The 61,067-nt window shown below is 55.7% G+C and overlaps 7 protein-coding genes across 27 annotated transcripts; 3 read left to right on the forward strand and 4 right to left on the reverse strand.

Moving 5' to 3' along the window:
• The first annotated feature begins 6,557 nt into the window (after positions 1-6,557).
• Positions 6,558-9,264, forward strand: RPL29 (ribosomal protein L29). 7 transcript variants are annotated; one of them, XM_007984453.3, is made up of 4 exons: positions 6,558-6,683; positions 7,107-7,151; positions 7,469-7,533; positions 8,751-9,264. In XM_007984453.3, exons 2-4 carry the CDS (start codon positions 7,115-7,117, stop codon positions 9,120-9,122), a joined length of 474 nt encoding a protein of 157 aa, XP_007982644.3. In that variant the 5' UTR covers positions 6,558-6,683; positions 7,107-7,114; the 3' UTR covers positions 9,123-9,264. The 7 variants fall into 7 exon arrangements, with proteins under 7 accessions (XP_007982644.3, XP_072866220.1, XP_007982645.3 ...); XM_073010119.1 differs by having other exon boundaries at positions 6,592-6,683; positions 7,469-7,578; XM_007984454.3 differs by having other exon boundaries at positions 6,672-6,761.
• Positions 9,265-12,350: 3,086 nt separating this feature from the next.
• Positions 12,351-18,141, reverse strand: LOC103227712 (aminoacylase-1). Of its 3 annotated transcripts, none has more exons than XM_007984451.3 (15): positions 17,911-18,141; positions 17,392-17,503; positions 16,273-16,337; positions 16,079-16,183; positions 15,598-15,692; positions 15,213-15,289; positions 15,039-15,128; positions 14,882-14,938; positions 14,480-14,553; positions 14,345-14,394; positions 14,088-14,232; positions 13,917-13,985; positions 12,938-13,017; positions 12,725-12,785; positions 12,351-12,641 (listed from the first exon to the last, which is right to left on the reverse strand). In XM_007984451.3, the coding sequence occupies exons 2-15, from the start codon at positions 17,483-17,485 to the stop codon at positions 12,477-12,479; spliced, it is 1,227 nt and encodes a 408-aa protein (XP_007982642.1). In that variant the 5' UTR covers positions 17,486-17,503; positions 17,911-18,141; the 3' UTR covers positions 12,351-12,476. The 3 variants fall into 3 exon arrangements, with proteins under 3 accessions (XP_007982642.1, XP_072866214.1, XP_007982640.2); XM_073010113.1 differs by having other exon boundaries at positions 18,022-18,110; XM_007984449.3 differs by lacking the exon at positions 17,911-18,141 and adding an exon at positions 17,729-17,829.
• Positions 18,142-23,393: 5,252 nt separating this feature from the next.
• On the reverse strand, positions 23,394-29,190 carry LOC119625890 (aminoacylase-1). 3 transcript variants are annotated; one of them, XM_073010112.1, is made up of 15 exons: positions 28,881-29,190; positions 28,386-28,497; positions 27,316-27,380; positions 27,122-27,226; positions 26,641-26,735; positions 26,256-26,332; positions 26,082-26,171; positions 25,925-25,981; positions 25,523-25,596; positions 25,388-25,437; positions 25,131-25,275; positions 24,960-25,028; positions 23,981-24,060; positions 23,768-23,828; positions 23,394-23,684 (listed from the first exon to the last, which is right to left on the reverse strand). In XM_073010112.1, the coding sequence occupies exons 2-15, from the start codon at positions 28,477-28,479 to the stop codon at positions 23,520-23,522; spliced, it is 1,227 nt and encodes a 408-aa protein (XP_072866213.1). In that variant the 5' UTR covers positions 28,480-28,497; positions 28,881-29,190; the 3' UTR covers positions 23,394-23,519. The 3 variants fall into 3 exon arrangements, with proteins under 3 accessions (XP_072866213.1, XP_072866212.1, XP_072866211.1); XM_073010111.1 differs by having other exon boundaries at positions 28,353-28,497; positions 28,881-29,121; XM_073010110.1 differs by lacking the exon at positions 28,881-29,190 and adding an exon at positions 28,722-28,825.
• Positions 29,191-32,519: 3,329 nt separating this feature from the next.
• Positions 32,520-39,934, reverse strand: ABHD14A (abhydrolase domain containing 14A). Of its 6 annotated transcripts, none has more exons than XM_073010115.1 (6): positions 39,825-39,934; positions 35,650-35,861; positions 35,360-35,475; positions 33,511-33,606; positions 33,234-33,319; positions 32,520-32,876 (listed from the first exon to the last, which is right to left on the reverse strand). In XM_073010115.1, exons 1-6 carry the CDS (start codon positions 39,876-39,878, stop codon positions 32,694-32,696), a joined length of 747 nt encoding a protein of 248 aa, XP_072866216.1. In that variant the 5' UTR covers positions 39,879-39,934; the 3' UTR covers positions 32,520-32,693. The 6 variants fall into 6 exon arrangements, with proteins under 6 accessions (XP_072866216.1, XP_072866215.1, XP_007982635.1 ...); XM_073010114.1 differs by having other exon boundaries at positions 33,084-33,319; XM_007984444.3 differs by lacking the exon at positions 33,511-33,606.
• ABHD14B (abhydrolase domain containing 14B) lies at positions 38,653-45,864 on the forward strand. 2 transcript variants are annotated; one of them, XM_007984445.3, is made up of 4 exons: positions 38,653-39,765; positions 42,688-42,926; positions 44,210-44,451; positions 44,782-45,864. In XM_007984445.3, the coding sequence occupies exons 1-4, from the start codon at positions 39,599-39,601 to the stop codon at positions 44,959-44,961; spliced, it is 828 nt and encodes a 275-aa protein (XP_007982636.3). In that variant the 5' UTR covers positions 38,653-39,598; the 3' UTR covers positions 44,962-45,864. The 2 variants fall into 2 exon arrangements, with proteins under 2 accessions (XP_007982636.3, XP_007982637.3); XM_007984446.3 differs by having other exon boundaries at positions 39,679-39,765; positions 42,494-42,926.
• A 1,014-nt stretch (positions 45,865-46,878) lies between these two features.
• PCBP4 (poly(rC) binding protein 4) lies at positions 46,879-57,269 on the forward strand. Of its 5 annotated transcripts, XM_073010122.1 has the most exons (14): positions 46,926-47,054; positions 52,611-52,758; positions 53,401-53,545; positions 53,672-53,695; positions 53,803-53,835; positions 54,059-54,175; positions 54,379-54,510; positions 54,675-54,803; positions 55,048-55,122; positions 55,292-55,336; positions 55,411-55,474; positions 55,603-55,655; positions 55,743-55,912; positions 56,374-57,269. In XM_073010122.1, exons 3-14 carry the CDS (start codon positions 53,465-53,467, stop codon positions 56,660-56,662), a joined length of 1,212 nt encoding a protein of 403 aa, XP_072866223.1. In that variant the 5' UTR covers positions 46,926-47,054; positions 52,611-52,758; positions 53,401-53,464; the 3' UTR covers positions 56,663-57,269. The 5 variants fall into 5 exon arrangements, with proteins under 5 accessions (XP_007982626.1, XP_072866224.1, XP_007982629.1 ...); XM_007984435.3 differs by lacking the exon at positions 52,611-52,758 and having other exon boundaries at positions 46,879-47,054; XM_073010123.1 differs by lacking the exon at positions 52,611-52,758 and having other exon boundaries at positions 46,879-47,054; positions 56,571-56,631.
• GPR62 (G protein-coupled receptor 62) lies at positions 57,224-59,195 on the reverse strand. Its single transcript, XM_007984441.3, has one exon. It carries the CDS (start codon positions 59,068-59,070, stop codon positions 57,979-57,981), a length of 1,092 nt encoding a protein of 363 aa, XP_007982632.1. The 5' UTR covers positions 59,071-59,195; the 3' UTR covers positions 57,224-57,978.
• Positions 59,196-61,067: the final 1,872 nt, after the last annotated feature.

The raw sequence follows: 61,067 nt of genomic DNA on the forward strand, positions 1-61,067 counted from the left end.
TGTTCCTTTAACCCCCAAGAGGCATGGCCCTTGGGTAACTCCAAAGTGGGCCAGGATGGGCTGTGCCCAGGGATGACCACGGGCTCTACTTCCTCTGCCTTGAACCCTCTCTGGGTGAAGACACCTCACCACCACCACCAGGAACTTGGAGCTGAGGGAGACCCGACCCAGCCTAGAGAACCTGTTCAAAATGGACAGACAGGCACTGAATCTGGAGGTGGGGGCGGTGGAGGGTGCTGAGAAGCGCAGCTGTGAAAGCCCTGGAAGGCTGCAAGAGTCTCCAGCGGGAGGGGAGCGGCACGGTGCCTGTCTATAGCCCAGCTGCAGCACCAGACTCCACCCGCGATCCCACTCTGCCCCCTTGCGGACGATAGGCTCACATCCCGGCTCACTCCTGGGCTAGGTGGGCCAGGTGCGCCCCCAGAGGGTGATCAGGCCTGGGGCCGAGAGGGGCGTGCCGCGCGATGACCTGAGGAATAGGCCGCACCTTCCAGTTTCTGCTGGAACTGACTCTCTTCTGACAGATAACTGGAGCATCAGCCTGGCATTGCATGCAGCCCATCGCCCTTTCCTTCTACCAGGAACTTTGAATCCCAAGTTCCTGGCGGGAAGTGAACTTAACTCTATTTTCCCACCCTGCATTCCATTTTTTTTTTTTTTTTTTTTTTTTTTGAGAAAGAGTTTCACTCTTGTTGCCCAGGCTGGAGTGCAATGGCGCGATCTCAGCTCACTGCAACCTCCACCGCCTGGGTTCAAGCAATTCTCCTGCCTCAGCGTCCCAAGTAGCAGGGATTACATGTGCCTGCCACCACAACCATCTAATTTTTTGTATTTTTACTAGAGACAGGGTTTCATCATGTTGGCCAGGCTGGTCTCAAACTCCTGACCTCAAGTGATCCACCTGCCTCAGCCTCCCAAAGTGCTGGGATTATGGGCGTGAGCCACCATGGCTGGCTCCCTCCATCCATTTTTAAACCCCCAACCCCAGGTCATTCAGTCGCTGCTGGCACAACCCTTGTATCAGGAAGCTCACTGCCTCTGAGAGCAGCCCATAGTTTGGAGGGAATTCTGATTGCAAAAATGTCCCTTGTCCATGAAGCTGGCATTTGCTGTCCTCAGTCACAGCTCTGTCTTCTAGTGACACACAGAATCAGGTAGCCCCTCCCTCAGAAAGTTCTAAGCAGATCCAAAGTTCCAAAGCCCATGCCCCCGCCCCCCAACTTCTCTCCTGTGGGGGTAAAACACCCAGATAAAACACCCTGGTTCTGATAATCTTCACAGTCCGTCTTACCTGAAAACACTGGTAGTCCTGTCTCTCTGGAACCTCAGAGGCTGAGGGGCCCCAGCCCCCGTGAGGAACGCCACTTTCCTCCACCTTGGCTTTCGCTTGTTGTTCTTTGGATCTTGTCCTTATTTTTAGCACCCATTTGCCACTGACTTTCTTTCCCCAAGCCCTGTCTCCCTCCCCTGAGGCCTTGTGGGGAAGATGCATGGATGGGACTAACAATGATTGAGCACCTACTGTGTACTTAACATAGTGTTCAGTGCTTTACTCAAATTTTCCAGTTTAGCCCCAGGAGGTAATTACTATTTTTATCCCCATGTTACGCTGGGAACTGAGGCTTGGCAAGCAAGGCTCTGGGTCCAGGAGAAGAGCTGACTCTTATCTCTGAGAAATCCCTCCAGGCCAGCTGGCTTCTTGACCCTGATTCTGTCATCTTCCTGGATTTGTGAAATGTGCATATTTAATTCCTCAAACATGTATCAGGTCCCCACATACTCCTGGGACTATGATAGGAACTGCAAAAACAACCCCAGGTGTCTCCAACCCCATCACTTTGCTGAGGAGACACTATGGGATTCTACTTGGGCTTTGAACTGGGTGATGGGTCTGGACAAGGCCTGGACAACACCCTTGCAGGTCACATGGGTTGGGCTGATCATATCCAGCCCTATCCAGCCCTATCTTGTCACCCAGGCTCACATCTTTCTCTGCCTTGTGCCCAAGGCATTTGAGAGAGACCTGGCTGATGCTTTGCTGGGTCCAGATAGTGGCTCTGCTCAAGGCTACTCCATGGAGGAGGCAAATGGACCCCGGCCTCCAGGCAGATTTGAGATGGGGCAAGAACCACTCACTCATGAAGAGTGAGAGTGTGTCAACCCTCGAGGAAAGGTTATTTGCCTTTTTGTTTGAGTGTGCCAGAGACTCCTTTGACATCTGGTGATATTTATTGACCTCTTCTCAAAATAATGTTTCAAAATATGTAAAATAGATTAGGATTATAAAAGATTTTCATGAGCAGAGAAAGACGTCCACAACTTATGATTAAATGCATAAAATCAGGTTACAGAAGAGTTCATATAGTGTAAGTTTCCAATTATGAAAGGGAGAAGGAGTGAAAAAGGGAGGGAGGAAGAAAAAGAAGGAAGGGAGGGAGGAAGGGAGGAAGAAAGGAAAGAAGGGAGAAATAAAGAAAACTATTCCTAGAAAGAATACTATCTTTATAGACATGGATGGCCCTATCATCCATCCCACTTTGAAAAGCATGACAGGGGTTGGGCATGGTGGCTCACGCCTGTAATTCCAGCACTTTGGGAGGCCAAGGTTGGTGGATCACTTGAGGTTAGGAGTTCGAGACCAGCCTGACCAACATGGTGAAACCCCATCTCTACTAAAAATACAAAAATTAGCCAGGTGTGATGGCAGGCGCCTGTAATCCCACCTACTCAGGAGGCTGAGCCAGGAGAATCGCTTAAACCCGGGAGGCAGAGGTTGCAGTGAACTGACATTGGGTCACTGCACTCTAGCCTGGGCAACAAGAGGAAAACTCCATCTCAAAAAAAAGAAAAAGAAAAGAAAAGCATGACAGGTCAGTGGCTCCAGGTCATGGCTCCCTTTGGCTCCTGAACAGGTCAAGTCACAGCCAAAGTTCCTCATTCTTGTCACTGACTCCCCCTTGCCTAATAGCTGGGATTTCACTCTGGGCCAATCCCTAACACAGCCCCAGTGGTACAGCATGGCCATCGTCCATCACTGAATCTGCCTCCCCCATCAGACCGTGACTTTTTGCTCACTGCTTTTTCTGCCTCTGTCCTAACTGTCTAGCTAAACCAAGTCACTACTCACTTTTTAGGAGCTGTGGGAGTCGCTCCCCAGCTGGAAGGCCTGGAATAGCAGGGCAGCCTGGTTCTTTTAAAGTCATCACAGGCTGGGCATGGATTACAGGCCCACCCCCGTAATCCCAGCACTTTGGGAGGCTGAGGAGTGTGGATCACCTGAGGTCAGGAGTTCGAGATCAGCATGGCCAACATGGTAAAACCTTGTCTCTACTAAAAACACAAAAATTAGCCAGGCATGGTGGCAGGTGCCTGTAATCCCAGCTACTCAGGAGGCTGAGGCAATAGAATCGCTTGAACCCAGGAGGTGGAGGTTGCAGTGAGTCAATATTGCACCATTGCACTCCGGCCTGGGCAATGAGAGCAAAACTCTGTCTCAAAATAAATAAAATAAATAAATAAAATAAAAGTAAATAAATAAAGTCATCGCAGCCCCTGTTGTCAGCCTCTACCCTGGCTTCTCTTTCTCAAGGGTGTGGCAGTCAGACCTTCTCTTCCCTGTCCCAGTCTCCAGAGCTACCGCTTCCACTTCCTGAGCTGAAGACTTGACTTGCTGTCAGGCATCACACCACCCCCATCTCCTGCAGTCCCTACCTCTGCCCACCAGGTTCTCCACCTGTGCTCAGCACCCCACAAGGACTTTGTTCCTGCAGAGACACTCTCCTCTGGGCTCCGCTGTTTCTTGCTTGGCACCAGGTCATCCATCAGTATATAAGCCTGCTTTTCATTCTCCCAACTCACACCTGCCAGATATCTCTCCCCTTTCTCAGGAATGCTTCACTAAGGAGTCATCCATATGTCCTGCCTCCACAACCTCCTTTCCCCTTCACTCCCCAAACTTCTGCAGTATGCGTCTGTCACTCCATGAACCCGGCTTGTTCAGGAATGTTCACTGGGCATGGGTTTATTAAGCTCTTGCTCTATCTACACTGTGCTGAGTTAGGCAGTGGGAAAAGGTGATCAAACCAGTCCCAAACTCAGGGCTCCTATGATAATGGATACATACACAAGTAAGTAAACAATGCAATTAGAGGCCAGGCGCGGTGGCTCAAGCCTGTAATCCCAGCACTTTGGGAGGCCGAGACGGGCGGATCACGAGGTCAGGAGATCGAGACCATCCTGGCTAACACGGTGAAACCCCGTCTCTACTAAAACAATACAAAAAACTAGCCGGGCGAGGTGGCGGACGCCTGTAGTCCCAGCTACTCGGGAGGCAGAGGCAGGAGAATGGCGTAAACCCGGGAGGCGGAGCTTGCAGTGAGCAGAGATCCGGCCACCGCACTCTAGCCTGGGTGACAGAGCGAGACTCCGTCTCAAAAAAAAAAAAAAAAAAAAAAAAACAATGCAATTAGAGTATGGGAAAGTTCTATAAAGAAAGCAAACCATGGCTGGGTGCGGTGGCTCATGCCTGTAATTCCAGCACTTTGGGAGGCCGAGGTGGGCGGATCACCTGAGGTTAGGAGTTCAACATCAGCCTGGCCAACATGGTGAAAACTTGTCTCTACTAAAAATAATTCTTTAAAAAAAATAAAAATAAAAATTAGCTGGGCGTGGTGGTGTGCGCCTGTAATCCCAGCTACTCGGGAGGCTGAGGCAGGAGAATCGCTTGAACCCAGGAGGCAGAGGTTGCAGTGAGCCGAGATCTCGCCACTGCACTCCAGCCTGGGCGACAGAGTGAGAGTCCGTCTAAAAAAAAAAAAAAAAAAAAAAAAAGAAAGAAGAGGAAAAGAAAAGAAAGCAAACCATGAGAGGACACAGAATAACTGATGAGATGAGGCAGAGGTTCTCTATTTTAGATAGTGGAGTCCAGGGAGGCCTCTATAGGAAAGAGCACACCATCCAAAAAGCAGAGAGAAGAGCAGTCCAGGTGGCCAGGATAGCAAGTCCAAAGGTCCTGAGGCAGAATACACATCTGTGCGTGGCACAAAAGAAAGGCCATGGGTTTGGAGAGAAATAAATGAAAAAGAGCGGTTGTCAGGGTCAAGTGGGGTAAAGAATTGATCTTCAATGCAAGGGGATGTCCTTGTGTCCTCGCAGATTTAAGGGACAGGATCTGATTTGTATCTTTTTTTTTTTTTTTTTTTTTTTTTTTTTTTGAGACGGAGTCTGGCTCTGTCGCCCAGGCTGGAGTGCAGTGGCCGGATCTCAGCTCACTGCAAGCTCCGCCTCCCGGGTTTACGCCATTCTCCTGCCTCAGCCTCCGGAGTAGCTGGGACTACAGGCGCCCGCCACCTCGCCCGGCTAGTTTTTTGTATTTTTAGTAGAGACGGGGTTTCACCGTGTTCGCCAGGATGGTCTCGATCTCCTGACCTCGTGATCCGCCCGTCTCGGCCTCCCAAAGTGCTGGGATTACAGGCTTGAGCCACCGCGCCCGGCTGATTTGTATCTTAAAACAAGTCCCCAAGCCCCACTGCTGTGTGGAAAATGAACTATAGGGGGAAGAGGTGGAGAGGGCAACAGAGTTGTTAGAGGCAGTGCTTACTCAATTCTGATGTCCAACAGGCATCTCACATTTAATGCATCCAACAAAAATATCTGGCTCATCATTCCCCCTCAAAACAAAACAAAGCCCCTGCTCCCCACTCAATCTTCCATCTCTGTAAACAGCCCCACCATTCACCCAGTTGTCAAGCCAAAGACACAGGGGCTATCCTTGCCTCCTTCTTCTCCCTCATCTTCTGTGTCCCAAGTCCAGTCTACTCTTTCCTTGTCCATTCCTCTGCATTCCCACTGTCCTCCCTCAGGCCCTCTCTCCTTCCTCCCCTCTGCTCCTTCTCCACGAAAGAGGTGTATTTTTGTTGTTGTTGTTGTCAGGTGTTTTTGTTGTTGTTGTTGTTTTGAGACAGAGTCGGGCCCTGAAGCCCAGGCTGGAGTGCAATGGCGCAATCTTGGTTCACTACAACCTCCACCTCCCAGATTCAAGCAATTCTCCTGCCTCAGCCTCCAGAGTAGCTGGGATTACAGGCGCGTGCCACACGCCCGGCTAATGTTTTTTTTTTTTTTTTTTTTTTTTTTTTTTTTTTTGTATTTTTAGTAGAGATGGCGGTTTCACCATGTTGGCCAGGCTGGTCTCGAACTCCTGACCTCATGATCCGCCCATCTCGGCCTCCCAAAGTGCTGGAACTACAGGGGTGCTTTTAGGAACAGATCGGCCAGGTGCAGTAGAAGGCGGAGGTTGCGGTGGGCCGAGATCGTGCCATTGAACTCCAGCCTGGGTGGAAGAGCGAAACTCCGTCTCAAAAAAAAAAAAAAAAGAACACAGACAGATCTCCTTGCCTCACATCGATCCCTGAAGGACTTCTTTCTCTTTCAAGATCTTGAATAAGACTTAAGAGCCAGGTCCTGGAGAAACAGAGAGGTGAAGAGGTAGCCTGAAGGGGGCGGAGGCAAGCTCGTAGCACTGCCTCCACGTCCGGCTTGGTTCTTCCGGTCCTCGGAACTTTTCTTCCCGGAGCGGAGGGAAGCCTTTCCAGTAGTACTTTCCGGCGTTATTGACCCTATTTCCCGTGCTGCACCGCAGCCCCTTTCTCTTCCGGTTCTAGGCGCTTCGGGATCCGCGGCTAAAGGTAAGTGTTGGCCGCGCGGCATCCGATGCCATCCGCGACTTACGAGCGGCGGCGGGGCGCAGGCTGCGGAGAGGACGGGTGACCGACTGTGTGTCTGTGGGGAGCGAAGGCTGCGGGGTGGGAATGGTGTTTCTAGGTTCTAAGAGGGGAATGGCAGGGAAAGCCACTTTATTGGGGAACGCAGCTTTCCGGGGGTAAGGAGTTGATTTCAGGGCATCATTACCTGGGTTTGGGAGTCGGGGACTGGCGTCGGGTCGTGCAGAGTAAGTCGAGACTGGTGGAGGCTGCACATGTTCTGTCTGCAGGCTCATTTCTGGCTTCTGGTCTCATGTTCCACCAGATGGGGCGGGCGGGGGCCGGGGGGGGGCAGAGGTGGCCCAGCCTGGAGAGCCCCTAACCCTGATCTCCACTTTTGTCTTCTAGGTGCAGACATGGCCAAGTCCAAGAACCACACCACACACAACCAGTGTAAGTTTTTCGGGCCCTGTCTACATCCCAGACCTTGGCAAGGACTGGTTCAGGCAAACTGGGGCAGGGATGAAGGGGCACGTTTCCATTGTGGGCCTGAGGCTGATTGATTTCACCCAGTAATAACTTTAGGGTTATACGTTTAGAGATCCACTTGAGATACACAGTGTTTTGCATTTAGTAGTAAGGGTTTCCCATATCTCAAGCGTAGCTGCTGTAGGGAGCGTTGGTTCTCCCAGACTTGCCAGCTGTGATGTTGGGTGGTCTTTATCAGAGGAAAGTTCTTTGTTGGCTTAATTCCTTTTTTTCTCCCACAGCCCGAAAATGGCACAGAAATGGTATCAAGAAACCCCGATCACAAAGATACGAATCTCTTAAGGGGGTGAGTGCACTGAATCAACCTGGAAGTGTCTTTTCTTGGTTCCAGGTGCACAGTCAAAGCTTTTCATGTAGTTTTTCTCTTACTTTGGCTTCTGCCTGAGCAGAGCCTAACTGGCCTAGCCAAAGCCTGCAATTCCTTTTTCTACCCTACCAGACCCATAATAAAGCTTTCCTTGGTCCTCCCCAGCCTGAAGTGTAACCCTCTGGTCAGGGTGTAACCTGCCTCCTGGCCATCTCCCTTGCTTGGCAGTGGCACTTAGGGTAAGGAGTGGCCTTGTCTGAGTGTGTGCAGGGCACATTCCCACACTGACCAGCCTTATGACCTCGATCTGACCCAGTGCTGTACTTGGGGTCAGCTTCTCTTCCTGTGTCAGGGAGTTCTAAGAATTAGCCAAGAAGGCTGGAGGGTCTAGGGGACAGCTGAGCACGTCCCCAGTCTGTTCCTCCCCTTTTGCTCTCTGTTCTGTGGAGTAAATCACAAACTCTGGCTGGGCGTGGTGGCTCACGCCTGTAATCCCAGCACTTTGGGAGGCTGAGATGGGCGGATCACGAGGTCAGGAGATCGAGACCATCCTGGCTAACTCGGTGAAACCCTGTCTCTACTAAAAATAACCAAAAAATTAGCTGGGCGTGGTGGCGGGCGCCTGTAGTCCCAGCTACTTGGGAGGCTGAGGCAGGAGAATTGCGTGAACCCGGGAGGCGGAGCTTGCAGTGAGCCAAGATCCGCGCCACCGCACTCCAGCCTGGGTGTCTGAGCAAGACTCCGTCTCAAAAAAAAAAAAAAAAAAATCACAAACTCTGTGCCTCGGTTTCCCCATATTCTGCCTCGGCTATAAGTCTTTTGGACCAGACTTGGTATTTAATTGACACCTTCTTCTAAAGATGGGAGCGGGGGTGTCCCTGAGGGGATGTCAGGAAAAAACTTGGTGGAACCCTTGCTGTAGGAAGTTGAAACCCCACAACCTTGGCAGACAGGGCAGCAAAGCGGCTTGTAATTTTGTTCTTGAAGGAGGTCTGTACAGCATTACCCAGGTGGAGTATTGGCTCCCTGAGGTGGTGGTACCCTTTTTCTGGAAATAGTTTCAAGAAGTTGGGTATTTCCACATTTGAGGTTGACCTGATGCTGTCTTTAGAATACTGGGTACCCCTATGGAGAGAGGCATCAGTGAGAGACTTGGGGACCCACATGCTGCCACCTGTACCTTTCTTGCTTTTCAGGTGGACCCCAAGTTCCTGAGGAACATGCGCTTTGCCAAGAAGCACAACAAGAAGGGCCTAAAGAAGATGCAGGCCAACAATGCCAAGGCCATGAGTGCACGTGCCGAGGCTGTCAAGGCCCTCGTAAAGCCCAAGGAGGTTAAGCCCAAGATCCCAAAGGGTGTCAGCCGCAAGCTTGATCGACTTGCCTACATTGCCCACCCCAAGCTTGGGAAGCGTGCTCGTGCTCGCATTGCCAAGGGGCTCCGGCTGTGCCGGCCAAAGGCCAAGGCCAAGGCCAAGGATCAAACCAAGGCCCAGGCTGCAGCTCCAGCTTCAATTCCAGCTCAGGCTCCCAAAGGTGCCCAGGCCACTACAAAGGCTACAGAGTAGGTATCTCTGCCAACCTGAGGACAGAAGGACTGGTGCGACCCCCCACCCCCACCTCTGGGCTGCCATCTGCATGGGGCTGGGGTCCTCCTGTGCTATTTGTACAAATAAACCTGAGGCAGGATTTGTTAGCCTCTGTCTATGATCCTGGGACTGGGTTTGGTTGCTCCATCTGTTGGTGTGGGAGAAGACATAAGTCTGGGTGGTGGGGGGTGGGTGGGAGTCAGGAGATGGGGCCGTGTAGTGCAAGAGGAGGACCTAATGAATGAGAAATGATTGAGGGCTTTTGAGAAGCTCGGGCACATTGCTTGCTGAACGGTGTAAGTTGCCGAGCAAAGGGAGTAATCTCTTTTTATTTTGAGACAGTCTCCTCTCATCCAGGCTGGACTGCAGTGACGCCATCTCACCTCACTGCAAGCTCCGCCTCCTCAGTTCACGCCATTCTCCTGCCTCAGCCTCCTAACTAGCTGGGACTACAGGCACCTGCCACCACACCCAGCTAATTTTGTTTTTGTATTTTTAGTAGAGATGGGGTTTCACCGTGTTAGCCAGGATGGTCTCGATCTCCTGACCTCATGATCCGCCTGCCTCAGCCTCCCAAAGTGCTGGGATTACAGGCATGAGCCAGTGCGCCTGGCCCAAAGGGAGAAATCATAAACATCCTCATGAGGTCTTAACGCGTACTCCGAGGGAGGGGAAGGGGCCCTGCTGAGCAGCTCTGCACTCTGGCCTGAGGTGTCCCAGACTTGGGTTCTTTCTGTGCACCTGGTCAGCATCCACTGCTCTGGGCTATGTTAGTTCCCCAACAGCTAGGGACCCAGGAAGGCAGATGGTGGTGGCACTGCTTTACTCCCATGACTGGTTCTGACCCTGCTGTGCCCCTGAGTCAGCTGCTTCACATAGAGGTCTTCATCCTCAGCAGTCAGTGAAGCAAGTAGTAAAGTAGTAAGCATTTGTGGAGGGTTCCTACAGAAGGCACCAGGTGGGCACTTCCCAGCTGCACTTAATCCTCAAAACCAGCCTTGGACAGTGTAGAAACTCATAAAGGGGTGCTGTTATGCTACAGCAGCAGGTGCAGCCCATGGCATGTGATCCCCTAATTCCGAAGTAGATATTATGATTATCTTTGTTTCACTGGTGAGAAAATATTGAAGATAATGAAGCTGGGAATGGGTGGGGGGTAGCACTTGATCCTAGGCAGTCCATGTGGGGCCCTAGGAGGCTTCAGTTGCCCAATCAGGGCTGGGGCTGCTAGCTCTTGACTGTAATCCTGGCAGTCTCTGGGAGGCCAACTGCCCCTTGCCAAGGCGAGTCAGGTAGACATGGGGTTGAAAGGGAGCAGGAGCAGGTTGTGTTCTGAAGGTGGTTTGGTTCAGACACGCCACCAAGTTGATGACTTCCAAAGTGAGGTCCCAAGTGTTCCTGCCATGAAAAAAGTGATCCTTTTACCAAGTGCCAGTCTGAGGGGGAGGCCAGGTCAGGGCTTCAACTGGGCTTAAGATCACACCCAGCTGCTGCCTTCAGCCTCCAGCTTCTACATGGAATCTGCCTTGTACTCAGGAAGCACAAATGTCCAGTTCTTGAGTCTTGACTCATTCACCTCCAAGCTCTGTCGTCTAGGGCAAACTATGTTAGTGGAACACATTTCTTTATTCTTTTGAGAGAGTCTCGCTCTGTCATCCAGGCTGGAATGCAGTGGCGTGATCTCGGCTCACTGCAACCTCCATCCCCTGGGTTCAGGCGATTCTCTAGAATCAGCCTCCTGACTATAGGCACATGCCACCACACCTGGCTAATTTTTTTGTATTTTCAGTAGAGACAGGGTTTTGCCATGTTGCCCATGCTGGGTCTTGAACTCCTGAGCTCAGGCAGTCTGCCCGCCTCAGCCTCCCAAAGTGTTAGGATTACAGGCATGAGCCACTGCACCTGGCCAGTGAAACCTGTTTCTGCATTGCTACTGGGACCTGGCATCCATCACAAGACTGCTGTACGTGTTCAATGTAAAGTAAGCCAGTCTAGGCCGGGCACAGTGGCTCACGCCTGTAAACGCAACACTTCGGGAGGCCGAGGCGGGCAGATCCCCTGAGGACAAGAGATTGAAAACATCCTGCTCAACTTGGTGAAACCCTGTCTCTACTAAAAATACAAAAATTAGCCAGGCGTGGTGGCGTGGACATGTAGTCCCAGCTACTTGGGAGGCTGAGGCAGGAGAATCCCTTGAACCCGGGAGGCGGATGTGAAACCCCATCTCTACTAAAAATACAAAAAGTAAGCTGGGCGTGGTGGCGGGGGCCTTAGTCCCAGCTACTTAGGAGGCTGAGGCAGGAGAATGGCGTGAACCCAGGAGGTGAAGCTTGCAGTGAGCCGAGGTCACACCACTGCACTCCAGCCTGGGCGACAGAGCAAGACTCCGCCTCAAAAAAAAAAAAAAAAAAAAAAAAAAGCCAGTCTAAGTCCTGGCTCCTTGTCAACTGTGAGCAGGAGTCATTATTATTTCTATTAGTACTAAGCCTGCAGTCCACAGCCAGGCTCTGGACTTCTCTTCTGGCTACAACTAGAAACAAATTCAACCACCCCAACCCACCCATCTCCCCTGCCCCATGCTCAGGGAAGTCAGAACAGGATAGAGCAGATCTGGCTAGATCAGGCTCTGCTCTTGGGGCCATAGTTTACTAGTTTACTCATGGGAAAGCCTGGGGTCCTAGCAAGGCTGACATGGAAACCCACTTCCTAGGCCTCTGTACACACAGATCCAGGGTGCTGAGGCCCCTAAGATGAACTGACCTAGTCTACCAGGGCCCCTGCCCCTCTGTGGCCCCTGCTGCCAATACAAGGGTGTACAGGTTTTGACAAGAGCCAGCAGTCACCGTTGGCCCTCTGCCTGCCCCTCATCTGGCAGGGGCCCAGCTGGTACTATTCTGGTCCTATCTTAGGATCCCAGATGTACACCCAGGAAGATGGGAGTGGTTCCTGAGGTCCTTAGTATCCCCCTTCGATAGGAATGGAATCCCTGACAGGTCAGAACTAAGTATGGTGGCCACTCAAATAGGAACTGTGGCCCTTTCTTGCTAGGCACAGACATGGCTGGATGGTACTGAATGGGTGTGCTGTATCAAGGCGCACAGAGCAGTGTGGGGTAGTGGGGAAGTGCTCACAGCCAGGCTGTTTCCTCATCTGTGAAATGAAGATGGTAACGTCCCCAAGGAAAGGAAAATTCTTGCTCCACGAGTGTCCTTGCTGTTAGTAATTCAGAGACAGCCCTGTCCATAGACTTTATTATTTGGAAGGGGGAAGAGGAGGTCCTTGGCACTGGTTGGGATGGAAGCCCCAGGGGCAAAGGTTGAGGAGTTCCAGGGCTCAGCTCTCACTGGGCAGGGCAGGCACACTGGCAAGGGCAGGCAGCAGGCGTGTATATATGTCCACCCCACGGAGGAACACAGCCTCATGCAGCCGTTCATCGTGGTCGTGCAGTAGCACAGGTGTGCGGTTCAAGGGTGAGAAGCCTAGAGCTGGGACCCCCACCTGCAGGGGCAAGGAGGAGCCATTAAGGGAAAGGCAGCCTCAGGCCCAGTCCACTGCCCAGGCACTCCATGCAAGTGGCTCACCGCACGGATAAAACGGCTGTCAGTGGCAGCAGGCATGATCTCAGGCTCCAGAGAGAGGTTCCTATAGGAGAAAGAGCCTGATGAATGGAGAGGGAGAAAGGGAAGAATTGAAGGGGCAAGGGAAGGTGGGAGAGAGGCAGGAGAAGGGAGGGGGCAGCAGGAAGGAGAGGAGCAGGGGGCTGGGCTGTGAGGAGAGCTGGCCAGTGTGCTCACATGTCCTTGCAGACCCGGCTAAAAGCTGCCCACCAGGGGTTTGAGTCATCAGTAGGTGTCACTTGGGGGTGCATCCACTTCTGAGGGACGGGAAGGATGGCAGGATCAGGACATGGGCCTGGGCATGTTGCCCTGTTTCCCATAGAGTGGACTGTGCCCGGCACAGAACACCTCCCCACCCACACTCCTTCACTTACCCAGACATCTGGGTGGCCAGTCCGGCCACAGATCCTCTTTCAGCCCCTCAAATGTCCTAGGTCTGGGATGTTCCCACCCTCCATCTACTTACCTCCTGGGCCATCCTTCAGATCCTAGCCCAAGTGCCCCTTCCTCAAGATGGCTCCCCCAGACCTCAGACTAGTTGGATACTCCAGTTAGAGGTTTTCAGAGTGCAAGGGGCCACCCTTTTCTGTACCACATGTATTATATAGAAGTACGGCTGGGCACAGTGGCTCATGCCTGTAATCCCAGTACTTTGCGAGGCCAAGGTGGGTGGACCACTGGAGGCCAGGAGTTCCAGACAAGCCTGGCCAACACGGTGAAACCCTGTCTCTACTAAAAATGCAAAAATTAGCTGGGCGTGGTGGCAGGTGCCTGTAATCTCAGTTACTCTAAAGGCTGAGGTATGAGAATTGCTTGAACCCGGGAGGCGGAGGTGAGCCCAGATTGTGCCACTGCACTGCAGCCTGGGTGACGGAGTGAGACTCTCTCAGAAAAAAGTAATATCATATAAATGTTTGATTTATATTTCCCTGTTTCACCATACAGGGGCATGAACTGTGCCTAATTTTATTCCCCACAGCATTCCCCAGCACCCACAGTAGCATCTACAAACTAATGCTTGTTGGAATAAAATGTGTCTATAACAGATAAAGAAATGCCCAGACATATGCAGACACACCAAGCACACACTCCACTGTTGCACACTTGGGTCTCCCCCAGCTCCCACACTCTCCCATCACATGTCCCAAGTCCATACCTGAGCAAACTCTAAGGTGACCCCCTCGCCAGCTGCCTGGCACCAGCTCTGCAGCTGCTCCTCAAAAGCCTAAGAGAAGGGAGATGAGCTGATCCCTCAGGCTTTCCAGAGGCCTCTAGGACAAGACTGAGGACCCAGGATCCTTCCTCCAAACCCAGGTGGAGGTGGCACCTTGAAGTCCACATCCGGTGCCACACGGAAGTCAAAGCTGGCGCTCATGGTGGCAGGTACCACGTTATAGGCCACGCCACCCTCTAGCTTAGTCAGGTTCACGGACGTCACAGCCCCCTCTTTCAGGTGGGGGTTTGACTGCAGCCTGTGGTGTGGGGACAGGGAAGCAGCAGCAACAGATAAAAGAGGTGGCTCAGACTCTATCCTCTGTGGTACCGCCTCCCAGAGCCACCCCACCGCTTCCCAGGCTGCCTCACCTCTGCCATTCCTTCTCCCGGAATGCCAGGATGGAGCTCACAACCTTGTGCTACAAGAATATGAGGTTAAATGGGACAGTGGTCTCAGGATGGAGCCTCTTGAACTCTCAGACTCCCTCCTGGGGTGCCACGTACCAGCTTCTCTGCTGCTGTGTCCTCGATGAAGAGCGAGCCATGGCCTGGCCTCCCAGTGCTGGTGACCCGCACCCCTGGGGAGGTGTAGGGGGAAGGGAGTGTCTTCAGCATGAGGGGCTGGAGACACAATCAGCCCTGGGGTGGACCCAGGTCTTCCCCTCATTCCAGGCTCCTCTGGCAGGGTCCTGTCCCCGCTCAGGGCCCATAGGGTAGAGCTTGTTTCTGCCCAGTCAGGGCTTGCCCTCAGAGAAGCTCAGATAGGAAAGAGCTGGGAGGCAGAGGCTCTGGGTTCGAGGCCTTCTCAGGCCTCAACTTTTGCTGTGCAACCCTTCATAGGACCGTGCCCTTTCTGGCCTAGCCTCCCACCTGTAGAGTGAGCCCTTCCTCCAAGCTCATACTTACACCAGGGACTCCGCTCACTATAAAAGACAGTGAAGGCATCAGTGGGGTTGGCTATGCCTGAGGAGGGAAAGGGGGTTCAGAGGGTGGAGCAGCCCAGTCCCCACTAGCAGCCTCCTACTCCCTGCCTGGCTGCTCATCAGCTTGCCAACCTGCTCACCCTCATCCAGGGCAAATCCTGCCCTCAGGGCGTGGAACTCAGGCCGCTGCACGAACAGCTCCATGCCTTGGTGACCCCCAACCTCCTCATCTGTAAAAGCAGCAGGGCCATGAGATGAGGAGGCTGCCCCACCCCCACCCTCCCCTTTCCCAGAGGTATCTGAACCACTCCTACCAGGCACAAAGGTCATGTGGATGGTTCTGGGGAACCGGTGGCCCTCCACCTTCAGCCTCCTCACAGCCTCCAGGTACCTGAGGGGGCATAAGCCAGGTGCTGGGGGAGCCACCAGATGCTCAGGCTGGCCTGGCAGGCAGGGCCAGCAGGCTGGAGTCCTGTGCCCTGGACTTTACCCTGCCACACCCTGATAGGGACTCCAGAAAGTCCATGCTCCTCTCTGGGCTGCGTCTCCCTATCGATGCAATGGTCATGGCAGTAATTCCTGTCCAAGGAGTCAAGGTGTCCCTTGGCCTTGAGTTTCTCCAATCACCCCTCCAGGTCCTGGGTCAATCCACTAGACCAGTGGGGACATTGTGGAGGAGCGGGAATGGAGGACACTCACTGGATGCTGACGCACTTCATGTCTTGAGCACCCCTGGCATAGATGTAGCCCTCAGAATCTTTGAAGGCCTCAAAGGGGTCGTGACTCCAATGTTCCTGGGGGCAGGGATGGGAAGAGGGGCCCAAACCTCCAATTTAGCCATTAATCCACTCTGGTCAACAGTGGCCCTTCCCTAGGAACCCACCATAGGGTTGGAGTGACAGGTGGAGTGGTGGGGGAGGAAAGACGGGGGCTGAAGAAGGCAGCTGATTGCCACCCCCCATCACTGTCTCCTGCTTCCCACCCCCTAGTCCCTACCCCACTCTGGCCCAGATCTTGTTGCTGGACGAAGGCTGCTTGAGTGGTGTAATGTCATAAGGATGTTGAAAGTCAGTGCCAGGACTGGGACCAGGACCATGCGCTCCCTGAGGCTGGATCCTGGGGTCTGCATCATGTCTGTCCCCAAGGTCTGCAATGCCCACCGCCCCAGCCCCTTACATACCTTGAAGACAGGCACCACATCCGTGTGGGAGTTGAGCAAGATGGAGGAGAGTGCAGGGTTGGTGCCTGGCCAAGTCAACACGGTCACCACATAGCCAGGTGCCACCTGGAGATGGTCAGGAGGGGAGGTGGTCTGGGCAGGGTGAGGAAGTGCCCAGGCCCACCTCCCTTCCCGGCTTAGGACCCCAGGCTCACCTCCACTTTCTGACAGCCCAGGCCCAGCTGGCGGGCTCTCTCCTCAAAGAAGGCCACAGCAGCTCCTGGAGGCACAGAGTGTCTGGGGCTGCTTCTGCCTACCCACAGCTTCCCACCAGCCCAGGCAGCCCGGAGAAGGGAGCACACCCAGAAATGGGCTGCTGCCTCCCCAACACACTCCATATCCCTCAGAGACACTTGCATTTCCATCCCCAAGAAAGAAGATATTTTTGGCTAGTCAGTGACCCTTTCTGGATGGCCAGGGGGACGTCCAGTGTTGGAGGAAGGTGTTATCTTCCTTAAATATGGGAAAGATGACATGAAGAGATTCACCCACCATGTCTGAGCTGATTAATCACAAAGGAGGAATTTGGGCCCATGTTCAGAATTCCCAGTCACCAAGTTTTTTTTTTTCTTTCTTTCTTTCTTCCTTTTTTTTTTTTTTTTTTTTTTCGGGGGGAGGGGGACAGGATCTCACTCTGTCACCAAGGCTGGAGTGAAGCGGTGCGATCTCGGCTCCACTGCAACCTCGACTTCCCAGGCTCAAGTGATCCTCCCACCTCAACCTCCGGAGTAGCTGGGACTACAGGTGCGCCACCGTTCCTGACTAATTTTTGTATTTTTCTGTAGAGACAGAGTCTTGCCATGTTGCCCAAGCCAGTCTTGAACTCCTGGGCCCAAGTAATCTGCCAGCCTCAACCTCCTGAAGTGCTGGGATAAAAGGCAGGAGCCACCTCCCAGGCCCTAACCACCAAGCTTGATTCCCTAAGGGCTGTGGCCTTTGTCCAGCCTCAGTGGGCTTCTGGAGGGCTTCTCCTTCCCCCGTGGCTGCCTGAGGCTTCCTCCACCACTCCTGCCCTGGGGAGTGAGGTGAAGTTTTTCTTTAACCAGCTGCTATGAGTAACCTTGGGCAGCAGCAGAGCGTCTGGGGAAAGGATTCCTCCATAACCTGGAGGGGCTGCCTCAGTCTATTTACTTGGGCAATGACTGGAGGGGTTGGGTAGCCATTTGGGACAGCAGAGGGGGGCTCAGCTGGGTGACAGGTGTTGGAGGCTGGTTTAGAGCACAGTCCCCGTCCGTTAGGCCCGGTCACAGGCTCTGGAAGCACCGTCTTCTCACCATAGTCAGGCTTGGGCTGGACGGTGCGGATGCGCAGGTACTGGCGGAAGAGCGTCACTGATGGATGCTCCTCCTTGGGACCCTTGCTGGTCATGGCGCTGCGCGTGGCGAGCTGGGGGCAAAGTGAATGGCTAACTATCCCTCCCAGCCCCTGGACCCCTCGCGCTCCTGCACACAGCCCGTCCCTACCGCGGCTCCCGGATTTCCCACAGGGGTAGAATTTCCCATTAAGGAGCACCCATTCTGTTTCAGGCTCTGGGCTGTCTGCTTCCAGCATATTTCCTTATTTAATCCCTAAAAGAGCCCCAAGAAGTTTGTGCTCAGAATGCCCACTTACAGAGGAGAAAGCCGAGAGGCTCAGAGAGGTTCGAGGACAGCTCAGAGTAGCCCAGCGAGGTTTGAACCCAGACTTGTACTCCCCCATCCCTCAAACAACAACAGCAAAAAACCCAACGCCTCCCAATTGCCCAGCTTTCAAGCCACGGAGCCCGTCTCTCTATCCCTCCCCAGGGACCCCACCTCGCTCTCCGTCGCTGAGTTCACACTCGCCTCCCAGCGCCCGCCCCTGACTGTGGCCTTGACTTAGGGTCCTGCGAGGTCGCAGGCTCAGGACCGCCCCCGTCCGCCCACCATGTGCTCGGGGCCGGATGTCGGGGCGGAGACCAAAGACCGCCAGTGAGGGCCGTCCCAGCGCTGGCGGCCGCGTCGGCGCGGAAGTCCCCGCCCGCCTCTGGTTCCGGCCTCAGCGGGATTACTGAAGGCTTATATCAGGATCCCGCCTCCGGGCAGCGGCCGCCGCAGCCAGCGCCGCTCCGTGAGCTGCGAGCTCCTGGCTGGCTCCGCCTTGACCGGCCCTCCCCGCCCCACACCACAGGCCTGCCACTCCTGCCCCCGGAGCTCAGGACGGTCCCATTCCCTAGGAACGCCTCCTCCTTCAGCCCCCGGATAGGGCGGGAGGAAAAGGGTCCGCCCCGAGGCTCTGAAGATGCAGAGCTGAAAAGCTCCTCGGCAAGTCTCCAACAGCTCCCCTGTGCAAGCCTCAGCCCCTCGTGGAGGTCCTCCCTAACGCCTCAGCTGCGCTTGTACTGAAGTTATTGGTCATTATCTGTCTGCCCACACTGTGAGCTCCACTTCCTGCGAGGTTCTGCCCCTGGCCATGCCGACTCCGGACACTGTGCCAGAAATGGGAATAAACGCATGGACAAGAGCACGTGTGGCGGTGTGAGCGTGCCACTGCGTGTGCAGTCTATCAGTGGGTATGACTGTGTATGGGACAGTGTGAGATGGTGGGTGGGTGTGATGATGTCACTGTGAGTGGATGCAGTTGTGACCCTGGATGACAGTGTGAGGAAACTGGCTCTTCTGCAGCCACCAGAGCGGGAGGCTAAACAGGCACAGGTGTACCACTGACCCCCTGCAGGCCACAGCTGCAGTTGCCCACTTGTGCCCCAGCTGCCCTTTGTACTCCCAGCCAGGTCTGCCCTCTGCTCCAGGGGCTGAGTCAGCTTGGGGAAGGGTGAGGGACAAAGACTTAAATCTCTAGGCCAAGGAGGCACGCTGGGGGGAGGGGTTCTGTCCCACCTTTCCTGAGGTTTAAGTCTTGGCTGCTCTCACATAACATGAGGGCAAATGGACTTTAACTCATAACAATGCTGGCTAATTCTTTATTTAGTTATTTTTTTGATACAGTCTCACTCTGTCATGTGGGCAACTAGATTTTAACTCATAACAATGCTGGCTAATTATTTACCTATTTATTCATGCGGGCAAATAGACTTTAACTCATAACAATGCTGGCTAATTATTTAGCTATTTATTTTTTTTGAGATGGAGTCTCACCCTGTTGCCCAGGCTGGAGTGCAGTGATTCGTTCTTGGCTCACTGCAAACTCCGCCTCCTGGGTTCAAGTGATTCTCCTGCCTCAGCCTCCAGAGTAGCTGGGACTACAGGTGCGTGCCACCACGCTGGGCTAATTTTTGTATTTTTGGTAGAGACAGGGTTTGTCATGTTGGCCAAGCTGGTCTTGAACTCCTGACCTCAGGTGATCCACCTGCCTTGGCCTCCCAAGGGGCTGGGATTACAGATGTGAGCCACTGTGCCCAGCCAATGCTGGCTAATTCTTTTTTTTTTTTTTTTTTTTCCTGAGACGGAGTCTCGCTCTGCTGCCCAGGCTGGAGTGCAATGGTGAGATCTTAGCTCACTGCAAGCTCCAACTCACGGGTTCACGCCATTCTCCTGGCTCAGCCTCCCGAGTAGCTGGGACTACAGCCACCCACCGCTATGCACTATGCCTGACTAATTTTTTGTATTTTTAGTAGAGACGGGTTTTCACCATGTGAGCCTTAGCCGGGATGGTGTCGATCTCCTGACCTTGTGATCCGCCCACCTCGGCCTCCCAAAGTGCTGCGATTACAGGCGTGAGCCACTGCACCTGGCCTAATGCTGGTTAATTTTTTTTTTTTTTTTTTTTGAGAGAGTCTCACTCTGTCACCCAGGCTGGAGAGCAGTGGCATGATCTCCGCTCACTGCAAGCTCCGCCTCCCGGGTTCATACCATTCTCCTGCTTCAGCCTCCCAAGTACCTGGGACTACAGCCACCAGCCACTATGCACTATGCCTGGCTAATTTTTTTGTATTTTTAGTAGAGACGGGTTTTCACCATGTGAGCCTTAGCCAGGATGGTCTTGATCTCCTGACCTCGTGATCCACCCACCTCGGCCTCCCAACGTGCTGGGATTACAGGCGTGAATCACTGCGCCTGACCCAATGCTGGCTAATTTTTTTGAGTCTCGCTCTGTCACCCAGGCTGGAGAGCAGTGGCATGATCTCTGCTCACTGCATGCTCTGCCTCCTAGGTTCACATCATTCTCCTGCCTCAGCCTCCCAAGTAACCTGGACTACAGGCACCTGCCACCACGCCCGGCTAATGTTTTGTATTTTTTTTTAGTAGAGACAGGAATTCACCGTATTGGCCAGGATGGTCTCGATCTCTTGACCTTTTGATCTGCCCCAAAGTGCTGGGATTACAGCCTTGGGCTCCCAAAGTGCTGGGATTACAGGCGTGAGCCACCGTGCCCAGCGAATGCTGGCTAAATCTTTCTTTTTTTTTTTTTTGTTTTTTTTTTTGAGGCGGAGTCTTGCTCAGTCGCCCAGGCTGGAGTGCGGTGGCGCGATCTCGGCTCACTGCAAACTCCGCCTCCCAGGTTCACGCCATTCTCCTGCCTCAGCCTCCTAACTAGCTGGGACTACAGGCACCTGCCACCACACCCAGCTAATTTTGTTTTTGTATTTTTAGTAGAGATGGGGTTTCACCGTGTTAGCCAGGATGGTCTCGATCTCCTGACCTCGTGATCCGCCTGCCTCAGCCTCCCAAAGTGCTGGGATTACAGGCATGAGCCAGTGCGCCTGGCCCAAAGGGAGAAATCATAAACATCCTCATGAGGTCTTAACGCGTACTCCGAGGGAGGGGAAGGGGCCCTGCTGAGCAGCTCTGCACTCTGGCCTGAGGTGTCCCAGACTTGGGTTCTTTCTGTGCACCTGGTCAGCATCCACTGCTCTGGGCTATGTTAGTTCCCCAACAGCTAGGGACCCAGGAAGGCAGATGGTGGTGGCACTGCTTTACTCCCATGACTGGTTCTGACCCTGCTGTGCCCCTGAGTCAGCTGCTTCACATAGAGGTCTTCATCCTCAGCAGTCAGTGAAGCAAGTAGTAAAGTAGTAAGCATTTGTGGAGGGTTCCTACAGAAGGCACCAGGTGGGCACTTCCCAGCTGCACTTAATCCTCAAAACCAGCCTTGGACAGTGTAGAAACTCATAAAGGGGTGCTGTTATGCTACAGCAGCAGGTGCAGCCCATGGCATGTGATCCCCTAATTCCGAAGTAGATATTATGATTATCTTTGTTTCACTGGTGAGAAAATATTGAAGATAATGAAGCTGGGAAGGGGTGGGGGTAGCATTTGATCCTAGGCAGTCCATGTGGGGCCCTAGGAGGCTTCAGTTGCCCAATCAGGGCTGGGGCTGCTAGCTCTTGACTGTAATCCTGGCAGTCTCTGGGAGGCTAACTGCCCCTTGCCAAGGCGTGTCAGGTAGACATGGGGTTGAAAGGGAGCAGGAGCAGGTTGTGTTCTGAAGGTGGTTTGGTTCGGACACGCCACCAAGTTGATGACTTCCAAAGAGAGGTCCCAAGTGTTCCTGCCATGAAAAAAGTGATCCCTTTACCAAGTGCCAGTCTGAGGGGGAGGCCAGGTCAGGGCTTCAACTGGGCTTAAGATCACACCCAGCTGCTGCCTTCAGCCTCCAGCTTCTACATGGAATCTGCCTTGTACTCAGGAAGCACAAATGTCCAGTTCTTGAGTCTTGACTCATTCACCTCCAAGCTCTGTCGTCTAGGGCAAACTATGTTAGTGGAACACATTTCTTTATTCTTTTGAGAGTCTCACTCTGTCGTCCAGGCTGGAATGCAGTGGCGAGATCTCGGCTCACTGCAACCTCCATCCCCTGGGTTCAGGCGATTCTCTAGAATCAGCCTCCTGACTATAGGCACATGCCACCACACCTGGCTAATTTTTTTGTATTTTCAGTAGAGACGGGGTTTTGCCATGTTGCCCATGCTGGGTCTTGAACTCCTGAGCTCAGGCAGTCTGCCCGCCTCAGCCTCCCAAAGTGTTAGGATTACAGGCATGAGCCACTGCACCTGGCCAGTGAAACCTGTTTCTGCATTGCTACTGGGACCTGGCATCCATCACAAGACTGCTGTACGTGTTCAATGTAAAGTAAGCCAGTCTAGGCCAGGAACGGTGGCTCACGCCTGTAAACGCAGCACTTTGGGAGGCCGAGGCGGGCAGATCCCCTGAGGACAAGAGATCGAAAACATCCTGCTCAACTTGGTGAAACCCTGTCTCTACTAAAAATACAAAAATTAGCCAGGCGTGGTGGCGTGGACATGTAGTCCCAGCTACTTGGGAGGCTGAGGCAGGAGAATCCCTTGAACCCGGGAGGCGGATGTGAAACCCCATCTCTACTAAAAATACAAAAAGTTAGCTGGGCGTGGTGGCGGGGGCCTTAGTCCCAGCTACTTAGGAGGCTGAGGCAGGAGAATGGCGTGAACCCAGGAGGTGAAGCTTGCAGTGAGCCGAGGTCACACCACTGCACTCCAGCCTGGGCGACAGAGCAAGACTCCGTCTCAAAAAAAAAAAAAAAAAAAAAAAAAGCCAGTCTAAGTCCTGGCTCCTTGTCAACTGTGAGCAGGAGTCATTGTTATTTCTATTAGTACTAAGCCTGCAGTCCACAGCCAGGCTCTGGACTTCTCTTCTGGCTACAACTAGAAACAAATTCAACCACCCCAACCCACCCATCTCCCCTGCCCCATGCTCAGGGAAGTCAGAACAGGATAGAGCAGATCTGGCTAGATCAGGCTCTGCTCTTGGGGCCATAGTTTACTAGTTTACTCATGGGAAAGCCTGGGGTCCTAGCAAGGCTGACATGGAAACCCACTTCCTAGGCCTCTGTACACACAGATCCAGGGTGCTGAGGCCCCTAAGATGAACTGACCTAGTCTACCAGGGCCCCTGCCCCTCCCTCTGTGGCCCCTGCTGCCAATACAAGGGCGTACAGGTTTTGACAAGAGCCAGCAGTCACCGTTGGCCCTCTGCCTGCCCCTCATCTGGCAGGGGCCCAGCTGGTACTATTCTGGTCCTATCTTAGGATCCCAGATGTACACCCAGGAAGATGGGAGTGGTTCCTGAGGTCCTTAGTATCCCCCTTCGATAGGAATGGAATCCCTGACAGGTCAGAACTAAGTATGGTGGCCACTCAAATAGGAACTGTGGCCCTTTCTTGCTAGGCACAGACATGGCTGGATGGTACTGAATGGGTGTGCTGTATCAAGGCGCACAGAGCAGTGTGGGGTAGTGGGGAAGTGCTCACAGCCAGGCTGTTTCCTCATCTGTGAAATGAAGATGGTAACGTCCCCAAGGAAAGGAAAATTCTTGCTCCACGAGTGTCCTTGCTGTTAGTAATTCAGAGACAGCCCTGTCCATAGACTTTATTATTTGGAAGGGGGAAGAGGAGGTCCTTGGCACTGGTTGGGATGGAAGCCCCAGGGGCAAAGGTTGAGGAGTTCCAGGGCTCAGCTCTCACTGGGCAGGGCAGGCACACTGGCAAGGGCAGGCAGCAGGCGTGTATATATGTCCACCCCACGGAGGAACACAGCCTCATGCAGCCGTTCATCGTGGTCGTGCAGTAGCACAGGTGTGCGGTTCAAGGGTGAGAAGCCTAGAGCTGGGACCCCCACCTGCAGGGGCAAGGAGGAGCCATTAAGGGAAAGGCAGCCTCAGGCCCAGTCCACTGCCCAGGCACTCCATGCAAGTGGCTCACCGCACGGATAAAACGGCTGTCAGTGGCAGCAGGCATGATCTCAGGCTCCAGAGAGAGGTTCCTATAGGAGAAAGAGCCTGATGAATGGAGAGGGAGAAAGGGAAGAATTGAAGGGGCAAGGGAAGGTGGGAGAGAGGCAGGAGAAGGGAGGGGGCAGCAGGAAGGAGAGGAGCAGGGGGCTGGGCTGTGAGGAGAGCTGGCCAGTGTGCTCACATGTCCTTGCAGACCCGGCTAAAAGCTGCCCACCAGGGGTTTGAGTCATCAGTAGGTGTCACTTGAGGGTGCATCCACTTCTGAGGGACGGGAAGGATGGCAGGATCAGGACATGGGCCTGGGCATGTTGCCCTGTTTCCCATAGAGTGGACTGTGCCCGGCACAGAACACCTCCCCACCCACACTCCTTCACTTACCCAGACATCTGGGTGGCCAGTCCGGTCACAGATCCTCTTTCAGCCCCTCAAATGTCCTAGGTCTGGGATGTTCCCACCCTCCATCTACTTACCTCCTGGGCCATCCTTCAGATCCTAGCCCAAGTGCCCCTTCCTCAAGATGGCTCCCCCAGACCTCAGACTAGTTGGATACTCCAGTTAGAGGTTTTCAGAGTGCAAGGGGCCACCCTTTTCTGTACCACATGTATTATATAGAAGTACGGCTGGGCACAGTGGCTCATGCCTGTAATCCCAGTACTTTGCGAGGCCAAGGTGGGTGGACCACTGGAGGCCAGGAGTTCCAGACAAGCCTGGCCAACACGGTGAAACCCTGTCTCTACTAAAAATGCAAAAATTAGCTGGGCGTGGTGGCAGGTGCCTGTAATCTCAGTTACTCTAAAGGCTGAGGTATGAGAATTGCTTGAACCCGGGAGGCGGAGGTGAGCCCAGATTGTGCCACTGCACTGCAGCCTGGGTGACGGAGTGAGACTCTCTCAGAAAAAAGTAATATCATATAAATGTTTGATTTATATTTCCCTGTTTCACCATACAGGGGCATGAACTGTGCCTAATTTTATTCCCCACAGCATTCCCCAGCACCCACAGTAGCATCTACAAACTAATGCTTGTTGGAATAAAATGTGTCTATAACAGATAAAGAAATGCCCAGACATATGCAGACACACCAAGCACACACTCCACTGTTGCACACTTGGGTCTCCCCCAGCTCCCACACTCTCCCATCACATGTCCCAAGTCCATACCTGAGCAAACTCTAAGGTGACCCCCTCGCCAGCTGCCTGGCACCAGCTCTGCAGCTGCTCCTCAAAAGCCTAAGAGAAGGGAGATGAGCTGATCCCTCAGGCTTTCCAGAGGCCTCTAGGACAAGACTGAGGACCCAGGATCCTTCCTCCAAACCCAGGTGGAGGTGGCACCTTGAAGTCCACATCCGGTGCCACACGGAAGTCAAAGCTGGCGCTCATGGTGGCAGGTACCACGTTATAGGCCACGCCACCCTCTAGCTTAGTCAGGTTCACGGACGTCACAGCCCCCTCTTTCAGGTGGGGGTTTGACTGCAGCCTGTGGTGTGGGGACAGGGAAGCAGCAGCAACAGATAAAAGAGGTGGCTCAGACTCTATCCTCTGTGGTACCGCCTCCCAGAGCCACCCCACCGCTTCCCAGGCTGCCTCACCTCTGCCATTCCTTCTCCCGGAATGCCAGGATGGAGCTCACAACCTTGTGCTACAAGAATATGAGGTTAAATGGGACAGTGGTCTCAGGATAGAGCCTCTTGAACTCTCAGACTCCCTCCTGGGGTGCCACGTACCAGCTTCTCTGCTGCTGTGTCCTCGATGAAGAGCGAGCCATGGCCTGGCCTCCCAGTGCTGGTGACCCGCACCCCTGGGGAGGTGTAGGGGGAAGGGAGTGTCTTCAGCATGAGGGGCTGGAGACACAATCAGCCCTGGGGTGGACCCAGGTCTTCCCCTCATTCCAGGCTCCTCTGGCAGGGTCCTGTCCCCGCTCAGGGCCCATAGGGTAGAGCTTGTTTCTGCCCAGTCAGGGCTTGCCCTCAGAGAAGCTCAGATAGGAAAGAGCTGGGAGGCAGAGGCTCTGGGTTCGAGGCCTTCTCAGGCCTCAACTTTTGCTGTGCAACCCTTCATAGGACCGTGCCCTTTCTGGCCTAGCCTCCCACCTGTAGAGTGAGCCCTTCCTCCAAGCTCATACTTACACCAGGGACTCCGCTCACTATAAAAGACAGTGAAGGCATCAGTGGGGTTGGCTATGCCTGAGGAGGGAAAGGGGGTTCAGAGGGTGGAGCAGCCCAGTCCCCACTAGCAGCCTCCTACTCCCTGCCTGGCTGCTCATCAGCTTGCCAACCTGCTCACCCTCATCCAGGGCAAATCCTGCCCTCAGGGCGTGGAACTCAGGCCGCTGCACGAACAGCTCCATGCCTTGGTGACCCCCAACCTCCTCATCTGTAAAAGCAGCAGGGCCATGAGATGAGGAGGCTGCCCCACCCCCACCCTCCCCTTTCCCAGAGGTATCTGAACCACTCCTACCAGGCACAAAGGTCATGTGGATGGTTCTGGGGAACCGGTGGCCCTCCACCTTCAGCCTCCTCACAGCCTCCAGGTACCTGAGGGGGCATAAGCCAGGTGCTGGGGGAGCCACCAGATGCTCAGGCTGGCCTGGCAGGCAGGGCCAGCAGGCTGGAGTCCTGTGCCCTGGACTTTACCCTGCCACACCCTGATAGGGACTCCAGAAAGTCCATGCTCCTCTCTGGGCTGCGTCTCCCTATCGATGCAATGGTCATGGCAGTAATTCCTGTCCAAGGAGTCAAGGTGTCCCTTGGCCTTGAGTTTCTCCAATCACCCCTCCAGGTCCTGGGTCAATCCACTAGACCAGTGGGGACATTGTGGAGGAGCGGGAATGGAGGACACTCACTGGATGCTGACGCACTTCATGTCTTGAGCACCCCTGGCATAGATGTAGCCCTCAGAATCTTTGAAGGCCTCAAAGGGGTCGTGACTCCAATGTTCCTGGGGGCAGGGATGGGAAGAGGGGCCCAAACCTCCAATTTAGCCATTAATCCACTCTGGTCAACAGTGGCCCTTCCCTAGGAACCCACCATAGGGTTGGAGTGACAGGTGGAGTGGTGGGGGAGGAAAGACGGGGGCTGAAGAAGGCAGCTGATTGCCACCCCCCATCACTGTCTCCTGCTTCCCACCCCCTAGTCCCTACCCCACTCTGGCCCAGATCTTGTTGCTGGACGAAGGCTGCTTGAGTGGTGTAATGTCATAAGGATGTTGAAAGTCAGTGCCAGGACTGGGACCAGGACCATGCGCTCCCTGAGGCTGGATCCTGGGGTCTGCATCATGTCTGTCCCCAAGGTCTGCAATGCCCACCGCCCCAGCCCCTTACATACCTTGAAGACAGGCACCACATCCGTGTGGGAGTTGAGCAAGATGGAGGAGAGTGCAGGGTTGGTGCCTGGCCAAGTCAACACGGTCACCACATAGCCAGGTGCCACCTGGAGATGGTCAGGAGGGGAGGTGGTCTGGGCAGGGTGAGGAAGTGCCCAGGCCCACCTCCCTTCCCGGCTTAGGGCCCCAGGCTCACCTCCACTTTCTGACAGCCCAGGCCCAGCTGGCGGGCTCTCTCCTCAAAGAAGGCCACAGCAGCTCCTGGAGGCACAGAGTGTCTGGGGTTGCTTCTGCCTACCCACAGCTTCCCACCAGCCCAGGCAGCCCGGAGAAGGGAGCACACCCAGAAATGGGCTGCTGCCTCCCCAACACACTCCATATCCCTCAGAGACACTTGCATTTCCATCCCCAAGAAAGAAGATATTTTTGGCTGGTCAGTGACCCTTTCTGGATGGCCAGGGGGACGTCCAGTGTTGGAGGAAGGTGTTATCTTCCTTAAATATGGGAAACTATGGCACAGTGACATGAAGAGATTCACCCACCATGTCTGAGCTGATTAATCACAGAGGAGGAATTTAGACCCACATTCAGAATTCCCAGTCACCAAGTTTTTGTTTTTTTTTTTTGGGACAGGGTCTCACTCTGTCACCAAGGCTGGAGTGAAGCGGTGCGATCTCAGCTCACTGCAACCTCGACTTCCCAGGTTCAAGTGATCCTCCCCCTCAACCTCTGGAGTAGCTGGGACTACAGGTGCACCACTGTTCCTGACTAATTTTTGTATTTTTCTGTAGAGACAGAGTCTTGCCATGTTGCCCAAGCCAGTCTTGAACTCCTGGGCCCAAGCAATCTGCCAGCCTCAACCTCCTGAAGCGCTGGGATAAAAGGCAGGAGCCACCTCCCAGGCCCTAACCACCAAGCTTGATTCCCTAAGGGCTGTGGCCTTTGTCCAGCCTCAGTGGGCTTCTGGAGGGCTTCTCCTTCCCCTGTGGCTGCCTGAGGCTTCCTCCACCACTCCTGCCCTGGGGAGTGAGGTGAAGTTTTTCTTTAACCAGCTGCTATGAGTAACCTTGGGCAGCAGCAGAGCGTCTGGGGAAAGGATTCCTCCATAACCTGGAGGGGCTGCCTCAGTCTATTTACTTGGGCAATGACTGGAGGGGTTGGGTAGCCATTTGGGACAGCAGAGGGGGGCTCAGCTGGGTGACAGGTGTTGGAGGCTGGTTTAGAGCACAGTACCCGTCACAGGCTCTGGAAGCACCGTCTTCTCACCATAGTCAGGCTTGGGCTGGACGGTGCGGATGCGCAGGTACTGGCGGAAGAGCGTCACTGATGGATGCTCCTCCTTGGGACCCTTGCTGGTCATGGCGCTGCACGTGGTAAGCTGGCGGCAAAGTGAATGGCTAACTACCCCTCCCAGCCCCTGGACCCCTCGCGCTCCTGCACACAGCCCGTCCCTACCGCGGCTCCCGGATTTCCCACAGGGGTAGAATTTCCCATTAAGGAGCACCCATTCTGTTTCAAATCTGGGCTGTCTGCTTCCAGCACATTTCCTTATTTAATCCCCAAAAGAGCCCCATGAAGTTTGTGCTCAGAATGCCCACTTACAGAGGAGAAAGCCAAGAGGCTCAGAGAGGTTCGAGGACAGCTCAGAGTAGCCCAGCGAGGTTTGAACCCAGACTTGTACTCCCCCATCCCTCAAAAAACAACAACAGCAAAAAACCCAACGCCTCCCAATTGCCCGGCTTCCAAGCCACGGGGCCCCACCTCACTCTCCTGTTGCTGAGTTCACGCTCGCCTCCCAGCGCCCGCCCCTGACTGTGGCCCTGGACTTAGGGTCCAGCGAGGTCGCATGCGAGGTCGCAGGCTCAGGACCGCCCCCGACGCCCACCACGTGCCCGGGGCCGGATGTCGGGGCGGAGACCAAAGACCGCCAGTGAGGGCCGTCCCAGCGCTGGCGGCCGCGTCGGCGCGGAAGTCCCCGCCCGCCTCTGGTTCGGGCCTCAGCGGGATTACTGAAGGCTTAGATCAGGATCCCGCCTCCGGGCAGCGGCCGCCGCAGCCAGCGCCGCCCCGTGAGCTGCGAGCTCCGGGCTGGCCCCGCCTTGACAGGCCCTCCCCGCCCCACACCACACGCCTGCCACTCCTGCCCCCAGAGCTCAGGACGGTCCCGTCCCCTAAGGACGCCTCCTCCTTCAGCCCCCGGATAGGGCGGGAGGAAAAGGGTCCGCCCCGAGGCTCTGAAGATGCAGAGCTGCAAAGCCCTCGGCCTGCGCCCCTGCGCTCCTCGGCAACAGCTCCCCTGTGCAGGATCCTGTGCAGGCCTCAGCCCCTCTGGGAGGTCCTCCTAGCGCCTCAGCTCCGCTTGTACTGAAGTTATTGGTCATTATCTGTCTGCCCACACTGTGAGCTCCACTTCCTGCGAGGTTCTGCCCCTGGCCATGCCGACTCCGGACACTGTGCCAGAAATGGGAATAAACGCATGGACAAGAGCACGTGTGACGGTGTGAGCGTGCCACTGCGTGTGCAGTCTATCAGTGGGTATGACTGTGTATGGGACAGTGTGAGATGGTGGGTGGGTGTGATGATGTCACTGTGAGTGGATGCAGTTGTGACCCTGGATGACAGTGTGAGGAAACTGGCTCTTCTGCAGCCACCAGAGCGGGAGGCTAAACAGGCACAGGTGTACCACTGACCCCCTGCAGGCCACAGCTGCAGTTGCCCACTTGTGCCCCAGCTGCCCTTTGTACTCCCAGCCAGGTCTGCCCTCTGCTCCAGGGGCTGAGTCAGCTTGGGGAAGGGTGAGGGACAAAGACTTAAATCTCTAGGCCAAGGAGGCACGCTGGGGGGAGGGGTTCTGTCCCACCTTTCCTGAGGTTTAAGTCTTGGCTGCTCTCACATAACATGAGGGCAAATGGACTTTAACTCATAACAATGCTGGCTAATTCTTTATTTAGTTATTTTTTTGATACAGTCTCACTCTGTCATGTGGGCAACTAGATTTTAACTCATAACAATGGTGGCTAATTATTTACCTATTTATTCATGCGGGCAAATAGACTTTAACTCATAACAATGCTGGCTAATTATTTAGCTATTTATTTTTTTTGAGATGGAATCTCACCCTGTTGCCCAGGCTGGAGTGCAGTGATTCGTTCTTGGCTCACTGCAAACTCCGCCTCCTGGGTTCAAGTGATTCTCCTGCCTCAGCCTCCAGAGTAGCTGGGACTACAGGTGTGTGCCACCACGCTGGGCTAATTTTTGTATTTTTGGTAGAGACAGGGTTTGTCATGTTGGCCAGGGTGGTCTTGAACTCCCGACCTCAGGTGATCTACCTGCCTCGGCCTCCCAAGGTGCTCGGATTACAGATGTGAGTCACTGTGCCCAGCCAATGCTGGCTAATTTTTTTTTTTTTTTTTTTTTTCTGAGATGGAGCCTCACTCTGCCGCCCAGGCTGGAGTGCAATGGTGAGATCTTGGCTCACTGCAAGCTCCAACTCCCGAGTTCACACCATTCTCCTGGCTCAGCCTCCCGAGTAGCTGGGACTACTGTCACTCACCACTATGCCTGGCTAATTTTTTGTATTTTTAGCAGAGATGGGTTTTCACCATGTGAGCCTTAGCCGGGATGGTCTCGATCTCTTGACCTTGTGGTCCACCCACCTCAGCCTCCCAAAGTGCTGCGATTACAGGCATGAGCCACTGCGCCGGGTCCAGTGCTGGCTATTTTTTTTTTTTTTTGAGAGAGTCTCGCTCTGTTGCCCAGGTGGAGAGCAGTGGCATGATCTCCGCTCACTGCAAGCTGCGCCTTCCAGGTTCACACCATTCTCCTGCCTCAGCCTCCAGAGTAGCTGGGACTACAGGCACCTGCCACCACGCCTGGCTAATGTTTTGTATTTTTTTTTAGTAGAGACAGGAATTCACCATGTTGGCCAGGATGGTCTGGATCTCTTGACCTTGTGATCCACCCGCCTCGGCCTCCCAAAGTTCTGGGATTACAGGCATGAGCCACTGTGCCCAGCCAATGCTGGCTGTTTTTTTTTTTTTTTTTTTTTGAGATGGAGTCTCACTCTGTCGCCCAGGCTGGAGTGTGGTGGCGCAATCTCAGCCCACTGCAAGGTCCGCCTTCCGGGTTCACATCATTCTCCTGCCTCAGCCTCCGGAGCAGCTGGGACTACAGGCACCTGCCACCACGCCCGGCTAATTTTTTGTATTTTTTTAGTAGAGACAGGGTTTCACTGTGTTAGCCAGGATGGTCTCGATCTCATGACCTCATGATCCGCCAGCCTCGGCCTCCCAAAGTGCTGGGATTACAGGTGTGAGCCACCACGCCCGGCAATACTGGCTAATTCTTTTTTTTTTTTTTTTTTTGAGACAGAGTGTCTCGCTCTGTCGCCCAGGCTGGAGTGCAGTGGCCGGATCTCAGCTCACTGCAAGCTCCGCCTCCCAGGTTTATGGCATTCTCCTGCCTCAGCCTCCCGAGTAGCTGGGACTACAGGTGTCCGCCACCGCGCCCGGCTAGTTTTTTGTATTTTTTAGTAGAGATGGGGTTTCACCATGTTAGCCAGGATGGTCTTGATCTCCTGACCTCGTGATCCGCCAGCCTCAGCCTCCCAAAGTGCTGGGATTACAGGTGTGAGCCACCACGCCCGGCAATGCTGGCTAATTCTTTTTTTTTTTTTTTTTTTTTTTTGAGACGGAGTCTCGCTGTATCGCCCAGGCTGGAGTGCAGTGGCCGGATCTCAGCTCACTGCAAGCTCCGCCTCCCGGGTTTTTACGCCATTCTCCTGCCTCAGCCTCCCGAGTAGCCGGGACTACAGGCGCCCTCCACCTCGCCCGGCTAGTTTTTTGTATTTTTTAGTAGAGACGGGGTTTCACCGTGTTAGCCAGGATGGTCTCGAACTCCTGACCTCGTGATCCGCCCGTCTCGGCCTCCCAAAGTGCTGGGATTACAGGCTTGAGCCACCATGCCCGGCCTTGAGCCACCGCGCCCGGTGCTGGCTAATTCTTAAATCACATTCCCCACACCCTCTAGGTTCCTGACTCCCTCAGCTTGGCTGTCCAGACCCTGGATTTCCCACCAATCCCAGTGGTCATGCAGCAGCAGTAATACACCCCGCCTCCCACCAGCAATTCCCCAGCCTTATGTGGCTGAGTACTCAGTTATCCAGACTCATTCAGTCCTGTAACCACCCTCCAACCTAGGCGTTGCCATCATACCTGTTTTACAGATGAGGAAACTCAGGCACAGAGTGGTGAGGCCAGGCACTTAGGAAGTGGCGCACTCTTAGCCTTCCCAGACTGCTGGAGCATCCCCTCCAGCTCCCAGGCCCAAAGTAGTCCCAGACTTGCCTCCCACTCCCATCTCTCCCACAGCACACCAGGAAATGGAACCTGTCACTTCCCAGGCAGGACAAATATGCTTTTTTATTGTGTCTGTGAGATGAAATGAGAAGTCCTGGCTGGGTCTGACCCTCTGGCCTCTGGCCTCCAATCCCAGAGGTTGTCTCCCTGGTCAGGGGAGGGTGGTGGTCCAGACTGTCCAAGCTCAGGCCAGGTCGGGACCTGGGAGTGGGTTAGTTCAAGGTAGATGGTCAAGGAAGGCAAGCAGGACAAGGTGGAAGTCTTGCGGCTTGTGGAGGTAGCAGGCATGGCCCGCATTGCGTAGCTTCACCACAGAGTGGTTGGGCAGGTGGCGGAGCTGCCGCAGTGACTCTCGAGCCAGGATGTGGTCCAGCTCTCCATACAGGATAAGGGTTGGAGTCTGCAGGGCAAGGCAGGGGGCTGTGATCTTGGGGCCTGATGAGTTTCTGACCCCCAAGCCACTTCCTAGGAAGCCTTCCCCAACACCATCCAACTCTTCCTTCCAAGATCAGGGATAAGGCCATGTCCTGCCAAGTAAGACTTGAGTCTTGAACCCCCCCAAGCCAGAAACAGGGCGCCAGGACCTTTGAGATCCTTCTCCCAGTACCTTCACAGCCCAGAATTGTTCCTGGGTGTAGTTCTGGGTGGAGGTGGGTGCAATGGGCACGAATCCATGTAGCTGGTGGTGGCCTCGCATCAGGAAGGGCAGGGCATAGTGGCCACTCAGCGAGGGGCTCACCAACACGGCATTCTGTACCTCCAGGTCCTGCAGCGCCCGCTCCAGCAATGCTGCCCGCCCTGCCTCGGTGCTTGCCTCCTTTGAAGGTGCCGAGTTCCCAAAACCTAGGAACAGCAGCAGGTACCAGCTGAGGGGCAATGGGAAGGAGCACAAGACTTCCTGCCCACTACAGTGGGGGAAAAAGTTGGGGACCAGTGGCACTGGCACACACTACCTAAAACTGCCCAGAAGCTATTTTTTGGCAATGTAATATGCCTGTTAGAAAAGCATATCTTTGCCAGGTGTGGTGGCTCACCCCTGTAATCCCAGCACTTTGGGAGGCCGAGGCAGGCGGATCCCCTGAGGTCAGGAGTTCGAGACCAGCCTGGCGAACATGGAGAAACTGTCTCTACTAAAAAAAAAAAAAAACAAAAATTAGCTGGGCGTGGTGGCAGGCGCCTGAAATCCCAGCTTCTTGGGAGGCTGAGGCAGGAGGATTGCTGGAGCCCAGGAGGCGGAGGTTGTGGTAAGCCAAGATGGTGCCACTGCACTACAGCCTGGGTGACAGAGTGAGACTCTGTCTCAGAAAAAAAAAAAAAAGGAAAAAGAAAAGCGTATCTTTCATTCATCTAATATTAGCAAAATGAAAAAGACTGAAATAACACCCAGTGTTGGGGGAGACATGGGGAAATGTGCACTTTCATACATGACAGATGAGAAGATAAATCCATACAGTGTTTTTGGAGGATGAGGTAGTATTTATCTAAATTTAAAAGTGCATGTCCTGGTGGCTGGGCACGGTGGCTCATGCCTGTAATCCCAGCATTTTAGGAGGCCAAGGCGGGTGGATCATGAGGTCAGGAGTTTGAGACCAGCCTGATCAACATGGTGAAACCCTGTCTCTACTAAAAACACAAAAATTAGCTGGGCGTGGTGGTGCGCACCTGTAATTCCAACTACTCGGGAGGCTGAGGTAGGAGAATCACTTGAACCCAGGAAGTGGAGATTGCAGTGAGCCGAGTATGAGCCACTGCACTCCAGCCAGGGAGACAGAGTGAGACTCCATCTAAAACAAACAAACAAACAAACAAACAAACCATGTCCTTTGGCCCATCAGTTGTCCTCAGTAGCTACCCTAGAGAAATTATTGCTTACATGTTCAAAGAAGCATGTCCAAGGATGCTTTAGCTACTACATTGCTTGAGCATTCCGCCAGTAGAGGAATGGCTGGATAAAGCCTGTCCATCCCTTCTATGGGACACACTGCAGGGTTAACAACAGAGAGGGAGGTTTGCAGGGACCGGCATGATCTTTGAGACATGATGTAGGGAGAGAAAACCAAGCTGCAGATGGATGTGCTAAGCAGGCAGGACACCAGTCATGTTTACACCCCTCCCAGACAATTCTCTATATTATCTGCATCTTTATGTGTGGGAATACCCAGAAGAGGGTGTGGCATCCCCTAAACTTCTTAGAGAGGGACAGAAATGCGGCACTGGTCTCCGAGTGCTTCGCTATTTTGTAGGTTTTTTTTTTTATCCTCTATGATTCGATGACTTTTTTAATTTTTTTAATAACAAAAGTGATAGCATAAATCATTTGTGTACTTAAAAACACAAAAACTATATAGTTTGTCATAAAAAGTACACTGCTTGGCGGGCACAGTGGCTCACGCCTGTAATCCCAGCACTTTGGGAGGCTGAGGTGGGCAGATCACCTGAGGTCGGGAGTTCAAGACCAGCCTGGCCAGCATAGTGAAATCATATCTCCACTAAAAATAGAAAAATTAGCCGGGTGTGGTGGCAGGCACCTGTAATCCCAGCTACTTCGGAAGCTAAGGCAGGAGAATCGCTTGAACCCAGGAGGCGGAGGTTGCAGTGAGCTGAGATTGCGCCATTGTACTCTAGCCTGGGTGAAAAAGCGAGACTCGGTCTCAAAAAATATATATAAATAAAATTAAAAAAGAAAGTACACTGCTTGTGAAGAGTTTTTATTTGCTTCGTGACCTAGAATTCACTAGTTTTCGTGGTAGAAAATGAAAACACAGACTTTTTCATGGTGCCTCCTCACGTTGTGACCTGACACTGCTTGTCCATACACTAGGGCCCAGTTGCCCCCCAGCCACACCTTAGGGCTTCCCTAGACAAAAGGGTGGGGGTGCTCACCTGGAAGGTCAAGGGCCACGGCCCGGTAGCCCCTCTGTGACAGTAGCTGCAGTGTGCCCAGCTGCTCCCACGTGTGAGAGTTAAAGGCCTTTCCATGAAGCAGCACCACCTCCACCCTGCAGGCACATGGGAATGTGTATCCTGGGGACCTGGTGTAGCCCGCCTTTCTTTATTCCTAGGCTTCTCCCATTGCCCTCCCAGGCCCTGAGCACTCTGAGTATAATGGAGGTCCCACACAGGGACTCCCCTTGAGCCTAGTCCCTCCACTAGACCCTTGGGGCAGCACCTACCTGTGGGCCCGGTTGAGTGGGAGCACCTCGCGGTAAAAGATGGGGGAGTTGCCAGGAGTAAGACCAGCCAGGACAGTGACATTGGGGTCTCCCCAGAACCAGGAATTCTGCTCTGGGGGGCCTGGCAGCCCCACATACAGTAGGAAAATGAGCAGCAGACCCAGGCCCAGCAGGGCTACCTGGGACCGGCTCATGGAGGTCTGTACCACAGTCTGGAGGAGGAGAGGAGAGGGAAAAGAGGCTGGGACCGAGCCCCTACAAGGACCCCTGGATCCCATCCAAAAAACCCACCCAGAGTCCCCAGCAGAAGAAGAGCTCTAGCCCTTGCCCTTTCCCTTGCTATGGGCAAAGTTCTGGGGGTTCATGCTCAACTACTCCACATGCCAGGGCAAATGCTCAGATACCTCAGTGTGAGGAGGTGCATCTGAGGTGTCCTCTGGCACACAGCATGCTCAGTGACCGCCACCATCATGGGATCAACTGAAACCACTTCCGTTCATCAAGCGCTTATGACAGCAGGCCCTGAATGTGGCACTTTACATACAACGTTCTTTTCCACCAAGAACACTGGGGAGCAGATGTGATTACAGTTCTCTTACAGGTGAGGAAATGGAGGCTCAGAGAGGTACATTCTCTTGCCCAAAGTGCCAAGTATCAAGTGGGGGAATTGGGGTTTGAACCTAGGAATGGGCTTCTAACTACCAGGCCACACTTGGTTTGCCAAGGAGGAACCTGTGGAGCTGGGAGGTGATGGATGAACTGGAGCCTTGCAGGTGGAAAAAGTGGTGAGGGTCACCAAAGGAGAAAGACTGCGTGCAAAGGGACCTCCCACTTAAGGGCATGTTTGGAAATGGTTCTTTTAATCTGGCTGCATTTAATACTGCTAAAATCAGAATGCATTTTACAATCGCATTATAACTAACGGTCTAACCCAGCTGTTATGAAGAGGCTCACAGTGAATGTCTGTAATAGAGGAAAATGCTGAGGAGTGAGGGGCTGCAGGGCCAGGGAGGAGCATGGTACACCCAGAAATGAAAAACACAGCGTAGAGGTTGGAGAGATGAATGCTACTCCCCATCCCATACACAGACAGCTTCTGGCCAAATGACCTGCTTCGTGGACTCCTCCAGTCTGGGGTCTCTGCCACCCCAGAGGACAGCCCTTAGGACCCAGGACTCAAATTGGGCAGGCCTTTGAGACTGCCACTTCCTGGCCTTGTTTGTGTCTTCAGTTTGTCAGTAAAATGGGATAACCTCGTGGCTGCCCTCCTAAGCTTCCTGTGAGATTTAGATAATACCATGGACCGGATCAGGGCTGTTCCTGCCATTTCTTGGGCCTAGGATGAGCACGCCTGCTTCATACCCGGAGTCCAGCAAACACATCTTTATTTATTTATTTTTATGTTTCTGAGACAGAGTCTTGCTCTGTCGCCCAGGCTAGAGTGCAGTGGCACAATCTCGGCTCACTGCAACCTCCGTCTCCCGGGTTCAAGCGATTCTCCTGCCTCAGCCTCCCAAATAGCTGGGATTACAGGCGCTCGCCACCGCGCCCGGCTAAGTTTTCTATTTTTTAGTAGAGACGGGGTTTCACCATGTTGTTCAGGCTGTTCTCGAACTCCTGACCTCGTGATCCACCCGCCTCGGCCTCCCAGAGTGCTGAGATTACAGGCGTGAGCCACCGCGCCCGGCCAGCACACCTTTGTTGAGTGCCAATTGGGCATCTGCCCGAGCTAGGAGCCGGGGTCCCGTCTTGGGTCCTATTCATCCCTCTGGGATGTTTCAGGGATGTTTCCTGAGCCTGCATCCCCAGGCTTCGGGGGTTTGTGGGCCACAGCAGCAGCCTTTCTGCTGTTTCTGGAAAACCAGGACCTAGTGGAGGAAGACCGCATTCCTCTTTTCTTCGAGACCACGAACAACCTCAGATGCACGTCTCTAACAGGGCGTTAGCCCAGGTTCCCACCCGGCGCGAGGGACCTTTCCTTGTAGTCCATTCGGGGCGACCCCGCGCCTCTCCAAGTAGGGAAGGGCGGGGCTTAGGCTGTTGCCTTGGCAACCCAGGGTGCTACACAGTACTAGGCAATTGTAGCAGACCTGCAGCCGGCCGCCTGGGGGGATATGCGAGGGGCAGGGTAAACTGTGCCCGCGTTAGGTCATTGGAATATGCGTTGACAGTAATACACAGGTGCACACAAGCACAAATACGAATCTTGCCCCCACACGCTTTTCTTTTGCACAAGCTATTCCCTGCATGTACATGCAGCCTCCTTGCACACACACTGGCCCGTGTGCGATCAATCCCTTCCATTTAGTAATGGTATCCTCTAAATCACGCACGCAGTCAGGCATCAGGAAGCCAGAGAGACTGATGGAGGTGCACGCTTTCAAAACCACAGGCTGATCCTCAGAAATACTCAAGCATGGTCATACACACAACCGTAAAACTACACACTCACACAAGAAAGGCACATGCATAGGAAAGCAGACACACACACAAACCCTCAGAAATGCACACACGCAGACAGGTAGACACATACCCTTAAAATCACACGCACACAGAAATACACTGGGAAGACATATGCCGACGCAAGCAGGCAGACATCAACGAACACACTCCCCCCACCAATATAAGCGCGCAGAAACACACTGACGGACACCACGCAGACACACGAGCGTACACATACACCCAGACCCCCAAGAACACACGCAGACCCTGCGCGCACACACAACACGCGCACACACACAACACGCGCGCACACGCACACTCGCTGCCCCAGCATCTGCTTCTTCCGCGGGACTCTGCCCCGGAGCAAGGGGCGGGGTAAAGATGGCCCGCCCCCGGGCCACCGGCCGGCTTCCGTACCCGGGAAGACTCACCGGGCCGAACGGGATGAGCAGGTGGGCCCCGCCCAGGCGGAACCAGCAGCTGCACAGCGCCCCGACCACGGCTGCCTCCGCAGCTCCGCGGGCCGCTCCGGCTCTAGAAGGCCAGGACCGCGGCCACCTAGGCGCGCCTGCGCACTCCGCAGCTGCCGGCCTGCAGCCCAGTTACCGAGTCGTCTGCGCGAAGGAGGTGCTGGGGGCAGAGCCCAAATGCTCTCTGGCCCCCCCCGCCCAGATTTTCGGAATTGTTTTTGGCTTGAAGGAGGCGGAGAGCCATGTGGCTTCTTCCCAGTGGAACATCTCCACTCTGGCTCTGTTCTCTGGCCTGTATAATGGAGTTAAGGATAAAACCCACAGCACAGGGTTGTTCTAGGTTCTTAAGGACGGGTCAAGCCTCAGAACAGTGTCCCAAGCAGAGGCCTCGTTGTGTAAATGTCAGATATTGTTATGCAGCAGCTCCAGGTCTTGGCCCAGCCACTTTGCTGACTCCTACCCACTCCACCCCAACCCCTCCCCGACGCACACCCACGATCAGAGCCTGGACCGGCCCTGGGCTCCTTCACATCTACTCATGGCGCCTGCCCTGGTTGGTGATGTGTTACCAACGTCTGGCCTGTCCCAGGCCCAAGGCTCCGCGTGGCAACCAGGCCCAGCACTGGGAGGCTGTGCAGAGCGTGGCGTTTACTCTTTGTTGCTACTCTGCAGAGGTTGGCAACGTATGACCCGCTCTACAGGAAGGAAACAGGTTCGGAGGCATTGGGAAAACGATCAAGGCCACTTGGCTGGACACTGGCGGAGCCTCGCACTCAAACCTGTCCGGCCTCAACTCTGTGCCAGGCCAACAACTTGCCCTGGGCAGTTCTGGCTGGGGATAAGGGGGATGGGGAGCCGGAAGAGAGCAGCAAGGATGCGATCCCGAAGGAACTTTCCTCCTCAGACTGCTCCATGTCCATGTGGGGCAGGTCGCTGAGGAGTTCGAAACCGTGCTCAGCACCGCGTTTGGGGCATGTGGGACCAAGTGGCTTGGGGAAACTGACGCAGCTTTGAGAAGAACGAGTTGAGCGGAGCCTATGGACCCTGCGAGCTTGTGGCCACAAGAGGGCGCCCCGGAGCACGGCCCAGTCCCCGCCCCCGCTGGATGGGGACCGGCCTCTTCCCCCACCATTCCTCCGCCGTGTCCAATTCACCGCCAGAACGCGTCTGCTTCCCGTCTGCGCGAGTCCACACAGCTCCCCAGGTACCCGCCCTGCGCTTGTGACCCTTTTTTCTCTCCAGTCAAAACCCAACCCCACCTACCCCAAGTCTTCGTTTTTCGGATCCCTGGGTCCCCTCCTTGGGGGTTGCCACCATTCCCTCCCGGTGCCACACCTAGCGAGCCAGAACCGTGGTCCGCGGAAGCAACCTGACCGCGAGGTCAACGCGTTGGGCCCCAGGTGGCAGCGCGTTGAGCACCCCGCCTCCCCGGCGGGTCGCCTTTCCCACTGGGCGCTTCGATTTCCGCCTCTAGAAAATGGGCTTTCTGGTGTGGAGGTGCGCGCCTGTGGTTCCAACTACTGGGGGTGAATGCCGGGAGAATCACTTGAGCCCAGGAAGGTCAAGGCTGCAGTGAGCCATGATTGCGCCACTGCGCTCCAACGTGGGCGACAGAGCGGGACAACTTCTCTTAAAAAAAAAAAAAAAAAAAAAAGAAGAAGAAGAAGAAGAAAATGGGCTTTTAGTCCCAGCGCGGTGGCTCACGCCTGTAATCCCAGCACTTTGGGAGGCCAAGATGGGCGGATCACTTGAGGTCACGAGTTCCAGACCAGCCCGGCCAACATGACGAAACCCCGTTTCTACCAAAAAATACAAAAATTAGGCCGGGTGCGGTGGCTCACGCCTGTAATCCCAGCACTTTGGGAGGCCGAGGCAGGCGGATCACGAGGTCATGAGATCGAGACCATCCTGGCTAACACGGTGAAACCCCGTCTCTACTAAAAAAATACAAAGAAGTAGCTGGAAGGAGCTGGGCGTGGTGGCAGGCGCCTGTAGTCCCAGCCAGGCTGGAGGCTGAGGCCGGAGAATGGCGTGAACCCAGGAGGCGTGGCTTGCAGTGAGCGGAGATGCGCCAAGGGCACTCCAGCCTGGGCGACAGAGCGATACTCCGTCTTAAAAAAAAAAAAAAAAAGGCCGGGTGCGGTGGCTCAAGCCTGTAATCCCAGCACTTTGGGAGGCCGAGACGGGTGGATCACGAGGTCAGGAGATCGAGATCATCCTGGCTAACATGGTGAAACCCCGTCTCTACTAAGAAATACAAAAAATTAGCTGGGCGCGGTGGCGGGTGCCTGTAGTCCCAGCTACTCGGGAGGCTGAGGCCGGAGAATGGCGTGAACCCGGGAGGCGGAGCTTGCAGTGAGCTGAGATCCGGCCCCTGCACTCCAGCCTGGGAGACAGAGCCAGACTCCGTCTAAAAACAAACAAACAAACAAAAAAAAACAAAAAAAAAAGGCCGGGTATGGCGATGCGCACCTGTAAACCCAGCTACTCGGGAGGCTGAGGCAGGAGAATTGCTTGAATCCGGGAGGTGGAGGTTGCAGTGAGCTGAGATCATGCCACTGCACTCCAGCCTGGGCAACAAGAGTGAAACTCCATCGCAAAAAAATAAAAATAAATAAATAAATAAAATAAAATGGGCTTTTTACCCCAGTTTGGGCTCCCTCTGGCCTGCATTGCCAACTCATGACCTGTAACTTAATTGAGCACTGAGTCCTTACTACATGCTAGGCATAGTACATGCATGGCTTTATTTAATCCTATCAACTACCTATGAGCTAGTACTACTGAATTATCCCCATTTATAGAAAAGGATAATAACGATGAGAATAAGAACAGCAATCGTAATGGAGCCCCACCACATGCTGCGTTTTTACAGTAGGCACCCCCACTGATAATTTTTCTGTTTTTTTTTTTCTGTTGGTTTTTTTTTTCTTGAGATGGAGTTTCGCTGTTGTTGCCCAGTCTGGAGTGCAATGGCATGTTCTCAGCTCACTGCACCTCCACCTCCTGGGTTCAAGCAATTCTACTGCCTCAGCCTCCCTAGTAGCTGGGAGTACAGGTGTGCACCACCACAGCTGGCTAATTTTGTATTTTTAGTAGAGATGGGGTTTCTTTCTCCATATTCGTCAGGCTGGTCTCAAACTCCCGACCTCAGATGATCTGCCCACCTTGGCCTCCCGAAGTGCTGGGATTACAGGCGTGTGCCACCGCACTGGCCTAATGGCAGTGACATGTGACCATCAGCTGGCTCTTTTTGTTTTGAGACCGAGTCTCTCTCTGTCGCCCAGGCTGGAGCAGAGTGGTGCGATCTTGGCTCACTGCAACCTCTGCCTCCTGGGTTCAAGCGATTCTCCTGCCTCGGCCTCCTGAGTAGCTGGGACCACAGGCACGCGCCACCGCACCTGGCTAATTTTTTATTTATTTATTTTTTTAGTAGGGACGGGGTTCCACCATGTTGGCCAGGGTGCTCCCAAACTCCTGACCTCAGGTGATCCACCCGCCTTGGCCTCCCAAAGTGCTGGGATTACAGGCGTGAGCCACTCACTGTGCCTGGCCGATAATTTTTCTTAAACTTTTAATTCTTTTTTTTTTTTTTTTTGAGGCGGAGTCTTGCTCTGTCGCCCAGGCTGGAGTGCAGTGGCACTATCTCGGCTCACTGCAAGCTCCGCCTCCTGGGTTCACGCCATTCTCCTGCCTCAGCCTCCCGAGTAGCTGGGACTACAGGCGCCTGCCACCACGCCCGGCTAATTTTTTTGTATTTTTAGTAGAGATGGGGTTTCACCGTGTTAGCCAGGATGGTCTCGATCTCCTGACCTCGTGATCCACCCATCTCGGCCTCCCAAAGTGCTGGGATTACAGGCTTGAGCCACCGCGCCCGGCTAAACTTTTAATTCTTAATTATTGAGGTTGGCTTTATTGTTCCCATATTTCAGATCAAGAAGCTGAGGCCCAAGGTTACACACTAAAGTGAATGGCAGAGGCAGAAATAACACCTATGTTCTCCTGACCCCAAAGCATGTTCCTAAAGTTCTGGAAGCCAACTGGAGGCTTCCTTGCTGCTCCTGTGGGACCACCACCCTGAGCAGGGTGTTCTGTGGCCCCTCATCATTGTGGCTTTTGACCACAGGCCCTTCATCAGCACAGCAGCGGCAGGCATGGCGGCAAGTGTGGAGCAGCGCGAGGGCACCATCCAGGTGCAGGGCCAGGCCCTCTTCTTCCGAGAGGCCCGGCCCAGCAGTGGGCAAGCTCACTTCTCTGTACTGCTACTGCATGGTATTCGCTTCTCCTCCGAGACCTGGCAGAACCTGGGTACACTGCACAGGCTGGCCCAGGCTGGCTACCAGGCTGTGGCCATTGACCTGCCAGGTACTTAAGGGGCAGGCTTCTGGGCAGGGGTTGGGGAGTTCTCATCAGGGACAGGGCCAGGTTCCTATAACATGTAGCCCCTCCCCACTCTAGAGGTGGGGGCGGTGGGATCTGGAGGACCCGGCCAGGCTGGGCTCTGAACTTGACAGCGTTTGGTCAAGCACACTGCAAAGGCCTCTGAGCAGTCTTGATCCAGATGTGGTCCTTACCGCCCAGCTGCTCCTCACTGTTACCTGGGCAGTGTCTTCGTGTCTCTGAGCCGCTGTTTCCTCATCTGCAGTGGGAGATAACCACACTCATGTCTAGGGCTGGCTCTAATGAGAATGGAATGAGATAATCCATGTGAGTATGTGGGTAGTAAGTGACACAGAGTAATTGGTGCTCAGCCAATTGGAAGTAAAGTATTTTGACTGAGTCATAACTATAGGCTTTTGGAAGCCCTAAGGAGTGAGATCTGAGTCTTCTGGAGCCTTGGGGGACAAGGCAGGTCCTGGAGGGTGACCAGGCCCCCAGTTGTGATCCCACATGCAAAGCCCTGAGCTGGGTTCTAGGGAGGTGGGATCAGTGCCCAGACTGCCTGTGATAACCCAGATGGCTGGGTCCCAACCCTTGGTGCCAGGTGTGAAAGGAGCAGCATGGCTGGTCCCACCCCCTCAGGCCAGGGATGGTATGGTTTCATGGCTCAAGGGTGAGCCTCCAGCCCAGGCAGGATTGGTTCCAATGATGGGTTGGCTTGAGCTTCAGGGTGAAGGTCTGGAGCTAATCTTGTTGGTGAAGCCTGAATGACCGGAGGAGGAGCTGCAGAATCTGCCCCTCAGCTGCTGTCCTTCAGGAGCCTCTCCTGTCCCAATCCAAGGCCAGGTGCCTTTCACGCAGTTAATTTTCACAACAATCTTAAATGGCAGATACTTTTGTTATCCCCCTTTAACAGATGGGGAAACTGAGCAGCTGAGAGAAGGCTGAGGGGGACCTACCCAAGGTCACATAGATAATAAATGCAGAATTGGGTTCTGGACCCAGACTTGTTGGGCTTCAGAGTCTGATTCTCTCCAGGACACTTACTGCTGGGGAGACAGGCACAGACATGGAGAGAAGTGCTTCATGCTTGGCACAGATAGGATAGAGTGAGGCCACTGTAGGAATAAACATGGGCACACTGGGTGTTATAGGAACCTGGCCACAGAAAAACTGACCTAGGAGGGCTTCCTGGAGAGAGCAACCATCTCCCTTGTTTTGCCATTCACTGCCCTTGTCTTATCTCTTCCACACCTGAATCCCTGCAGGTCTGGGGCACTCCAAGGAAGCAGCAGCCCCTGCGCCTATTGGGGAGCTGGCCCCTGGCAGCTTCCTGGCGGCTGTGGTGGATGTCTTGGAGCTGGGCCCCCCGGTTGTGATCAGTCCATCACTGAGTGGCATGTACTCCCTGCCCTTCCTCACGGCCCCTGGCTCCCAGCTACGTGGCTATGTGCCAGTGGCCCCCATCTGCACTGACAAAATCAATGCTGCCAACTATGCCAGTGTGAAGGTACTCTTGTGTGGGAAGCTGAGGTGTCCCTGCCAGGACCAAGGAAGGGTGGATCCCTGGACCTTCCTTATCTGGGGGCTGGGTAACCAAGGGGTGTCTTCTGGGAGGAACTGACCACCCAACTCCACCATTTTGGTTTACTCAGCAGACTACTGTGCCAAGCCCTGTGCTAAACTGTGTTCTGGGGCAGATACCAATATGTGCCCCCACCCACTGGGACAGCTTGTCTCTCCCCCTTATATGGGGTGGTCCCAGGGAGAGACTGAAGTGGTGGGGAGGGCTGGGGATGCTATGGCAGGTCCCTGTTGACTCTGCCCCATCCTTCCTCAGACTCCGGCTCTGATTGTATATGGAGACCAGGACCCCATGGGTCAGTCCAGCTTTGAGCACCTGAAGCAGCTGCCCAACCACCGGGTGCTGATCATGAAGGGGGCGGGGCACCCCTGTTACCTGGACAAACCAGAGGAGTGGCATACAGGGCTGCTGGACTTCCTGCAGGGGCTCCAGTGAAGCCCAGCATTGCTGCAGGGGGTGGGCTGCCTGCCTGCCGAGCTCTCTCTGGCGCGCTCTCTCTTCTCTCACGGGCTCTGCCTCAAGCACATGCAACAGGTGCGTCTGTCTGGGTTCTTGTCTTTTGTGGTCTGTTTGTCTTTTCTGCCTCTTTCTCTTGCAGTGATAGGCTGAGGGGGTAAAATCAAGAGAAAAAACCCTCAGGAATCAAGGAACATAATCCGGTGGAGGGTAATCCATTACATGAGCTTCTCCTGTTCTTCCACTTTCCTGCCTGGCTTTCACTCCTTCCCCTGCTCTGCCCAGCCTTTCCCTCCCACCCCCTCCTCCTCCTGCAAATGCCCTGAAGGCCAGCCCTTCCCCCAACACCCACTTCCCCACCCCGTTAGGCCCCAGATACATACATGCCCACACGCATGCTTACATGTTTAGAGCCATCCTTGTTCCCAAATATGACCCTTCGCTTGAGAGCAACTGCATAGGTACATGTAACTCTGGACTGGCAAGCACATTGTCATGTACAGCTTTGCATATACACACATGCATACATGATCCTTCACACAAGCACTTGCACACGTGGACTCCTAACCATGCTAACCTCACTGGCTGGGAAGGTGGGGACCCCATGGGGCCAGCCCTTGCAGGAGGCCCTTTTGCAAGGCTTAGGGTGTGGCAAGCCCTGAAAGCTACTTTGGACACAGGTTTCAGCGGGCCCCAGCTCAGAAGTGACCCCCAGAAAGGGAGGGCCACCGCTTTGCCCCCCTTTTACCCTTCCTTCTGGGTGCTCTGTACCTCCCGAGGTTACTAGGCCTGAAGCATCTCAGCCAAGCTTGTTTCCTGCTCTGAGGCTTTGGGGGGTGGGAGCCAGAGTGGAGGTCGGTGAAATAAAGTGATGCAATTAGACCCCACCGGCTGCTGCTTCTAAAGAGCGCCGCCCCTCCCCCACCCCTGGGACCAACACTGTGGGCCCCTCCCCCACCCCGGCGGGACCAGATGGTCCCCCTGCCCTTTGTCCACCAGGCCAGATGGAGAGGAAGGGAGATTGGATTCCCCTCCCCACCCACACATACCCAGGTGCCAAGAGACTCAGCTGTGGGGGGAGGTGGAGGTCAGTGGGACCAGGCTGAGCCGATTATGGAGGAGAGGGGGAGGAATAGTTGCTCCCCCGAGGCCGGGGGGTGCCCAGGGGACTTGACAACAGTTCAGCTTCTCCCCCTCTAGTATCCCTTCTCCAGTAAAAGACTCAACGGAGCCCGTTCCTTGCTACCCTAGCCCCAAAAGGAATTCCGGGGGTAGATTTGGGGTTATCACAGGACCGGGTGCACAGGGCCACACAGCTCTCAGGCCCCTCCTCCAGCCTGCCCTGCGCGGACGAGGGCCGGGCAGTGCAACTGTGGGTGGCTGAGGGGAGCGGGTCTTGATGGGCGCGAGCCCGAGCGGAGGATGGCGCGCAGCGAGCAGAGATAGGAACTAGGCGGGGCGCGGGGTCCCAGCCGAAGCTCGGAGGGCCCCGGGCCGGGAGCGAGGCGGAGCCGGGGCTGGCGGGGCCGAGGCGGGGATGGGGGTGCAGGGGGCTCGGCAGAGGCGCCAGGCGGGCGGCCCGGGCCGGAAGGACTGGTCTGGCGGGAGCGGAGGGGGCTCGGAGCCCGGCGCAGCGCGGGCGGCGCGGGGAAGGCCATGGCTGGGGACCGCGCTTCAGGCCGGACGGCCCTACCCCCAACCCGCGGGACTCTGGGAGCGGCAGGGGAAGGGTCGCCCGAGCCCTCCTGGAAGCGGCCGCCGCTCGGGGCGCACCGCGGCGCGCGGGGCGGGGCGGGTGGCTGCGGCACTGGGGCGGCTGGGGCGGGCCCGCCGCTCTGTAATCGGATCCGGGGAGGGGGCGGGGAGGGGCCGGGCCGGGCGGGCCGGGGGGTGGGGGGGGGGCGCGGAGCCGGGCTCCGGGCCGGCCGGGCTCCGCGCCTGTCAAACCCCTCATTGTTCGCAGCTGATGTCACTCGCAGTTGTGAGCGGCCGCCTCTCCCGGGGACAATGTGGGACTGAGCGGCCCAGCCTCCGTGCCGCCGCCGCCGCCGCCGCAGGACAGCCCCAGCGAGGTAGGGCGCGGGCCGGGCGGGGCACGGCGGGCCGCGAAGTTTGGGGGTTCGCCCGGGGGCAGGGAGCCCGCGCCTGGATCCCTCGGTTGGGGTCCCGGGTTTGTGAGACTGCGAGGAACACGTTCCCTGTCCCACACGGCTGAGGCCTGCACAGGTGGGGGGCGCTGGTCTGCCAGAGGCGCTGTCGGCACCAGGGAGGGGCTTCCTGGACCTTAAATCCCAGATTTGAGGCCCCCATCCCACTCGCTGTTTCTGTCCTTTGGGCCTGCTCCTCTCTCTGCCTCCTGCCCTGGGTTCTGGTTCTGCTCCATCTCTGCCCTCATCTGCCACTCCCCTGTAGCTCCTGGCTGGGCACACACCCCTTCCCATCCTCTGCAGTCCTTGGAGGAGCCAGATACAGACTTCCAGGCCAAGGGTGTATGGAGATGACAGCTGGGGGCTCAGAGTGGTCCCTCTTGCCCCATAGCTCTTCAGCCCTTCAGCTCTGACCTAGCTTCTTGGCTGGGGTCCTGGGCAGTGGGGGTGGGAGGCTCTGCTACTCACTTCAACCTGGCCCTCATGCCTGCCTGGCCAGGAGAGGGAGGTGCCCGCCTCCTCTCTCCCCTATCCCTGGCCCGCCATCTTGAGACCTGTGGCACCCAGTGCCCCACCCGGCCCCAGCACCCAGGGGAGTGGTCTCCAAGGTGATGCACCCAGGGCCAGTTGCATTCCTTTCTCCCCACCAAGCCCAGGATGCTCATGTTCCTGCTGAACCAGCAGGACATGTGTCCCCAGGGGCTCGCCTTCCGCCACAAAGGCTCTTAAAACCCATGAACTCCCTAGGAGCTGAGCTCATGCCCTCCCTGTTCCCTGGGTCACCCTCATTGCCTCAGGACCAGTACCTGGGACCCTGTTCTTTCCCCATCTGAAAAAATCCCCTGGCCTTCCCAGGTCCTGGAGCCCCCTCAACCTCCAGGGCACCCCCATCCCAGCCCCCACCCCCTAGCCTTCATCAGCATGCAGGCTCAGGCTGCCCAAACACAAGGGGATTGTTCTTCTTGCATGCTCAGGGTGGGGGGCTGGGAGCAGGCAGCCCACACACCCTGGCAGGCCCAGGCCACGAGGAGGCTGGCTTGCCCCACCCTGTGTCCCCAGACAGGCTGTCCACCCTCCCTACTCCCATCACTGCTGCCCCTCCAGCCTCCATCACCATTGCCCAGTGGCGCTGACATCTTGAGGAAAGAGCTCTGAACTGCACAGGTAGACCCCTGGGTTCTCCAGCTCTGCCAGTTGCCTCCCATGTAGCCTTAGAAATATTTCCCGGCCGGGCGCGGTGGCTCACCCCTGTAATCCCAGCACTTTGGGAGGCCGAGGCGGGCGGATCACAAGGTCAGGAGATCGAGACCATGGTGAAACGCCGTCTCTACTAAAATTAGAAAAAATTAGCCGGGCGCAGTGGCGGGCGCCTGTAGTCCCAGCTACTCGGGAGGCTGAGGCAGGAGAATGGCGTGAACCCGGGAGGCGGAGCTTGCAGTGAGCCGAGATTGCGCCACTGCACTCCAGCCTGGGCGACAGAGCGAGACTCCGTCTCAAAAAAAAAAAAAAAAAAAAAAAGAAATATTTCCCTTCCTCTCTGGGCCTTAGGCCCCTCTTGTGATTGGTGCAGCCTTTCCAGCTGTGACAGGCTGAGCCCAACTCGACTCTGTGAAACGTACTCCACCCCCCAGCTCTTCTTCCAGTCCCCCTCTTGCGTGAGGAGACCCACTCTGCTCCCACCCTCTGAAAACCTAAAGCACAGCCCAAATCCCCCACCCCAGCAGCATACCTAGGGAGCTCCTAGTCCTGGTGAAATGGCAGGAGTAGGACTGGGGATGCTGAGAAACGAACCAGGAATCCTGTCCAGGTAGGTCCTACCTCTGCCCATGTGACTGGCCCCTCACGTCTGGGTCTTCTCACTCTACTCTCGTTACTCCTCCGGGACCCTCAGCCTCATCTTTGGTTCCAAATGTCCCCAGGCCCCATGAACCTTAATTCTTCTTCTTGCACACTGACCCTGGTCCTGTCTCAAATTTCCTCTTTCTGGAGCTCTGTGTATAGTGGAAAGACAGGCTCAGAAATGCCCAATGGGGACTTTGAGTTGCAGTAACATCTTTGAGGGGCACAGAGGCCTGAGTGATCACATCTGACTTGGAAGCCTGGGGAGGGCTTCACAGAGGAGGTGACATTTGAGAAGGATTTTGACAGAGAGTGGGGAGGATGGGTGTTTTGAGCTGAGGTAAGCCTGGATAAAGGCCTGAAGGGCTGGAGGTGCTACGTGTCTTCTGCAGCCTGCCATATGTGAAGGATGGGGTGGAGATGAGACAAGAGAGATGGGGGCTGGTTCACGAAGGTCCTTAATGGTCTGTCCGTGGAGCTCAGGCTTTATTCTTTGGGCACTGGGGAGCCATGGGTGGCTGTTGAGCAGCAGAGTAAGTATACAGTTTTCAGCAGGAAGAATGGAAGCTAGAGGTCTTTCTCAGTGTAGGTGAGAGAGTGAGGGGATGGGTACCATGAGGAGGCTATGTCCTTTCTCCTGGAGCCAAGCCTGGGCCTGGACTTGACTTGGTTTCCCTTGGTTCCGAAGACTCCTGGGGGCTGCCTAATGATGCTGTATGGAAGCTGTAGCATTTCTGGCACCTGCCAACTTGTCAGAGCTGCCTTTCCCTTCCTAGCACTTTGTCTGTGTGGCAGATCTGAATCAAGAAGCCAGAGGCTGGAGCTTGTGGACCCCAGGATGCTCACCTGAGGCTCCCCACTCCCCTCCTCCTCTCCCAACTGCAGATGATTGGCCATCCCTGGAGGCTGGGAGGCCAAGAGGCTGGGCACATGTGTCCAAGGACGCTGGGGCAATTCTTATGAAGGCCTGGCTAATTAGGAGAGTGAGCATCTCCGGAGAAAGGATTGGGCAGGAGAGTTAGGAGCCCTCGATGTAGACCTGCTCAGGCCCAGGTTCCACCCTCACCACACCCTGCCTCCCCGGATGCTCCAAGCCATTCCCCAGCATCACTGGGTGTGGCTAGCATGGCTGCTTTGGGAGTGGGAATAGGAGAAGGAGGCTGCTAGGTGGAGAGCTGGGGGTGCTGAGGGGATGTGGGGGGATGTGAGATGGAGAGTGAAGCCCAGGTGGGTCCACAGGCCCTAGCTGGTCCAGACATTCTGGCCAGCAGAGCAGAGGGAATCCCCCAAGGGGCGGGCCAGTCTACTTGAATCGCCTGGCCCCAGGAGCCCTCCCCTCCCCCGGATTGTTCTTGTTCCAGAACAAAGGCAGGGTGGACACTTGATCCCTGCATGTGGGGGGAGCTGGCTAAGCCCCCAGCCCTTTGATTGGGCAGCTGTCATGGGAGAGAGACAGCTGGGGGGGAGGGGCAGGAAGGGGGCAGCCGCCATTGCTTACACAGCTGTCACCGCCCCCCTCCGCCACCCCCTCCAGCCTGAGTGGCAGAAAGCCAGGGACAGAAGAAGTGGGCACTGGGGCTGGGGAGGGGGCCTGGGAGTCAGGAGGGAATGCCCGAGGTCAGAGGCCTGGTGTGAGCTTGGCGTGTCCTGCCAGGGAGCCCTGCTGACCAGAGGGGGCTGGGCACCCTCGGAGGTGAGCTGGAGGTCACTGTGGCATGTTGTGTGGCTGCCACGTGGGTGGCCCAGCAAAGACCCAGGGCCCACCAGGCTGGAGCAACAAATAACTCCCTAGAGCCCCAGTGAGGGCAGGGGGAGCCAGTGATGCTTAATGAGGCTGCTTGTTCCTTGGGCCCTAGGAGAATAATTTGGAAGACATCGGTTAGAACCCCTTGTTCTTGCCTCAAGATGGGAAAGACCTTGAGAGTCTCTCAGAATAGGAAGGGCGCAGATAGACCAGCAACTCTCTCCCTACCCCCAGCCCCTAAACACAATGCAAGTGGGTAAACCAAGGTCTAGGTTAGGTGAGGACCTGGGCAAAGTTACCCACTGGACTTGGGGCGGTGGGTCTCTGCTGGAGACCGAGGCATCTTTTCATGGCAAAAGCTCTAGTTCTGGCCATGTTCCAGCCCTCCTGCCCCATTTTTCCTGGAGCCACGAGAGGTCATGTGGAGACGGTTTGGGGACAATATCAGGTCTCCCACTGGTTACCATCCCAGGGGGTCCTTGAATCCCAGAAAATTTTGGAACTTAAGACTGAGGCCCTGGACAAGTTGTCAGTCCTTTCCAAATAGGATCCCTGTCTACTAGCCAGGCAAAGGTCTCAGAGACAACTGAAGCCCAATCCCCACTTTGGAAGGAGCCTGCCCTCCAGGAAGAGGACTAACAGATCCAGACAGGAGCAGCCTGAAAGGGGAGGCAGGTGGGGCTTTGGATAGCCCCACACTAGCAATGCTAGTCCCACCGCGTCCCACCTCTCTGTGACCTTGGGCAGGTTACTGATCCTTTCCAGGCATCAGGTTCTCCTGTGCAGTGAATTCATCTGCTCAACTAACCGGTATGTTAGCTGAGTTCCAGCTGAGCTCAGTATGTTCTGAGCACCTTCTCTGGCCTGGCTCTGAACTGAGCCCTGGGGACATAAGGAGAAGGCAGCAGCCTTGGCTCCTGCTCCAAGGGGCTCCTGGGCTTGGCTGTCCAGAGAGGCAGAAACCAAGCACGTCATCACAAGTGCTTTGATGGGGGAAGTGCAGGCAGCTGGGGGAATGTCTAGCAAGGGCAGCCAGCATGAGGCTGGCCAGGATGCTCGGAGAGCACAGTCCCTGCATCCACTGCTCATCTCCACCCTCTGGAGTCCCTATGGCAGAACTCAAATAGAAGGAGGAGCAGCTGCGCCCAGGGGAGCAGGGTGTCACCTCCGTTGGATAGGTGAGGAAACAAAGACCTTATGCCATACGGTGGCTTGCTGGGGCTTCTGAGAAGGAGCCAGGCTGGGAGCCCCCTTCACCTTCTGTGCTCAAGCTCTGTCTAGCAAGGGGAGTTCAGAAGAGGGCGCTGGACAGAACTCCATGCCCTTTCCTGTCATGTCGGGATGGGGCAGGGGGCTGAGGAGGAAGGCGCCCAGAGACTTCTGGAGTGTTCCAAGCCCAGCATGCTCATCCTTCACCCCACACTCTTCTGGGCATGAGGAATTTGCAGTGTTAGGGCTTGGTCTTGGCCCAGACTTAGCACCAGTTAGTCCCACTCCCTGTGTTCCCCATAGGGTTCTGGTCCTCCAGTGAGCTCCCCATCAAGGCTGAGCCTTGGCAGGAGACAGACGCCTAAGGAGAGGGATTTCCAAGCAGGATTAAGGTTCAGGATTAAGTCGGGGCATGAAAAAGGGTCGGGTGGGGAGGGCCGACTGCTGAGCTAATCCCAGCAGCTAATCTCAGGCTCCACCTTTCTCCATCAGTTAATGGCCTTGACATTCCCGCAGCCCACCAGACCCTTTTCTTACCCATCACGCAATCCCAGGGAGAGGTATTCCCTCCATTTTATGAGTGAGGAAATTGAGACTCAGAGCCCAAGTGACTTGTTTCTGGTACAGTAGAAAGTGTTCCAGGCTGGGAATGTGGCCAGCCTGGACACTTCTTACCTCCTGTTCCCAAGGCCATTTCCAGCACATAGGAGAGAGATTGGAAACCAACATGCAGAACTGGCAGTCCCCTGACATGCTGTGCCCCACCCACTGCAGCCCAGTGCTGAATGAACCCTGCCCAGAGGTGTCTGTAGTGAGCCTCTGCCCTAGTGACTTCTGGTAGGCGGGAGGTATGCCTCAATTCCCCCCTGAACCCCTGCCTCAAGCCTTTACCAGGCAGGGGCAAGACCTGACCACACCCGAGGCCTCCCTTGCTTCGACTTCCCATGGCTGCTCCAGCTGCCTCCCCAGCTGCTCTTCTGTGCTCCATCCAGTAGAGGTTCTGGCTGCTGGACGCAAGTGCCTCTCATATGGAGTAAGCTTTCAGCCTGAGCTCCACCTTCAAGGCCCAGTCCACAGAGGTTCCCTCTTCCAAGAGGTCAGGGAGGAGGCTCTCCTCTCTGGACTCCCATAGGCTTCCTAGTTAATTATTTATTTTAGTGTCTCAGGGTAAGGGAAAGACTAGGTACCTACCATATATGTGCTTATTGTTTTAATTCTCATCACTCTTTGGAGATGGGAATTTGTATCCCCCTTCTACAGATGGGGAAGCTGAGGCTCAGAGGGTTGAATGGGCTCCCCAGGCTTGCACAGCTCGTGAGACACACATAAGCATCCGGTCAGAGGAATGTGTGGCACTCAAGGTCCATGCAGTCTCTTTCCTCCGGGAGTTTGACTAGCCTAGCTCTGGGGTCCCCATGTAAGGGCAGGGACAGGGTGAACTGGGCTCCTCTCGAACCCCTCTTTGGCTGCCCCTGCCAGAGCCGGCCAGGTCGCAGCGTGGACACACTTGCAGGTCGCTGTGGCCCCAGCCTCGCCTGACAGAATGAGCGGCTCGGATGGGGGACTGGAGGAGGAGCCAGAGCTCAGCATCACCCTCACGCTGCGGATGCTGATGCATGGGAAGGTGAGTGGGAGGTGGAGGGCAAGGCGAGGTGAGGCTGGGCTGGGCTGGGTTTCACTGGCTATCCCAATGGGGAGGGGCTGGGCCTGGGCACTGGCATCCATCTGACGGCTCTTGTCTTGTCCGCAGGAAGTGGGCAGCATCATCGGGAAGGTAGGTGCCCAGCTCTGCTCTGTACTTCCCTCTCCAGCTGAGGCTTCAGCCCAGGGAAGGAGGCTGTGACCTCTAAGTTAAGAGCGATTCTGTTTTTTCTCCCACAGAAGGGCGAGACTGTAAAGCGAATCCGGGAGCAGGTGAGGATGGAGTCTGGGGGAGGAGCCCAGGGCACTTGATGTGGAGGGGAGATCCCTGCCCCACTTTCTCCCTGAACCACTCCTTCTGGGCTGACCAGTGAGTGCCCCAGAGGGTGGCAGTTTTGAGCCTTGCCTGGGGCTTGGTGAGTGGGGCAGGCAGACAAGTTCTGGCAAGGGAGCAGGGAAGATGCCCCGCTGCCCGGCGCTCATTCTGTATCTGCAGAGCAGTGCCCGGATCACCATCTCCGAGGGCTCCTGCCCCGAACGCATCACCACCATCACCGGGTCTACAGCGGCTGTCTTCCATGCAGTCTCCATGATTGCTTTCAAACTGGATGAGGTCCGTGGCTGGCCAGGGCAGGAGACCAAGAGTGGTTCCCTAGGAGGAACGCAACTCCGACTTCAGATAGTGGCTGTGGGTGGGAGGGGAGGTCAAGCCTAGGGCAGTGTTCCCTTGAAGTGGGACTGGGGAAAGGGTATCCTCCTGACTCCTGGGCGGATGTAGCAGGGATGAGCATGGCCAACCCACCGTCTCCCTGTCAGGACCTTTGTGCTGCTCCTGCAAATGGTGGAAATGTCTCCAGGCCTCCAGTGACCCTGCGCCTTGTCATCCCTGCCAGTCAGTGTGGCTCACTGATTGGGAAGGCTGGCACCAAGATCAAGGAGATCCGAGAGGTGAGGGGAGAGGGATACCGCACACAGGGAGTCCGGGGCAAGGGAGCAGTTGCAAGAGGGGTGTTGGGCTTATGGTGTCCTCCCAACTAGAGAGCTCTGAGCCTAGGCAACCCTTTTCTGGGTTACGGGAGCAGCCAGAAGTGGCCCCTGTTCTCTGTTTGCAGACTACAGGTGCCCAGGTACAGGTGGCAGGGGACCTGCTCCCCAACTCCACAGAACGAGCTGTTACCGTGTCTGGGGTGCCTGATGCCATCATCCTGTGTGTGCGCCAGATCTGCGCTGTTATCCTGGAGGTGCTGCCCTGGGGCAGGGAGTGGGGGCAGGAGATGGGCCCTGGGTCTGCCTTGTCGGGCACCCCAAACCCTATGTCTGTGCCACAGGTGGTACAGGGCAGGGCTGCAGGGATGGATGATGAGCTCCGGGGATCATGTGCATTTCCCTGGGGGTCATGGTGGGGGCCCGAGGCCACTGGGCAGTTGGGGAGGTTATTGGAGTCTGAGAGGGTCCTGACAGAGCCTCCCTGTTTATGCCTTCCAGTCCCCACCCAAAGGAGCCACTATCCCGTACCATCCGAGCCTCTCCCTAGGTACTGTCCTTCTCTCTGCCAACCAGGTGAGGGGAACAACAGGAGCAGTGGGGACACATTACTGGAGAAGGGGGATTGAGATGGAGAAGGGGATGGAAGAAGGAATTGGAGGTCCAGGGAGCAGGGAAGGAGTGACTGTCACTGAACTGCCCTAATGTCACAGTAACCCCCTTTTCACCCACTTTGTCCCCACAGGGCTTCTCTGTCCAGGGTCAGTATGGGGCTGTTACCCCAGCTGAGGTGAGTGACCCATAGCCCAAGGCACCCCTTCCTGAACCATGCCTCCTCTGACCTCTGACCCCTCTTTGGCACAGGTCACCAAGCTCCAGCAGCTCTCAAGCCATGCAGTCCCCTTTGCCACACCCAGTGTGGTGCCAGGTGAGCCACCCCTGCACAAGGAGGCAGGGGAGGGTCCTAAGAGGGCAGCCCCCTCCCTTCCAGGGAGAGTGGAAATGGTGGCATGGGAAAGGTCCAGAACCACACTCAGTCCCTCTTCTCCCCATCAGGACTGGATCCCGGCACACAGACCAGCTCACAGGAGTTCTTGGTTCCCAACGATGTGAGCAGGGGATGGGATGGCTGGAGAGTGGGTAAGGGGCCTGGGGGTCTGCACCTCACCCAGGGTTGATTTCTGTCTTCCCTTTAGCTGATTGGCTGTGTGATCGGGCGCCAGGGCAGCAAGATCAGCGAGATCCGGCAGATGTCAGGGGCACACATCAAGATCGGGAACCAAGCAGAGGGCGCTGGGGAGCGGCATGTCACCATCACTGGCTCTCCGGTCTCCATCGCCCTGGCCCAGTACCTCATCACTGCCTGGTGAGCGTGGGCTGGGCGGCAGCAGGGGAGCAGGTCACGGTTCTCATGTGCCCAAGAAAGGCAGGGGTGGGGAGAGGACAGCTGGCCTCCTCTCTCTATCTGGGCCCGACCTCTGCCTCTCCTAACCCTACCCCAATTCCCCATGGTCTTCGCCTAATTCACCCTCTGTTGCCCCATCTCCCCCCTCTATATCCACCTCTCATTCTCCATTGCTGTCTCTTTTCCCTGGGTCTCTGGCAACCCCATTTCTCCCTGCACCTCATGCTATATCTGCTTGTCCTTTCTTCCCTTCCTCTTCCACATTTCCCATCTTCCCCTCAAACACATCCACCCCATGTGATTGTTCTCTGTTCACTGCCTCTCTCTTGCCTTTCATCTAATCTCATACCCATCTCTGCCCTCATTGTCCCTCTCTCACTCCCACTTTCCCCTTCGTCTCCCCTCTATATCCCTCTCTCCAGTCTAGAGACGGCCAAGTCTACCTCTGGGGGGACGCCCGGCTCGGCCCCCGCAGACCTGCCTGCCCCCTTCTCGCCACCCCTGACGGCCCTGCCCACAGCTCCCCCAGGCCTGCTGGGCACACCCTATGCCATCTCCCTCTCCAACTTCATCGGCCTCAAGCCTGTGCCCTTCTTGGCTCTACCACCTGCTTCCCCAGGGCCGCCGCCGGGCTTGGCGGCCTACACTGCCAAGATGGCAGCGGCTAATGGGAGCAAGAAGGCTGAGCGGCAGAAATTCTCCCCCTACTGAGGCCAGCTGAGGTACAGGCAGGGGCAGGCAGGACCACCAGCAGGGGGCTGCCTCCGCACCCTGCCCGCCCAAGGAGACTCCACCCTGGGGTCCTAAACGCCGCTAACGCCCAGACGCATGGATGCACCCCCTACCCTGCCTCCGTCTATGGGAGTTCCTTCTCTCAGAGTGGGGGCAGTTTCTGGCCCAGGGGTCTGAGCTGCGGCAGCCCCAGAGCAGGGGGCGTACCTCTTCAGCTCTGTGCTTGGATACAGGGAGCAGCCAGGAGACTCCCTAGTGCCCCCACCATGGGGGGTGTCACTCACACACTCCCCATCCCTTAGGGCTTCCTGGCCTACTGCATCCTTTTGGGAGTCAGGGAGGAGGGCCCAGGGGGGTAGCTGGGGCCAGGCTTCTCTCCCCACCACCTGCAGATTTCTTGCTGCTTCCACTGATACCCTTTTGACTGGAATGAACTGGCTGGGCTTGTCAGGGGGCACCCTAAAGAGGGGGCACTGCCAGGTAGCTGGGGGAGTGGCATGGGGCAGGGGCCCAGTTCTCAGCAGCAGACACTCTGTACAGTTTTTTCAATCCCTGTTTTTGAATAAATATTCTCAGCGACCAGGAAGTTGTGAAATACTGGTGTTGTGGGCAGCAAAACCTCCAGAAAATGGGTGCAGCTGAGGTCCTGGAGGACCCCCATGTGTGAATCCACCAACCTCAGTTAGGCCTCGGCCCCTTCCACACACCAGTTCTGGTGCTTCAGGACCCTTTGGGGATGAAGTCGTCCAACCTCCTACTTCTAACACCAAACTGGTCCAGTTGTCTTCTGGGCATTTTAGAAGCAGATGGAGGAGTTTCAGTAGCTTTGTCCAGACTCTCCTTGGTGCAGATGTCAGGGAAGTCCCTCCGAGTGTCTCTCCAGTGGTTCTCCCTGCTGTGGCTGTAACACAGATACTGTCCTGCTTGGCGGATCACTTTGGTTGTGAGCCCTTAGGGCCCTCTTCTCTGTAACACCTGCCCACCTTTCCTGGGGACCACCTGTGAGTTTCACAAACCACCTATGCTGGAGGGGCCCTTAGAGATGCTGCAGGGTGCAGATGGGAAAGCTGAGGCCTAAGGAAGGGTCGGCCTGTGCACAATGCTATGCAGTGTTGGGCCCGGACCCCAGGATTCCTGGCTCTCAGAAGTCCGTGGGCCTCAAAAGCCTGCAGATACCCTTTCTCCTCCTGTTCCAGTGCCAGATGTCCAGCAGGGCACCTGCTGTGACCTGTGCAGGGGCTGGATGAGCCCCCACGGAAACCACCCTCTTTTCTCCTGCTCAGGAGAGAGAACTCTCAGGTGGTCCCTGGTATGCTGGGGCTCCGCCCTCCTGCCAACTCGGGGGTCTGTTCTGGAGCCTCAGAAGGGCCTACGGCAGGGCCCTCTGGGGGTCTCTGGAGGCATTGCAAGAGTGCCCGCGGGTGCCAGGCTTGCGGAGTGCAGGCCCGCAGAGGTCCAGGCAGTGCACGGCGAGAGAGGCGGCCCAGTGCCAAGCGCACGGGGCGCTGCAGCAGCCCATACAGGAAGGGGTGAGCCGCGAAGGCCGAGTAGGCGACCCAGGTGACAGCCGCCTCGGCTTCCGCGGCCCGCGCTGCGGGCGCCAGGCACGCGCAGCCATAAGGCAGCCAGCAGGCTGCAAATTGGCCCACGGCTAGCGCTGGGGCCAGGGCCGCCTTGCCCCCGGGCAGGCGAGGCCGGAGGGGCGGCAAGATGGAAAGGCGGCTATCCAGAGAGTCCGAGCGGAGTCGGGACCCGCGCGCCGGCCGTGGGGGCCTCAGGGCAGCGCGACGCGCCACCACGAAGATGCCGCCGTAGGCGCCGAGCAGCAGGAGGGCGGGCAGTGCGAAGGCCAGCAGGGCCCAGAGCGGCCGGAAGGGCCCGAGGCCCCCAGCCAGGACCGAGCAGCGAGCTGGAGCAGGGGGCGGTGCGGGCGGCGGCCCGAGCAAGGAGAGCGCGCCCAGCAGCCCAGCCGCGGTCCACACCGCGGTGAGCACGAGCACAGGCGGCGGCCGAGAGCCTGGCCGCAGCGGGTGCACTATGAGGCGGTAGCGTGCCAGACCAAGTGCGGCCACCCCGAGCGTGCAGGCCGGCAGCAGAGCGGCGGAGAGAAAGCGAGCGGCGCGGCACGGCGCGGGGCCCAGGCGCACGCGGCCCAGCCCGGGCGGCGGTGCGGCCAGCAGGCCCAATGGCATGATGGACGCGGCCGCCAGCAGGTCCACAACGCACAGGTGCGCCAGGTAGAGCGCGTCGCGCAGTCCTGGCGTGCGCAGCACCACTACCAGCAGCGCGCCGTTGCCTAGCAGTGCCCCCACCTCCACGACAGCTGCCAGGATCAACCCCACCGAGCTTGCGACTTCTGAGGCATTCAGCCCTGTGGAGTTGGCCATTTGGGCTCTCAGGCTTCACCTTGCGCTGGGATGTAGATGGCAGAATGGAGCCTACAGCTGCAAGATTTCCATCACCTGTCCCCTGCTCCTCTTGTCCCTTGCTCTTCCGGCCCCTCACCTCATTTGCTGCCCAGGAGGTGGCTCCGACGCCCAGGCTGCCATCCTCTTGGGGGCTTGGCCAGGCCCATGGAGGGGTGCAAGGATGAGTCTGCTGTCTTTCTCCCCTGCCCCAGCCCAGCTCCAGCAACTCAGCCCCTGTCGGAGATGGTACTGGCTGTCACTCTGATGTTGCCACACAGGGCTGGCAAGGGAGGGCAGGGCCTGGCGCCAGCCCCCTGGGTCCTAGCAGCTGCCAGCTGAAGGCTGGAGGCTCTGCTGTGGAAGTGCCTGGGGGTGCCTCTAGGGTGGCAGGGTGGAGGACAGAGCAGGCACAGACCTGGAGCTTAGACTTGAGAAGGTTAGAGTGTGGGCTTTGGAGTCAGCCAGAGTCTGCTCTACCTTTCTCAGTGGTGAGAAGTGGCCCCCATCTTCTGTCTTCCCCCATCCTCATCAATGGGGGTAATCACAGCATTTAGCTCTCATATTAAAGGGAAACTGAGGTACCAGTGAGACAAAAGCTGAAGCAGGAGGACCCTTAGGCATGCCCTGGCCCCCCAAGAGGGCTAGTTCTCTCGGAAAGAAAGGAGGCTGGAAAAGTAAGAGAAAAGCATAGGACATGGCACATAGTAGGTGCTCAGCTAATATTAACTTCACACAGAATAGGTGCTCCATGATACTGTATGGGATAAGTGAGAGGAGGCCTTAGCAGGCAGATGCTGTTTGTTTTTTTGTTGCTGTTGTTTGCTTTTGTTTTTGCTGCTAGCAAACAGGTGCCCTTCTGGTAAAAGCACCCTGAATTTTTTCTTTCCTTTTTTTTTTTTTTTTTTTTTTTTTATTTGAGACAGGGTCTTTGTTGCCCAGGCTGGAGTGCAGTGGCACAATCTTGGCTCACTGTAATCTCTGCCTCCCAGGCTCAAATGATCCTCCCACCTCAGCCTCCCGAGTACCTGGCACTACAGGCACGAACCACCACACCTGGCTAAACACCCTGAATTTTCTTTAGGAAACCACCCCTCCCCAATTCTCAGGACAGGAAGTTTGGGTGAACAAGATCCTCACCCTCCATTTTCCTGATTAGGCACAAAACCCAGTCCTGACTAATCAGTGAATGGCAGGGTTCCCCGCCCCAATGTGGTTGGCTCATGGAAAGCCATGTAACTCCAGTAGGGCCTATGCCCCCAGGTATGGCACCCAGTTTCATGGCAAAACCCCATCTATAGTCTGATAGCTTGCATTGGTATCTGAAGCCTCTTCCTCTTTTCTTGGGTATCCAGCTGCCTTTTCAACATTTCCCCCCCGCCAGGACTTTCACTAATGGGCATCTCAAACTTCCTATGTCCAAAACAGAACCATGACTCTTGACCCCTCCCCAGCAACCTGCTCCTCCCAGAATCTTCTCCATCTTAGTGAACTCCATCTCAGGATGCCTCCCTCTCCCCCACGCCCTATATCCAATCTGCTGAGGTCTCTAGAATCCAGCCATTTCTCACCATCACCATCAAACTGGTCCCAGCCACCACCACCTCTCACCTGGACCATTTCAGCATCGTTCTAGCTGGTCTCCTGGCCTCGGCTCCTGCACCTTGTGCTGGCCATCTGCCTTGTTTGCCCTCAGATTCATTCCCTTCTTCCCCAGTGCCTTCCTGGGAACTGTATTTCCCAGGCTCCTTTGTCAACTGACTTTGGGTATGTTCAGCCAATGAAAGCTACCAGCAAAAGACGGGCGGATGGGAGGAGGGAAGAAGCCAGGATTTATTGCCCTCTGAAGCTCAGCCAGGGGCTCCCTTCAGGTGGCCCTCTCTGTGGTTCTGGCTCCTGCAGGGCGACCCTAGCCTCTGGGCATCAGAACACCATTCACTTCCTTTATGTCTCCAGTCTTAGGGTGGTAGTGACTTCAC

Source organism: Chlorocebus sabaeus, chromosome 22, assembly GCF_047675955.1.
Source record: "Chlorocebus sabaeus isolate Y175 chromosome 22, mChlSab1.0.hap1, whole genome shotgun sequence".
Taxonomy (NCBI): Eukaryota; Metazoa; Chordata; class Mammalia; order Primates; family Cercopithecidae; genus Chlorocebus; species Chlorocebus sabaeus.

Excerpts from the sequence above, each read along its gene's own strand:
- RPL29 (XM_073010119.1), top strand. The coding sequence starts at position 7,115 with ATGGCCAAGTCCAAGAACCACACCACACACAACCAGT. Across the intron at positions 7,152-7,468 it reads CCACACCACACACAACCAGT|CCCGAAAATGGCACAGAAAT; the intron begins GTAAGTTTTTCG and ends TTTCTCCCACAG. Across the intron at positions 7,579-8,750 it reads GTGTCTTTTCTTGGTTCCAG|GTGGACCCCAAGTTCCTGAG; the intron begins GTGCACAGTCAA and ends CTTGCTTTTCAG.
- LOC103227712 (XM_007984449.3), bottom strand. The coding sequence starts at position 17,815 with ATGGGGGAGTACAAGTCTGGGTTCAAACCTCGCTGGGCTACTCTGAGC. Across the intron at positions 13,018-13,916 it reads TCACCTTAGAGTTTGCTCAG|AAGTGGATGCACCCCCAAGT; the intron begins GTATGGACTTGG and ends CCCGTCCCTCAG. Across the intron at positions 12,642-12,724 it reads ACAGCCGTTTTATCCGTGCG|GTGGGGGTCCCAGCTCTAGG; the intron begins GTGAGCCACTTG and ends TTGCCCCTGCAG.
- LOC119625890 (XM_073010110.1), bottom strand. The coding sequence starts at position 28,808 with ATGGGGGAGTACAAGTCTGGGTTCAAACCTCGCTGGGCTACTCTGAGC. Across the intron at positions 26,333-26,640 it reads ATGAAGTGCGTCAGCATCCA|GTACCTGGAGGCTGTGAGGA; the intron begins GTGAGTGTCCTC and ends ATGCCCCCTCAG. Across the intron at positions 24,061-24,959 it reads TCACCTTAGAGTTTGCTCAG|AAGTGGATGCACCCTCAAGT; the intron begins GTATGGACTTGG and ends CCCGTCCCTCAG.
- ABHD14B (XM_007984445.3), top strand. The coding sequence starts at position 39,599 with ATGGACCCTGCGAGCTTGTGGCCACAAGAGGGCGCCCCGGAGCACGGC. Across the intron at positions 39,766-42,687 it reads GAGTCCACACAGCTCCCCAG|GCCCTTCATCAGCACAGCAG; the intron begins GTACCCGCCCTG and ends TTTTGACCACAG. Across the intron at positions 42,927-44,209 it reads TGTGGCCATTGACCTGCCAG|GTCTGGGGCACTCCAAGGAA; the intron begins GTACTTAAGGGG and ends GAATCCCTGCAG.
- ABHD14A (XM_073010114.1), bottom strand. The coding sequence starts at position 39,878 with ATGGTGGCAACCCCCAAGGAGGGGACCCAGGGATCCGAAAAACGAAGA. Across the intron at positions 35,476-35,649 it reads CCACTCAACCGGGCCCACAG|GGTGGAGGTGGTGCTGCTTC; the intron begins GTAGGTGCTGCC and ends ATGTGCCTGCAG. Across the intron at positions 32,877-33,083 it reads AACAATTCTGGGCTGTGAAG|ACTCCAACCCTTATCCTGTA; the intron begins GTACTGGGAGAA and ends CTTGCCCTGCAG.
- PCBP4 (XM_007984435.3), top strand. The coding sequence starts at position 53,465 with ATGAGCGGCTCGGATGGGGGACTGGAGGAGGAGCCAGAGCTCAGCATC. Across the intron at positions 53,836-54,058 it reads TAAAGCGAATCCGGGAGCAG|AGCAGTGCCCGGATCACCAT; the intron begins GTGAGGATGGAG and ends CTGTATCTGCAG. Across the intron at positions 55,656-55,742 it reads AGTTCTTGGTTCCCAACGAT|CTGATTGGCTGTGTGATCGG; the intron begins GTGAGCAGGGGA and ends TCTTCCCTTTAG.
- GPR62 (XM_007984441.3), bottom strand. The coding sequence starts at position 59,070 with ATGGCCAACTCCACAGGGCTGAATGCCTCAGAAGTCGCAAGCTCGGTG.